The sequence below is a fragment of the Erpetoichthys calabaricus genome, chromosome 16, assembly GCF_900747795.2.
Source record: "Erpetoichthys calabaricus chromosome 16, fErpCal1.3, whole genome shotgun sequence".
Lineage (NCBI taxonomy): Eukaryota > Metazoa > Chordata > Cladistia > Polypteriformes > Polypteridae > Erpetoichthys > Erpetoichthys calabaricus.
Genome location: NC_041409.2, coordinates 91702748 through 91774836, shown reverse-complemented (window position 1 = coordinate 91774836; position 72089 = coordinate 91702748). Strand labels below are relative to the sequence as shown.

The following is a 72089-nucleotide window of genomic DNA, read 5'->3' as shown; positions in this document are numbered from 1 at the left end:
TTTCTCGTAGGGAATGTATTGTAATCGTCCAAAAATTCGACCTTGAGCCTGAGTCTGATTTACTTTCTCGAAGGGAAAGTATTTTAATCATCCAAAAATTCGACCTCGAGACTTTGATGAATCTCGACATTATAGACCTCCCTGAGTCTGATTTACTTTCTCGTAGGGAAAGTATTGTAATCATCCAAAAATTTGACCTCGAGATTTTGATGAATTTTGACGTTATAGACCTCCCTGAGTCTGATATACTTTCTCGTAGGGAGAGTATTGTAATCGTTCAAAAATTCGACCTCGAGACTCTGATGAATCTCAATGTTATAGACCTCTCTGAGTCTGATTTACTTTCTCGTAGGGAAAGTATTGTAATCGTCCAAAAATTCGACCTCGAGACTTTGATGAATCTCGACATTATAGACCTCCCTGAGTCTGATTTACTTTCTCGTAGGGAGAGTATTGTAATCATCCAAAAATTCAATTTCGAGATTTTGATGAATTTTGATGTTATAGACCTCCCTGAGTCCAATTTACTTTCTCGTAGGGAGAGTATTATAATCGTCCAAAAATTTGATTTCGAGATTTTGATGAGTCTGAAAATAACATTTTTGGAATTATGTCTGTGTGTCTTGTCTGTGTGTGTGTATGTGAACACGATAACTTGAGTATGCTTTCACTTGGGTCAATCAAATTTTGCATACAAGTAGTAAGTACAACACATAGATTTCTATAAACTTTTGGGCTATTTCCGCTAACCAGAAGTGGTACTTTACCTTTTATTCATGCAGCTGCAGAGTCCGATTTATTCAACTTTACTTTCATAATAATTGTTCAATATATTATTAATTTGATTTGATTTGTTGTTGATGGTTCTTTAATGTGCATGATATAAAAATACAATCATTGTCTTGTGGTTTACTCCTCAAATATCCAACCCAGTATCTAAGTATACAAGAAAGTTGAGGGGAGACCGTGGATTCCTGAGATCTAACACTTGATGAGAGTTGAATTGACCCCATTTTTTGACACCCATTTTATAAACGACCTACCTGGAAAGGGGTCTCTCTCTCTCTCTCTGAATTGCCTTTCCCAAAATTTCATCCATTTTTTTTTCCTACAAGGATATTTTTTGGCTGTGGTGGGCTGGCGCCCTGCCCGGGGTTTGTTTCCTGCCTTGTGCCCTGTGTTGGCTGGCATTGGCTCCAGCAGAACCTAATGACCCTGTAGTTAGGATATAGCGGGTTGGATAATGCATGTTCTCCAATGCAGACATGGGGAGAACATGCAAACTCCACGCAGGGAGGACCTGGGAAGCAAACCCCAGGTCTCCTAAGTGCGAGGCAGCAGCGCTACCACTGTGCCACCGTGATGATTCTACAATAAAATAAAATAAAAATAAAAAGAGGAATAACCTTGGAGGTCAATCATCACCCCGAGAGCAGTAGTAGTATATGTGTACCAAATTTCAGATCAATAGTTCAAACGGTTTGCGAGCTTCAGGTGATTTAAAATCCTGGACAGACAAACGAACAGCCATGGTAGTGTATTATAGAAGAAGATACTAACACTGTTTCTACGTTTTTATGTGACTATAACTCTTTCTACTTTGCACATAATTGAGGTAATGCAAATGTAATCATGAAAAAATTCCACCACCGTTTTCATCCTTCTGAAGTGTGAAAATATCATTTGAACATAAAGTTTGATCATAAATAGAGACAAATAAATAAAGAGGAGTGGGCAGGAGGAGGAGTATAGGAACCTCATCAAGGACTTTGTTAAAAGGTGCGACTTAAACCACCTACACCTGAACACCAGCAAAACCAAGGAGCTGGTGGTGGATTTTAGGAGGCCCAGGCCCCTCATGGATCCCGTGATCATCAAAGGTGACTGTGTGCAGATGGTGCAGACCTATAAATACCTGGGAGTGCAGCTGGATGATAAATTAGACTGGACTGCCAATACTGATGCTCTGTGCAGGAGAGGACAGAGCCGGTTATACTTCCTTAGAAGGCTGGCGTCCTTCAACATCTGCAATAAGATGCTGCAGATGTTCTATCAGACGGTTGTGGTGAGCGCCCTCTTCTATGCGGTGGTGTGCTGGGGAGGCAGCATAAAGAAGAAGGACACCTCATGTCTGGACAAACTGGTGAGGAAGGCAGGCTCTATTGTGGGCACGGAGCTGGACAGTTTGACATCTGTGGCAGAGCGAGTGGCGCTGAGCAGAGTCCTGTCAATCATGGAGAATCCACTGCATCCACCCAACAGGATCATCTCCAGACAGAAGAGCAGCTTCAGTGACAAACTGCTGTCACCATCCTGCTCCACTGACAGACTGAGGAGATCGTTCCTACACCACACTATGTGACTCTTCAATTCCACCGGGGGGGTAAACGTTAACATTATACAAAGTTATTGTCTGTCTGTATACCTGCATTGTTATCACTCTTTAATTTAATATTGTTTATTATCAGTATGCTGCTGCTGGAGTAGGGGAATTTCCCCTTGGGATTAGTAAAGAATCTATCTATCTATCTATCTATCTATCTATCTATCTATCTATCTATCTATCTATCTATCTATCTATCTATCTATCTATCTATCTATTATATAGTGTCTTTCATATCTATCTATCTATCTATCTATCTATTATATAGTGTCTTTCATATCTATCTATCTATCTATCTATCTATCTATCTATCTATCTATCTATCTATCTATCTATCTATCTATCTATCTATCTATAATATAGTGCCTTTCATATCTATCTATCTATCTATCTATCTATCTATCTATCTATCTATCTATCTATCTATCTATCTATCTATTATATAGTGTCTTTCATATCTATCTATCTATCTATCTATCTATCTATCTATCTATCTATCTATCTATCTATCTATCTATCTATCTATCTATCTATCTATCTATCTATCTATTATATAGTGCCTTTCATATCTATCTATCTATCTATCTATCTATCTATCTATCTATCTATCTATCTATCTATCTATCTATCTATCTATCTATCTATCTATTATATAGTACCTTTCATATCTATCTATCTATCTATCTATCTATCTATCTATCTATCTATCTATCTATCTATCTATCTAGATGTAATTGATTGATTATAAACTGGTGCTTTCCATTTTGGGGCTGTGGTCTCCCTCCATCATCCGTCCCCCTTGAATTTACGGGGACAACATTCACTGACGCACACATTAAACAGCAAACAGGACGATGGAAACAAAACACACTCAGTACAAACATTGACAACACTATTACTGTGTAGCCCCGCTACAAGTCTGTCCAGAAAGGCAACTCTAGGGAGAGCCCTGCTGGTTTCCAAACTTCTTCCATTTCACAATTCTTGAGGCCGCTGTGCTCCTGGGAACGTTCAGCGCCCTTGAAATGGTTTGATCCCCTTGTTTAGCACAGTTTGATCACGGAGGTCTACATAAAGTTCCTTGGACTACTGGCTTGGTTTTTGTCCCGTCATGCAGAGTGAATTGTGGGACCTTCCATACACAGGGACATGTGGGCCTTTCTAAATGCTGTCCAGTCGAGTCAGTTTGCCAGAGGTGGACTCCATCTTCCATTTCACAATTCTTGAGGTCACTGTTGCTCCTGGGCGCTTTAGAACTGGTTTTATACTCTTGAACTGGTCTACGCCTCCGTACAATTTGATCACAGAGGTCTATGGAGAGTTCCTTGGACTTCATGGCTTGCCGTTAAGTGTGATGTGCAGTTTGAACTGTAAGACCTTCCATACACAGGTGCACACGTGTACATGATGTCCGGTCAGTTCAGTTTGCCACTTCAGTCAGGTTCTTGAAACGTCTCATGGAGAATTGAAGCAAAGAGGAGGCACCTGAGCACAATTTGGCTTCTAGGAAGGAGAGATTTCAGTTTTTGATTCTGAATAAATCTGCCAACCTTTCTAAAAACACGTCTTCAGTTTGTTATTCTAGGTTACCACGTGCAGATTGATTGATGACAAAAAATGGCAAATGCGTGCATTTAAAATGAAATCTACAACACAATAAATAGTGTGCAGAAAGTGACGGGGTCCAAACGCTCAATCCACTGTTAAGCGTCTTTAGTAATAATACTCCACGATAAAATAAAAGGAATGCACAGAAGAGCAGAAGAAAAATTTCCAGGGGAGAAATGTGTGTGAGTGGGCGGCACGTTGGCGCAGTGGGTAGCACTGCTGCCTTGCAGTTTGTAGACCTGGGGACCTGGGTTCGCTTCCCAGGTCCTCCCTGTGTGGAGTTTGCATGTTCTCCCCGTGTCTGCGTGGGTTTCCTCCCACAGTCCAAAGACATGCAGGTTAGGTGGATTGGCAATTCTAAATTGTCCTTGGTGTGTGTGTGTGCGTGCCCTGCGGTGGGCTGGCACCCTGCCCAGGGTTTGTTTCCTGCCTTGCACCCTGTGTTGGCTGGGATTGGCTCTAGCAGATCCCCATGACCCTGTAGTTAGGATATAGCGGGTGGGATAATGGATGGGGTTTCCTCCAGGCACTCCGGTTTCCTCCCACAGTCCAAAGACATGCAGGTTAGGTGGATTGGCGATTCTAAATTGGCCCTAGTGGGTGTGTTTGTGTGTGTGGGTGTGTTTCTGTGTGTGTCCTGCGGTGGGTTAGCACCCTGCCCGGGATTGGTTCCTGCCTTGTGCCCTGTGTTGGCTGGGATTGGCTCCAGCAGACCCCGTGACCCTGTGTTCGGATTCAGCGGGTTGGATACTGGATATGGCACTGTATGATAGATAGATAGATAGATAGATAGATAGATAGATAGATAGATAGATAGATAGATAGATAGATAGATAGATAGATAGAAATGTTGAAATATTATAACTTACACCGACAACATCCCTCCTCAAACACACAAGAGGCACACACACACACTTAGTAACGATTAGCGAGCATTCAGAACGTTACAACGAGTGATTTAGTGGTCACAGGGATTATGATGAGAAAACACTTGTGTGGTTTTCCTGGTGTTTCTCTTTAAAAGTCAGACTCTGAACTTCTCGATGGCCCCTGTGCACACACACACGTATTCATACGAGGGTAAATCAAAAAGTAAAGGCAGTTTGAGAATTACGCGGTAAGCACAACAGACAGTAGCTGACGCAATACGACACGTTTAGGATGGCTTAGGGGTAATTTGAAGACACACACGGCTCAGCACTCTGCTGTTCAAGCTGAGGTTAGATGAACATGGACGCTCCAGTGTGGGATTACCTCATTGTAGAACAGCATGCCGTAGTGAGATTTGGATGCTCCATTTGCAGGATTGTCCCGTAATGAGTGGCAGTGAAACCTGCTGAAATTCGCCAAGGGATTGTACAAATCAGTAAGATTTTTGGGTGTCCATATCGTAACCAACTTCATGGTACCCCAAGTCATTACGCACTCTGGCCTGTGCAGATCCATAGCTGATATCAAACGTGTGTGGCAAAAGGGGACAATGTCATCTGTCAGTCTTCTCTGATGAAGGCATTTGCCATGTCGACGTGTGTGTCTGTTGATGGTCGATCAGATTGTGCTTCGTTGGTTAGACTTGTTCTTCCTGTCTTAAACCACTTTAAACCTCTGTGCCCACTCATAAACGTATCATTGAGTCATGGCTACTGTCCTTCTGCACTGAGCCGACATACTTTGGTGAATTTCAGCAGGTTTCCCTCCCTCTCATTAGGGCGCATTGTTCAAAAATGGTGTAATCCCGCAGCAGAGCGTCCATGTTCATTTGACCAACAGCAGAGTGCTGAACTGTGCGTGTGTTCAGATTACCCAGAAGCCACCACAAACATGTCGTATTGTTTCAGCTTCTATCCGTTACGGTTACAGTGGAATTTTCAAATGGCAATTGTCTGTAGACCTCCGAGACAGGATTGTCTCGACGGACAAATCTGGGGAAGGTTACAGAAAAATTTCTGCTGCTTTGAAGGTCCCAATGAGCACAGTGGCCTCCATCATCCGTAAGTGGAAGAAGTTCGAAACCACCAGGACTCTTCCTACAGCTGGCCGGCCATCTAAACTGAGCGATCGGGGGAGAAGGGCCTTAGTCAGGGAGGTGACCAAGAACCCGATGGTCACTCTGTCAGAGCTCCAGAGGTCCTCTGTGGAGAGAGGAGAACCTTCCAGAAGGACAACCATCTCTGCAGCAATCCACCAATCAGGCCTGTATGGTAGAGTGGCCAGACGGAAGCCACTCCTTAGTAAAAGGCACATGGCAGCCCGCCTGGAGTTTGTCAAAAGGCACCTGAAGGACTCTCAGACCATGAGAAAGAAAATTCTCTGATCTGACGAGACAAAGATTGAACTCTTTGGTGTGAATGCCAGGCGTCACGTTCGGAGGAAACCAGGCACCGCTCATCACCAGGCCAATACCATCCCTACAGTGAAGCATGGTGGTGGCAGCATCATGCTGTGGGGATGTTTTTCAGCGGCAGGGACTGGGGGACTAGTCAGGATAAAGGGAAAGATGACTGCAGCAATGGACAGAGACATCCTGGATGAAAACCTGCTCCAGAGCGCTCTTGACCTCAGACTGGGGCGACGGTTCATCTTTCAGCAGGACAACGACCCTAAGCACACAGCCAAGATATCAAAGGAGTGGCTTCAGGACAACTCTGTGAATGTCCTTGAGTGGCCCAGCCAGAGCCCAGACTTGAATCCGATTGAACATCTCTGGAGAGATCTTAAAATGGCTGTGCACCGACACTTCTCATCCAACCTGATGGAGCTTGAGAGGTGCTGCAAAGAGGAATGGGCGAAACTGGCCAAGGATAGGTGTGCCAAGCTTGTGGCATCATATTCAACAAGACTTGAGGCTGGAATTGCTGCCAAAGGGGCATCGACAAAGTATTGAGCAAAGGCTGTGAATACTTATGGACATGGGATTTCTCAGCTTTTTTATTTTTAATAAATTTGCAAAAACCTCAAGTAAACTTTTTTCACGTTGTCATTATGGGGTGTTGTGTGTAGAATTCTGAGGAAAAAAATGAATTGAATCCATTTTGGAATAAGGCTGTAACATAACAAAATGTGGAAAAAGTGATGCGCTGTGAATACTTTCCAGATGCACTGTATATACTGTATATATATATAGAGAGAGAGGAACAACATATCTATCTATTATATTAAAACATCTTGAGTCGAGAGGTGATCATCTCGGGGAGACAATTTGAAGTCCTGCGAGACAAGGCAGTGAGACATAAGGACAGCTGCTGTACAGGCTTTTAAATGATTGACACGCAGGACAAACAGCAAGCCAGCAGCTAATCCGTCTGCATCTCCTTAGCGTGCGTTCAGCCCCCCCTTCACAACCCGAGCAGCAGAGACACGAAGTGGCAAGCATGAAGTGTGCTCAAAGAGGGGGGGGGGGGGTTTGGTTGGGGGGGTGGGCGAGCGAAGCAAGCAGGGGGCAAAGCCCCCTAGTATATACATATATAAAATGAACATGTGGTTCAAAAAGCACGTTCACAGACACAAGTCTGCAATTAGACAGACTCCATGATGGTACAGTAGCCAGTTAAGAGGTGGGCTCAGGGGACTGGAACCCGGAAGTGATGTCACTCATCTTCCCGTCACGAGTTGTCAAGTCTGCAGATGAAAGGAGAGGAGAGGCGTTAGGCAACAGTGCCAGCCCCTGACGTGGGGTGGAACTGCCATTCGATGAGCCCTGAAGTCGTGTGTGACAGTATATACATACAGTGGTGTGAAAAACTATTTGCCCCCTTCCTGATTTCTTATTCTTTTGCATGTTTGTCACACAAAATGTTTCTGATCATCAAACACATTTAACCATTAGTCAAATATAACACAAGTAAACACAAAATGCAGTTTGTAAATGGTGGTTTTTATTATTTAGGGAGAAAAAAAAATCCAAACCTACATGTCCCTGTGTGAAAAAGTAATTGCCCCCTGAACCTAATAACTGGTTGGGCCACCCTTAGCAGCAATAACTGCAATCAAACGTTTGCGATAACTTGCAATGAGTCTTTTACAGCGCTCTGGAGGAATTTTGGCCCACTCATCTTTGCAAAATTGTTGTAATTCAGCTTTATTTGAGGGTTTTCTAGCATGAACCGCCTTTTTAAGGTCATGCCATAGCATCTCAATTGGATTCAGGTCAGGACTTTGACTAGGCCACTCCAAAGTCTTCATTTTGTTTTTCTTCAGCCATTCAGAGGTGGATTTGCTGGTGTGTTTTGGGTCATTGTCCTGTTGCAGCACCCAAGATCGCTTCAGCTTGAGTTGACGAACAGATGGCCGGACATTCTCCTTCAGGATTTTTTGGTAGACAGTAGAATTCATGGTTCCATCTATCACAGCAAGCCTTCCAGGTCCTGAAGCAGCAAAACAACCTCAGACCATCACACTACCACCACCATATTTTACTGTTGGTATGATGTTCTTTTTCTGAAATGCTGTGTTCCTTTTACGCCAGATGTAACGGGACATTTGCCTTCCAAAAAGTTCAACTTTTGACTCATCAGTCCACAAGGTATTTTCCCAAAAGTCTTGGCAATCATTGAGATGTTTCTTAGCAAAATTGAGACGAGCCCTAATGTTCTTTTTGCTTAACAGTGGTTTGCGTCTTGGAAATCTGCCATGCAGGCCGTTTTTGCCCAGTCTCTTTCTTTTGGTGGAGTCGTGAACACTGACCTTAATTGAGGCAAGTGAGGCCTGCAGTTCTTTAGACGTTTTCCTGGGGTCTTTTGTGACCTCTCGGATGAGTCGTCTCTGCGCTCTTGGGGTAATTTTGGTCGGCCGGCCACTCCTGGGAAGGTTCACCACTGTTTCATGTTTTTGCCATTTGTGGATAATGGCTCTCACTGTGGTTCGCTGGAGTCCCAAAGCTTTAGAAATGGCTTTATAACCTTTACCAGACTGATAGATCTCAATTACTTCTGTTCTCATTTATTCCTGAATTTCTTTGGATCTTGGCATGATGTCTAGCTTTTGAGGTGCTTTTGGTCTACTTCTCTGTGTCAGGCAGCTCCTATTTAAGTGATTTCTTGATTGAAACAGGTGTGGCAGTAATCAGGCCTGGGGGTGGCTACGGAAATTGAACTCAGGTGTGATACACCACAGTTAGGTTATTTTTTAACAAGGGGGCAATTACTTTTTCACACAGGGCCATGTAGGTTTGGATTTTTTTTCTCCCTAAATAATAAACACCATCATTTAAAAACTGCATTTTGTGTTTACTTGTGTTATATTTGACTAATGGTTACATGTGTTTGATGATCAGAAACATTTTGTGTGACAAACATGCAAAAGAATAAGAAATCAGGAAGGGGGCAAATAGTTTTTCACACCACTGTATAAATATATGAGGTGTGCCCGTTTAATTCGCGGAACGGCCATAGTGTCACCCGATCACAGGGGGACAGTCTGTCACAAACTCATTCAGAAAACAGCCAAGTAACGCTGGCATCAGAAGTGCTGACAGGGTTATGGGATTCAGGCCTGAATATTCAGCCATTTTTCTAGAAGTTCAGACCCTCACATTCACTGTTCTTTATGTATACAGCCAGACAGACAGCTCATTGATTGATGTTTTACCGCATACAGTACGCTGTTTGTTTGGGAATCACACAGCCACACCACTCATGGGTGTGTAAAATCCTAAAGAAGCATTGGTGGGCTTAGCCTCGGTGGTGACGCAGCGATGTATCACCCCCTTGGAGATTTCTGAGGCAGAGACGCGTGTCTGAGAAAATGAATTTCTGAGTTCCAACTTGCCATTCTGGATGATTGACACTAATCGGAACATTTCGTTGACGTCTCTGAAGGCGGACGCCGTCTGTGTGAGTGTGCGCTTCTCACCTTCAAAGACAGGCGGAGTGCGTGTTGTGTGTGCGGCTGAGGACGTCCCACCACATGCTGTAAGGAGCTCAGATGGCGGTGTGGTGGGCACTGCTGCCTCATGGATCCAGCATGCTGGGTTCAAACCCTAACACCCTGCCATTATCTGCATGAAGTGTACAGGAGCTGATCTCGGGGTGCTATGCCAGGTTAAGAAGCCCAGTGTATGGTGTGAGTGTGGCTGTACATGATACTGTGGCACTGGTGCCCGCCCAGAGTTGGTTCCTGCGGTGCACTCAGTGCTGCTAGGACAAGCTGTGGGTGGTCTGACGTTGAACTGCAGTAAGCCATTTTGAAAATGTGAAGTTTGATTTCCTGTCACATGCAGACAGAACAATGAAATTTGTCCCTGCGTATCTCCCACAGACAAGTGACAGCAGCAATATGTACCTTGTCACACGTGTGTGTCAGAATGTCACCCTTTGAGCTCCTCGTTCTCCCCCCGGGCTGAGAGGTGGCGCCACTGCTAGCTGCGTTGTCTTCCTTTTCCAAGCACCTCACAATGAGGACAGCTGACTCCGCCCCTTCCGCTCCCTGGTGACCTGCTGGGATGGAGACATCACTTCATGACCAAGCAACCCAAGAGACGGCGCTCCTCTGCTACATGATTACGAGATTACTTTGCCCCAGGCTTGAAGGAGACTGTCATTTGTTGTGCTTGGCTTCAGGTGGATGACCTGCTCTGAAGCACGGGTGCTATGGCTGCTGCCTAAAGTTTTCATTCTCCTTAAAGTTGATTGAAGACCACCTGTGGCAAACTAACTTGACTGGACAGCGTTTAGAAAGGTCCCCCGTGTTCCTGTGTATGGAAGGTCCCACAATTCACTCTGCATGACAGGACAAAAACCAAGCCAGTGGTCCAAGGAACGTCCTGTAGACCTCCGTGATCGAAATGTGGTGAGGCAAAGATCAGGACAAGGGGGCCAAACCGTTTCTAAAGGCCTCAAGAACTGTGAAATGGAAGAAGTTTGGAACCACCAGGGCTCTCCCTAGAGTTGGCTGGTCAGTCAAACTGAGTAACCAGGCAAGAAGGGCCTTGGTCCAGGAGGCGATCAAAACCCAGTGGTCCTCTGCTGAGGTGGGACTCCACTACTCAGGCTGCACTGTTTTATAGACCCCATCCCCTCATGGTCTCCTATGTGGATTAAGCAGGTTTAGGACAGAACGATCCAAATGGAGGATCTGAGTTTATGCCCCCCCCCCCTAGGACAGCACTGAGCTTGGCTGTATCTCCTCAGATATAGCGCCCTGGCTGCTCACTACCAGTTAACCGCGTGGCAGGTTCATCTCAAAGTGACCAGCAATGAATCAGTAGAGCGTGATGTGTGATCAAAGTCTATGGCAGTGCCACCACGCCAGCCGCCTCCCTTTTGTCTCAGATTCACAGATCAATTAGTCAGCCGTTCGCATTCCCTGCCGTCTGCCTCACCCACCGCCCGTCACTTAGCTCTCCCGCCCGCTTGTCTCTTTCATGCCATCCACGAGGATGACCCTCCATGTCCAGCCCCCTTTTCAGCCAAATGCCCGGCTGGAGGTCCTGCTATTTCCAGTCGCCCAGGCAACTCAAGAGGCAAAAAGAACAATTTGCCTTGGCCTTCTTCTTCAACGACCTTCTTCCCTTTCTTCCTCCTGCTTTGACGTCTTCATCTTCAGCCCTTCTATTCACCCCAGACGTCACCACCACAGCCTGCTGTGCAGTCTCCTCGCCCCGTGACCTTCTGGGTGGTGGGTGGTGGGGGAGCGGGGTCAGGCGCTGACCTCAAAGGCAGCCGAGCTAAGACAATGTATACACCCCCCCCACACAGACACACACACACTCTTTGCTGGGGGTCCATCACCCAGTGACAGTCATTCCTCAGGAATTCCAAGCAGGCAGAAGGCTGTCGCCGCGGAGGCTGAATGAGATTTCATTCAAGTCGTCCGCCGGTTTGCTGGTCTGTCAGACGGCCAACTCACGAGAAAAAATGAAATCTCCAGCTCTGGGATGGGACAGCGTCGGGGTGGATGGGGGTCCTGCTACACGTGTGGGGCAGATCTATGCAGAAGTGGCCTCCGGGGGCTTGGAGTCATTATAGAGACTTTGTGTTGATGGGAGGAGGTCACAGGCCACCCTGCCACAGGTACGGTTAGAGCTTGGCATGGAAGGTGACGGGCTGGGGGGGCGAAAGTATATATGAAGTTCCCCTTGGGATTAATAAAGTATCTATCTATCTATCTATCTATCTATCTATCTATTATATAGTGCCTTTCATATCTATCTATCTATCTATCTATCTATCTATCTATCTATTATATAGTGCCTTTCATATCTATCTATCTATCTATCTATCTATCTATCTATCTATCTATCTATCTATCGCCTTTCACATCTATCTATCTATCTATCTATCTATCTATCTATCTATCTATCTATCTATCTATTTATTATATAGTGCCTTTCACATCTATCTATCTATCTATCTATCTATCTATCTATCTATCTATCTATCTATCTATCTATCTATCTATTATATAGTGCCTTTCACATCTATCTATCTATCTATCTATCTATCTATCTATCTATCTATCTATCTATCTATCTAGTGCCTTTCACATCTATCTATCTATCTATCTATCTATCTATCTATCTATCTATCTATCTATCTATCTATCTATCTATCTATTATATAGTGCCTTTCACATCTATCTATCTATCTATCTATCTATCTATCTATCTATCTATCTATCTATCTATTATATAGTGCCTTTCACATCTATCTATCTATCTATCTATCTATCTATCTATCTATCTATCTATCTATCTATCTATCTATCTATCTATCTATCTATCTATCAAATAAACAACCATTTATATAGTGCCCGTTCTCTATATACACAATTTTCAGACTCATGACAATACAGTTTTAATAGAGGTGACTATCGTAGCCCTGGGGTGTTGGAGCAGACCCTACAATTTCTTTGGGTCAGACAGCACATTAGGGGGATTGAGGTGGGTGTTGCACAAGAAATCATCTCCTTCATCTCCTCCTGGTGGTGGTATAAGGGGAGCGGAGGCGGCCAGGTGTCCTGTGATGTACCTGACCAGTAGATGGTGCATTTCAATATGCTGTATACACAGTCTATACCAGTGGTCTCAAACCCCGGTCCTGGGGGGCCGCAGTGGCTGCAGGTTTCATTTGAACCCTTGTTGCTAATTAACTTCTTTTAAATTCATTTTAATTGAGTTGCTCTTGAAGACTCAGACCCTTCGTTTGTTTCTTTTTCCTTAATTAGCAGCCAAACAATAACGAGATACAAAATGAGCCAAAACAACTGCCGTCCATCATACAATATCTGAAAATAAAGAAAGGTGAAGGTCTCAGGAATGTTGGTCTGCTCAGGTCCACAAAACATTAGATAGATAGATAGATAGATAGATAGATAGATAGATAGATAGATAGATAGATAGATAGATAGATAGATAGATAGATAGATAGATAGATAGATAGATACTTTATTAATCCCAAGGGGAACTTCACATATACTTTTGCCCCACAAGCCCGTCACCTTCCACACCAAACCCTAACCGTACCTGTGGCAGGGTGGCCTGTGACCTCCTCCCATCAACACAAAGTCTCCATAATGACACCAAGCCCCCGGAGGCCACTAATGCATAGATCTACCCCACACGTGTAGCAGGACCCCCATCTACCCCACCGTTGTCCCATTCCAGAGCTGGAGATTTCATTTTTTCTCGTGAGTTGGCCGGCTAACGCCAACATGAACTGAAGCTCCTGACCTGAATCTGGAGGATTTGATGCGTTGCTCTTCTGTGGCTGCCCCATGATTGGCTGATCAGAACATGGCACAGATAAGCAGGTGCACACGTGTCCATAATGATTTGCCAAGTGATTGCATGTGCCACCTTATTGACCTCACATGTGTTTTTGAGAAGGTTGGGTCTGCCATACTTTATGAAAGCTACTTAAGAGACCTCGGAGGCCCAGGCCTACCCGTTTGGCGGTTATGCAGTGCACTTTCATCACAGAGAGAAGAACCCCCCCACTGCTGGCAGACCACCTTGGAAGGACTGGTACTGTCCTATGGCATGTCAGTTTTGACAGTGAGTTATTATGGATCCATACTAACACTCTCAGGCCTGAGGTCGGGGGGTCTTCCAGGATGACAGTCCTGTCTGAGATGCTGCATTCCCATTCCCGGGGCAGGTCTGATCCATTCTCTCGTTCTGTCTCTCCGTCAACAGGGCTGAGTAACAGTCAGGGGGGCTAATCCGCATACAAGGGGTGCTGATTCAGAGTCAGCAGAACAAACGTCGGTTCGTTGCAGACGCTCAGCTTGCTAAACTTCCTGAATGTGGATGAAGGTCAGCAAGTTGTTGAGAAGTGGTAGGGGGTGGCATGGTAGACGTGTTGGGGGGGGGGGGGTTTGGGGGGGTGGTGTCAGGGCATCCATGTGGAGAAATGATGCACGTCGTGATTTCTGGGTTTCAGCTGACTCTCCTCCTACATGCCATTAAAACAACTCAGAGCGCAGCACAGCGCCTCCCGCAGGAAAGGGGAGAAACTGCACTGGGCGGCTCGTGAATCAACACTAAGAACTGAGGGCAGCTGAGAGGCCAGGAGCTTCAGAGTCCCGGGTTAAAACCCCAGCTCGGCCACTGCCTATGTGGAGCTTACATGTTCTCCCAGGGTCTTGGTGGGCTTTCATCCAGGACCTTTACTTTAACTGACAATTCTAAATAAGTTCATACAACGCCAGTAAAAAGTCTGGGAAGTTGTCACGTTTTGTGTTTCTACAACTTTGAATCTCGGTGGATTGAATTTGTCATTTTCCATACGTCTTCTTATTCTTCTTCATTATTTCAAACTTCTACTGATCAACAGGAAAATGATGGCTGCACTTATCCTTCCCTCAGGTCTGACCAGTCTTCCTGTCCCCAAGTCATGGCACTGCCACCATTCTGCTTCACCCTAAGGTTGGCATCAGGCAGGGGGTGAGCAGTGCCTGCTCTTCACCAGACATAGCATTTGGAGTACTGCCCAAAGAGTTCACGTTTTGTCTTTCTTCTCCTTCTCTCAGAGACCTTTAAACTGTCATGTGCTGTTCACACAACTGTGGGGTCCGCCCAGCCGCTCCACCATAGACAGCCGATTGATGGAGTGCCACTCAGGTGGTCGTCTTTCCAACAGGTTCGTCCATTTCAGCAGAGGACTTCTGAAGCTCTGTTAGTGACCGTTGTGTCACTCATCACCTCCCTAAGACCCTTCTAGACCTGATTGCTCAGTTTGGCTGGACAGTCAACTCTAGGAAGAGTCCTGGTGGTCCCAGATTTCTTCCATTCCACAATTTTCGAGGCAGCTGTGGTCCTTGGAACATGCAAAGCTTTAGAAGTGGTTTGATCCCCTTGCCCTTGTCGGAGCAGACTGGCACGGGCACCCTCAGCCCCAAAGAAGGCACTCGGAGACTCAGGACAAGCAGCAGAATCAGGCCTTATTGTATGGCGCACATACAGATTCACGTCAGATGACTTGAGTGATCAGCCATGGACAGCTCTTCCATTTATTACAGTTCTTATCACACAAGTTATTATTCATCCTCATCTGACTCCTCAACACTTCTGCCCCTAATTAATTCCACCATTACTTCTCAGCTGGGGGGGTGTCAAGCCCCTGTCTGTCCATCATGTCAGTCTGACAAGGCCTACCTGTACTCTCTGCTCACTCGGCACTTGCTGCCATTATCTACAGCCAAAGAGTTCACATTCCCTCTCTAAGCGAGGGGTCCATCCTTTTCCTAACCTTTGGCTTATGAATTATTGGTGGTCTCTACCTCATACAGAATAATAAAAATATGTCGGCATCAGCCTTTTAAATCCTAACGCTTACATCTTAATGCTTAGTGAAATACAACACTTACTTTCCATGTTGAATGGGAGCCTGTTGTCTTTGGCACTCTGATGTGGTCATCGATTTGGACATGTGGTCCTTGTGCAGTTATGAAGCCCCACCGGTTCTGCTCTCAAAATATTTGCCATCCAGACTGAGATACAAACTTGACCCCCACCCCAGACGTGGTTCTACTGGGGCTTGGCACAGGGATACTTGACTCTTATGTGTCCTTCTGTCCCCCTTGTGATGTGCCAGCCTGCTGATATTGAAGCCACGTTGATTCAGAGTCCATTATCTTGCAGGATACTTGTCATAGTGGGCTTGGTGCTTTCTGGGGAGATCATAACCCTGTTGATCTCTCATGCCTCCTTGGATGTGGCCTGAGATGTGCCAGCATGCTGATATTGAGGTCATGCCAAGCATGAAGGGCTCACCTCAATTCTTCCTTTGATGGAAACAGAAATGTGCCACTCTTCCAATAATGAGACCATCATGCTGCTCTGAAACCCGTCACCTTAGGAATCTGACTGCCATCTTGCAATGGAGGCTTGAGTTGGGCTTGGGTACATTAAACTGTTGGGTTTGTAGGTTGCAGACCCCACTCAGAACGTGTGAGTTTGGCTTCAGACGGTCAGCCTGCCAGGGATGAGGCCACGCTGGTCATCCTGTTCCCATTGTCTTGGACACTAGCAGGCTGGTAGACAGAGTGATACTGGAACTTGGGAGGGAGATGAAGATGGTGGGCTTTTGAGATGCCATCATTCCAGTAACCGTGCCATGCTGGGCTAAAGCCTTTCTTATTCAATGGGTCATGGAGTCCTTATTGTCCTGCGTACAGAGTGTCAGGAGGCTATAAGCAGCTTGAGGGGCTGACCTGGCTTGGCTCTCATACTTTGATGCCATCTGTGGTGTATCCAGAATCAGTTGTGTTTTCATCGACACCTGGGCATTCTTTGAATTGTGCCAACCAGACTCATCTGTCACAACTCCTTTGACTTGACCTGTGGTTTGCCAACCTGCTAATAAAGAAGGCACGCCATACGAGAGCCCACTGTTTCTGGTGTTCGGATCTGGGCGCTGCTATATTTGGGCACATTAATGAAAAAGATGGTCCTCCTTTGTTTGATGCCAGCAAATTGTCTTTGGCATCTGCACTGCGGCACTGTCTGGGGTCTGCCGACCAGGCAGATCTGTCCGAACTCTTTTGATCAGTGCCGGCCTGCTAATAACGAGGCCATGCTGAACCTGAGCCCACTGTCTTTGGCATTCTGGCATGGACATCGATTTGGGCATGCAGACATGGTGCAGTAATGAGACCCCACTGGTTCTGCACTTAAAGAATTTGTCTTCCTGACTGAGATACCAACTCGACCTGCCAGATATTGTTCTACGGGAGCTTGGCACGGGGATTGTGGACTCCCATGGCTCCTTCTGTCTCCTTGTGATGGGCCTGCCTGCTGATGTTAAAGCCAACAATCTGTCTGCCATGTTGACCTGGGGGCTTGAGTTGGGCTTTGGCTCCTTGGATGTGGCCTGAGATGTGCCAGCATGCTGATATTGAGGTCATGCCAAGCATGAAGGGCTCACCTCAATTCTTCCTTTGATGGAAACAGAGATGTGCCACTCTTCCAATAATAAGACCATCATGCTGCTCTGAAACCCGTCACCTTAGGAATCTGACTGCCTTCTTGCAATGGGGGCTTGAGATGGGCTTGGGTACATTAAGCTGTTGGGTTTGTGGGTTGCAGACCCCGCTCAGAACGTGTGAGTTTGGCTTCAGACGGTCAGCCTGCCAGGGATGAGGTCACGCTGGTCATCCTGTTCCCATTGTCTTGGACACTAGCAGGCTGGTAGACAGAGTGATACTGGAACTTGGGAGGGAGATGAAGATGGTGGGCTTTTGAGATGCCATCATTCCAGTAACCATGCCATGCTGGGCTAAAGCCCTTCTTATTCAATGAGTCATGGAGTCCTTATTGTCCTGCGTACAGAGTGTCAGGAGGCTATAAGCAGCTTGAGGGGCTGACCTGGCTTGGCTCTCATACTTTGTTCTATGGGAGCTTGGCACGCCCAGCTGCCCACCGCAGCACTTACTTTCTCATGTGCTTATAATATACTATCAATAAAATGAAAGGAACCCTTTTAATGAAAGTACAGCATCAAGTCAATGAACCTTCTGGGCTGTTGATCTGCTCAGTTAAGTGGCAGAGGGGCTTGTTAATCAGTTTCCGCTGCTTTGATGCACTAGAGGGGCAACAATGAGATGACCCCCTAAAACAAGAATGAATGGTTTAACAAGTGGAGGCCACTGACATTTTTCCCCTCTCATTTGTTTTTTCACTCATTTTGCATTTGGCTAACAGTCAGTGTCACTACTGGTAGCAAGATGCCATACCTGGACCATACAGAGGTGGCACAGTTAGTCCAACTTCTCCAGGATGGCAGGCACATCAATACGTGCCATTGTTAGAAGGTTTGCGGTGTCTACCAGCACAGTCTCAAGGGCATGGAGGAGATTCCAGGAGACAGGCAGTTACTCTAGGAGAGCTGGACAGGACCCCTCGTAGAAGGTACTTAACCCATCAGCAGGACCCACCAGTATCTGCTCCTTTGAGCAAGGAGGAACAGGATGAGCCTACAAAATGACCTCCAGTAGGCAGGCAGGCCACTGGTGTGAATGTCACTGACCAAACAATCAGAAAGGGTGGCCTGACGGCCAGACATGCTGTAGTGGGCCCTGTGCTCACTGCCCGCCTGGCACCGTGGAGCTCGATTGGCATTGCCATTGAATACCAAAATTGGCAGGTCCACCACTGGCACCCTGTGCTTTTCACAGATGAGAGCAAGTTCACCCTGAGCATATGTGACAGACGTGAAAGGGTCTGGAGAAGCCGTGGAGAACGTTATGCTGCCTGTAACATCGTTCAGCATGACCGGTCTGGTGGTGGGTCAGTGATGGTCTGGGAAGGCATATCCATGGAGGGACACACAGACCTCTACAGGCTAGACAACAGCACCTTGACTGCCATTAGGTATCGGGATGAAATCCTTGGACCTGTCGTCAGACCCTATACTGGTGCAGTGGCTCCTGGGTTCCTCCTGGTGCACAACAATGCCTGGCCTCATGTGACGAGAGTATGGAGGCACTTCCTGGAGGATGAAGGAATTGATACCATTGACTGGCCCCCATGCTCACTCGCCTGACCTCAATCCAACAGAACACCTCTGGGTGGCACATTATGTTTCGGTCCATCCGATGCCTCAGACTGTCCAGGAGCTCAGTGATGCCCTGGTCCAGATCTGAGAGGAGATCCCCCAAGACACCATCCGTCGTCTCATTAGGATGTTGCCAGGCATGCATACAAGCACATGGGGGTCATACAAACTACTGAGCACGATATGGAGTTGCTGCAATGAAATTTCGGCAAAATGGCATCGCATCACATTTTCCCTTTGATTTCCGGGGTGTCTTTGATTTCTGCCCTCTGTACGTTGATCATTTTCATTTCCATCAAACGATGTGCCATCCTTTCGTTCCCAACACATCACCAGTCCATAGCAGTAAAGATAGCCAGCAGCATTGAGATCTGATGTGTTTTTAAAGTGTTCCTTTCATTTTTTGAGCAGTTTACTTTTGTAGTACGTGTAGATCACCAATTTTAAAAATACGCTTTTCCGTACCCTGCTCTGTGCCTCTCCACCATTTGGTCGCAGGGGTCTACAGAAGCCCTCATGGCTCAGTTTTTGTTTCTGGCCTACAGTGTGAATCGTGGGTCCTTCTATACACATCTCTATGTGTGTCTTTCTAAATGATGTTCAGTCAGTCCAGTTTGCTAGCAACATCTCCAGGGTGCACCTGAGTGCGAATACTCAAATGAAAGAGAAGTTCCAGCTTTTGATTTGGAATGAATCGGTAAACCTTTCTGAAAAGACGTCTTCACTTTGTCATTCTGGGGGGGGGGGCGTTAATGGTGAATGTAGCCATTGAAAAATCGCACGACATCACAAGCATCGGCCCTCCCTGTGCTGACCCATCAAGGCCTGGACTCCACAAAGACCTCTGAAGACGTCCTGCGGTCTCTGCACCAAGATGGCAGCAGCAGCAGGTCCTTGAAGTCCCGTACGTTGCGAGGTGGGGCCTTCCATGGATGGACTTCACTTGCTGAGACGCTTGATCGGATTGAGATCTGGAGAACTTGGAGGCGAAGTCAGCACCTTGAACTCCTTGTCAGGTTCCTGAACAATTTTTGCAGTGGGGCAGGAGAGGCCACTGCCATCAGAGTAGGCCTTTGAAGGGCTGTACGTGGTCTTCAATGATCTTTAGGTAGGTGGTGGGTATCAAAGTAACATCTACAAGAACGTCAGGACCCAGCAGAACATCACCCAGAGCATCATAGGTTGTCTTCTTCCCATAGTACATCTTGTTGCCGTCTGTTCCCAATGACCCACACCTGATGTTAAAGGTCAGGTTCATCAGACCAGGCCACCTTCTTCTACTGTTTCTTGGTCCGGTTCTGACCTCACATGCCCATGGTAGGCACTTTTTGTGGTGGCCAGGGTCAGTATGGGCACTCTCTCCTCGGCAAGCTGTGTGTTCTCACACCTTTCTCTCTTTTCAGCCGTTTGTGCTCCAGTAGTTCAGACCACACAAGGTTGCCTTCACTCCCCTCGTACATCAATGAGCCTTGGGTACTCATGACCATGTCGCCAGTTCACTGGTTGTCCTTCTGTGGACCACTTTTGGTGGTACTGTCCACTGCACACCAAGAACACCCCACCAGATCTGCCATTTTGGAGCGGCTCTGCCCCAGTTGTCCAGCCATCACAGTTCAGCCCCCTGTGAAAGTCGCTCAGTCCCTCGCTCTTGCCTATTTTTTCCGTCTTCCAACACATCTCCTACATGAACGGACTGTTCACCTGCTGGCCTAACGCATCGCACCCCGTGACAGGAGCCACTGTAACCAGATCATCTATGGTACTCACTTCATCTTGGGCGGGACGTGAGGGGGGGTTCTGAATTCTACTCGTGTCTTAGTCAGAAACGCTGGTCTGCATGGTGGCCTTGCCACCAGATGAGCAGTTTTCCAAAACTCAACAAACGTCCAGCAAAGACACAGGGACACGCGGTTGAGATTGAATCTCGCAGAGTTTGTGAGGAAGTTTTTCTTCACCCAGAGAAGCCCAGAACGGACACACGGAAGAACGACCATGAAGCGTGGTGGTCCGGAAGACTTGAGAGACCTTCAAAACTCGACTTGACAGCGTCAAGTGGAGCTTGCTGGGCCGCATTGGTGACCTCTCGCCACAGTCTGTCTAATGTTTGATTGGTCAGAGTGGTCTGGTTACTCACGGACCACCATATTTATACCAGTGTGCTGCTCTGCATGTCCATGGTGGTCTCCTGCCTGTCCCATGTGGTGCCATCACACATGAAGAGCTGCAATTCGGATTCAGGCCTGACGTCAAAAGCAGCCACGTCAGTTGGCAGGACACACCAGGTTCACTTTTTATCTCACCGCTGGATGTCCACATGGACAGTTGAAATGCCAAGGGAAATGGCTAAGAAGAAGACACTGCCCACGTAGGGTGATAAAAAAAAAAAAAAAGCGGGGCTTATTTTTAGAAGCTGAAAGGATATTAAAAGATTCAAAGGGGAAAAAGCAATTAGGAGAAGGAATTTCAAGAATTGCAAACATCAGGAGAGGGGGAATTTCCCTGGATAGTCAACAGGCAGCGGAAGAGTGGAAAGCCCAAATTTGGGCAGCCTGAGATGGCATTCGTCCACCGAGAGCGGCAGGCCTTTGTCTGAACCGGAGCTGGGCCCGCGCGCTTGGCGGGGGTGGAGGCGGCGCGGCAGACACGTCTTTTTTTTTTTTTTCGGGAGTGCGTGCGGCTGACCTCGTGCTCAGAGCGTCTCTCTCCTCGGCTCGGCGTGAGGCGGACCTCACAGGTGCTTATCCGGACACCTGCGTGCGAGGCGGCCTCTAATCACAGCAGGCCGTCATTAAGAGCTGGCAGGGCGCTGAGGGGAGCGAACAATGGCCAGCATCTGACCTCGGGCCACCAGGATGCCAAAGACAATGGGCTCTGGTCCAGTGTGGCCTCATTATCGGCAGGCTGGCACGCCACAGGCCACATCAAAGGAGTCGTGAGAGCCGAGCAGGGTCAGCACCCCCCACTACCACCACTACCACACATCCCCATAATGTCTGCCAGTCCAACTAAGCATCCTGATCAGGATGTCAGAGACAATAGGCATGACCTCGTTATCAGCGGGCTGGCACATCAAAGGAGCTAAAGGGGGTCATGACCCGCAGGACCTCTTCAGAAAGTGCCAAGCCCACCAGCCCAAATATCCTCCAAGAGAGAAGACCCTGAGCCAGCATGGCTTCAGTATCAGCAGGCTGGCACATCACAAAGGGACAGAAGGAGAAGTGAGAGTCAAGCATCCCTCTGCCAGTAGCACCGTGTCGGCCATTACGAGTGTGTAGGAATGCAGAACCGGTGGGGGGGTCCATATGTCCAAAATGGTGTCCATGCCGGAATGCTGAAGACAAAGGGCTTCCGGTTCAGCATGGCCTCATTATTAGCAGGCTCAAAAAGGGATGTGACAGATAAGCCCACTTGTCACACCCTAGGTGGTGCCAGTGACATTTGTCTAGCATCAGTCAAAGCAGGAGAGGCAAGTAGGGTCAGCCACTCAATTCCTGTCAAAAACTGGCCATAGTACCCCCAGCTATCCAGATCAGAACGCCAAAGACAGTGGGCTCGGGTTCAGCGCGCCCTCATTATTGGCAGGTTGGCACACAACAGGCCAATTGAAAGAGGAGTTGTGATGGATAAACCCAGGCGGTGTCCAGATGCAGATGCCAGACACACCATAGATGGCATCCAACAAAAGATGAGAGCCAAGCTGGGTCAGCCTCTCAGTTCCTCTCCTAACTGCCCTTGGTATCATTGCCCATTGTGCATATCAGAATGCCAAAGACAGTGGGCCATGATTCAGCATGGCCTTATTATTAGCAGATTGGCATATCACAGGCTAGTTGAAAGAGCTGTGGCAGATGAGTCTGTTTGGCACAACCCAAACAGTGTCCATGTGCAGATGCCAAAAGCAGTTGGCTACCATCAAGCAAAGAAGGAGAGCCAAGCAGGGTCAGCCTCTCAATTCCTGGCTGAACTGGCCATGGCACGCCCAGCTATCCAGATCAGAACGTCCAAAGACAGTGAGCTCCGGTTCAGCATGGCCTTGTTATTGGCAGGTTGGAATATCCCAGACCAATTCAAAGGAGTTGTGCCAGATCAACCCAAACAGTGCCCAGGTGCAGATGTCAAACACAACTGATCGTGGACTCGTCACAGATAGCATCAAACATCAAAGTATGAGAGCCAAGCTGGGTCAGCCTCTCAAGCTGGCCATGTGGCATCCCAGCATCCAGATCAGACTGCCAAAGACAACCGGTTCCAGTTCAGCCTGCCCCCATTATTAGCAAGTTGGCACACCACAGGCCAGTTCACAGGAGTTGTGACAGACAAACCCAGACAGTGTCCAGGTGCAGATGCCAGGCACACCATAGATGGCACCCAACAAAAGATGAGTGCTAAGCTGGGACAGTCCCTCAATTCCTGTTCTAATTGCCTTTGGTACCCGCATTGTGCAGATCAGAATGGCAAAGACAGTGGGCTGTGGTTCAGCATGACCTTATTACCAGCATATTGGCATACCACAGGCCAAGTCAAAGGACGGACGAACCCAGACAGTGCCCAGGTGCAGATGCCAGACACACCACAGACAGCATGAAATAAAATATGACCGCCAAGCTGGGTTCGCCACTCAAAATGCCCTAAGGACCCCCAACATCCAGATCAGGCAACATGTGGCATGTTGATTAGCACATATAAGTAAGAAATTCACTATAAGGACCTTATGAAGAGAAAGAACTTCAGACACAACATTGCATCGTTACTGGAATGTTGGCACCTCAAAAGTTCACCATCCTCATCACACCTCCAAGTTCCAATATCACCTGGCAGCCTGTTAGTATCCATGACAATCCCTAGAAGGCTGACCATCTGAGGACATATTCAAGAAGACACAAGTCATGTGTGGGGTTTGCAACCCACAAACTCAATGGCTTATTGAGCCAAAGCCCAACTCAAGCCCCCAGGTCAACATGGCAGACAGATTGTTAGCTTTAACATCAGCAGGCAGGCCCATCACAAGGAGACAAAAGGAGCCATGGGAGTCCACAATCCCTGTGCCAAGCTCCCATAGAACAATATCTGGCAGGTCGAGTTGGTATCTCAGTCAGGAAGACAAATTCTTTAAGTGCAGAACCAGTGGGGTCTCATTACTGCACCATGTCTGCATGCCCAAATCAATGTCCATGCCAGAATGCCAAAGACAGTGGGCTCAGGTTCAGCATGGCCTTGTTATTAGCAGGCCGGCACTGATCAAAAGAGTTTGGACAGATCTGCCTGGTCGGCAGACCCCAGACAGTGCCGCAGTGCAGATGCCAAAGACAATTTGCTGGCATCAAACAAAGCAGGACCATCTTTTTCATTAATGTGCCCAAATATAGCAGCGCCCAGATCCGAACACCAGAAACAGTGGGCTCTCGTATGGCATGCCTTCTTTATTAGCAGGTTGGCAAACCACAGGTCAAGTCAAAGGAGTTGTGACAGATGAGTCTGGTTGGCACAACTCAAAGAATGCCCAGGTGTCGATGAAAACACAACTGATTCTGGACACACCACAGATGGCATCAAAGTATGAGAGCCAAGCCAGGTCAGCCCCTCAAGCTGCTTATAGCCTCCTGACACTGTACGCAGGACAATAAGGACTCCATGACCCATTGAATAAGAAAGGCTTTAGCCCAGCATGGCATGGTTACTGGAATGATGGCATCTCAAAAGCCCACCATCTTCATCTCCCTCCCAAGTTCCAGTATCACTCTGTCTACCAGCCTGCTATTGTCCAAGACAATGGGAACAGGATGACCAGCGTGGCCTCATCCCTGGCAGGCTGACCGTCTGAAGCCACACTCACACGTTCTGAGCGGGGTCTGCAACCCACAAACCCAACAGCTTAATGTACCCAAGCCCAACTCAAGCCCCCATTGCAAGATGGCAGTCAGATTCCTAAGGTGAAGGGTTTCAGAGCAGCATGATGGTCTCGTTATTGGAAGAGTGGCACATCTCTGTTTCCATCAAAGGAAGAATTGAGGTGAGCCCTTTATGCTTGGCATGACCTCATTATCAGCATGCTGGCACATCTCAGGCCACATCCAAGGAGGCACGAGAGATCAACAGGGTTATGACCCCCCCAGAAAGCACCAAGCCCACCATGACAAGTATCCTGCAAGATAATGGACACTGAATCAACGTGGCTTCAATATCAGCAGGCTGGCACATCACAAGGGGGACAGAAGGACACATAAGAGTCAAGTATCCCTGTGCCAAGCCCCAGTAGAACCACGTCTGGGGTGGGGGTCAAGTTTGTATCTCAGTCTGGATGGCAAATATTTTGAGAGCAGAACCGGTGGGGCTTCATAACTGCACAAGGACCGTATGTCCAAATCGATGACCACGTCAGAGTGCCAAAGACAACAGGCTCCCATTCAACATGGCGGTCTGGCACACAACAGGCCAGATCAAAAGAGCTGTGACTGCTGAGTCCAACTGGCACACTCCAGATGGCACCTTTGGTACTGATGCCAAAGACAGTTGGTGTGCATCAGGCAAAGCAGGAGACCCAAGCTGGGTCAGTCAGGCTGCCCAAAGTTTCCCTCACATCCAGCTCAGGAAGCCAAAGAGGATGGCACCATTACTGGAATGTTGGCACCTCAAAAGCTTGGCTATCCTTATTTTACGCCCAAGTCCACCAGTCAGCATGTCAAAGACCAGTGTGGCCTCATTATTAGCAGGCTGACCATCAGAAGCCACGTTCACGAGTGCTGAGTGGGGTGTGTGCCTCACAACGGAGGGTCATGACCCACAGGAACTCTTCAGACAGCACTAAAGCCCACCGGCCCAAATATCCTGCAAGATAAGAGGCTAAGAACCAGCATGGCTTCCAGGGGACAGAAGTACAGAAGAGAGGTCAAGATGGCACTCAGAGTCCTAAGATGAAGGGCTCCAGATGAGTAAAGTCTCGTTATTGGAAGACTGGAACATCAATGGAAGCATTGAGGTCAACTTCTTGCCCCTGTCCAAATAGCATAAATGGACCAGTGGAGGTCCGTGTTCAGCTTAGCATGGCATGGAAAATGAGCTCCAAATCATTATGGCATCATTAATGAAAGAGAGAGAGAGAATGGGAGAAGGCTCTGCACCCACCACACTACGAACCCCCTGGATTGGGGCACCTCAGCACCACACTGGAACACTGTGCCAATCCTGCCACCAACCCACAAGTTTTCCCTGTAATGTTAAATGCCATAGGATCCCTAAGAAAGGAGTTGGGGTCAACATTTCCACTCCCTGGATTCAACAGTGCAGTATTCTCCAGCACGTGATGCCAAAGCCAACGTGGCCCCCATTAGTGAAACGTTGGCACATCCAAAAGGCTGCAGAAGAGAGGTGTCTGGGATGAGCAGGGTTGGCTTGCCCACTCCTAGGTTTCAAGCCAAGGAAGTAGCCAAGGGAATGGCTGCAGGACTAGTGTGGACTCGTTACAGAAAGGGTGCTCAAGGATCTAGGAATCCAGCAAGGTCACAATTCCTGTTCAGAGCCACGTCACCCAGCCCCAGCCATGATCCAGAAGACTGGCACATCACAAGCCCATCTACTAGAACTGAGCAGGGTCAGCATTCCTCATAGCAGGGTGCAAGACCAGTGTGGTGGCATTATTGCAAGGGTAGCAGACCATCAAAGGGTGCTGAAGGAGCCATGTGGTCCCACGGAAACCTTAACAACCCTTTGGACTGTCCACATCACAATGCCAAAGACCATGGCCTTGGCACCAGGATGTGGGACATGCCAGGGGATGAACATATGGAGGCACAGGAGAGCCACACAGGCTCAGCAGCACGGTGGTCTCGCCATGATTCCAATCATCATCTAGTCCTGCAGAGCGCCATTCCCTATCCTTCATGCCAGGAAGAGACAGCAGGTAAAGGATTCTGGGAAGGCACTCCTCCTGTAACGGCTCCCTGAGCTCTTGTTAGCCGAGGCCGAGGGCTGCCTCATCACTTGGCAGGCAGAAGGACAGCGGAGCCGCAGCACATACACATCAACGCCATCCCCGCCACGCTTCCACACGCACATACAGTACACCCAACAGCACCGGTCTGGTTATGCCACCAGTTGTCACCAGGCAGCCCGTCCTTAAACTTTTCCTCGAAGCTACTCTGATCCTGCCAAATGCCACATCCTGCAGCTGGAACACCGCCATGCCGGATGCCCCCACCCCCCCATTTCAGTGCCAGTGCCTCATTCCAGCTTGCTGACCTCCCCGAACATCACTTACGGTGGTCATTGCCGGCGTGGTGACGTCACCCGGTGCTTGTGGGACAGTCAGATTGAAATCACTGGTGACCTACTGCTGGTGCTTTCTTAGTCTGCAAAGCCATCTGGGCTGCGGGCCAAGAGTGACATCATGAGAGCAAGAAAAACAAGACGAGAGGTGCAAGCGGAGCCAGCAGACTGCACAGTCGGAGACTTCCAGTATGTCTTGGCCGAGTAACACGGGGTCTCGAAGAGGGAGGCGTGCCTGGCGCTCATTGGGCAGCAGAGACACCGGCAGGAACATAAACCGCCATGGCTCTTACTGGCCGGCACACTTGGCTCACTCTGCATGGCGCTTGGCCGTGTCCTCACTTGATTTATCATCTCACACTCTCCTCTGTTCAGAACACTCGCTGCTGTCAGATTTGTTCATCCAGCTGTTACTGAACCAAAGTCGGGGCAACAGGGAGCCAGAGCCTGGTTGGGCAGCATTGATTAGAAGGCAAGAACCAACTTTGGGTGGGCTACCAGTGCATAACAGGGCACCAGCACTCACAACGCTCCAGTTTAGGGGTATCACGGCATGTCTTTGGGATGCGGATGGGAAAATCCACAAGGGCACAGGGGAGAACATGAAACCTCGAGACCTGCTGTGGCAGGACCATCAGTCATTGTCAAAGTGCTGTGCCACTCTGCCATGCCATTCATTTTCCTGCTTCACCTATTCCCCTTCACAATCTTTGTGGAAGTGTGCTTCGTTTAGCAATGGATTTGAATTAATTAGAATGAATTAGAATTAATTCAATTAGCAATGAGTGGTCAGAGCTTTGGCTGCTGGTCATGTCCACCCCTTTCTCATATTATTTGCTTAATGCCAAGCCCCTTGGGCTCTACCACATTTTGGGTTTGTCTATCACCAGTACTTAGTAGACTGGTCAATAACACAATGAAATGGGGTCTCGGCCACATTGGTGGACGTCTGGTTCAGGACCACTCAGTTCAGTTTTTCATTTCATGGCGCTCTTCTCAAAGCCTGCAGCACACCTTCTTCAAAGTGGCGTCAGTGGCCAGCAGACCTTGTACTGACACAGTGCCCCGGGCATCCTCACTCACTGGCAGGCAAAGCAAGCATCCCAAATGCGTCCGCCTAACTCATTCTGATCTAAAATCAGCCGTGTGAAAAAGTAAGTGCACCCCATGGACGTCTTCAACATATTTGAATAGCTAATCATTAGATCTTCATGCCAACAGTGCCCACAGAGAAAGGTGATCTACTTGAACAAACGAGATGCATCAAATTGACATAGCATTTTTATTCTCAGGACCTAAACAAACAAAAATGCACATTTGGCACGTGGGAAAAAATTGCACCCCTCCAATTATCACAAATCCATCAAATTTGAATGAGGTGTTCCAGGATTTGGAGGTGGTGGACCCTTGCCTGTCTTATTTAAACCACAGATATTGAGGGTCCGGTATTCTCTTTGACATTGGCATGTGTGGTGTCATCACCCCAAGACCAAAAGACCTCCCTAAGGCCTGCAGACAGAAGGTTGTGGATGTGCTAGGAGTCTCGCAAAAGATCACCAAATTATTTGAAATTAATCATTCTACTGTAAGGAAAGTCATCTGCAAGTGCCGAAGATTTCCAATGAAGTCTGGGACTGGGTGGTCCAGAAAATTCAGCTCAAAAGCTGACCATTTCGTGCCAAGTGTCCAAAAAAGATGAAAATCTCATTGCGGGATCTGCAGCTAACTCTTGTAAAAGTGCGAGTGTCTACAATCAGAACGACAAATTTGAGCAGCATGTGAGGTGGGCCAGGAAAAGGCCTCTGTTATCCAAAAAGAACATCAGAGCAAGATGACAATCTGCCATTGAACATCATGGCAAAGACCAGGCATTCTGGACCAAAGAGCTCTGGCAAGATGAACCAAAAACAGAGTTGGTTGCCCACAGTAACATTTGACATGTTTGGTGGGAACCAAAGGCAGCATTTCAGGAGAAGAACCTTATAGCAACTGTGAAGCGCGGTGATGGACGTGTGCTGGTTTGGGGTTCCTTGGCTACCTCACAGCCTGGGAAGCTTGCAGGCATTAAGTCAACAATGAATTCTGCATCCCACCAAAGTGTGCTTAAGGAGGAGGAAAGGACATTGCTCTGAAAGTTGGTGTTGAACCACAAATGGACCTTTCAACATTGATAATGACCTACAAGAGAAAATGCACCAAGGCATGCCTGACAAAGAAGGCGGCCTTGGATTTGAATTTCAACTGAAATGTCGTGGTGGGATTAGAAATGGGCAGGACATGCAAGAAAACCCACAAACATGTTGGTAGTGGAGGGATGCTGCATGGAAGAGCAGTCAGAAATGTCACAGAGTCGATCTAAGAGTCCGGTGGGCAGTTCTACAAAACACATCTGAGAAGGCATGATGTGTCATTCTCTAACCCGCTTAGTCCTGGACAGGGGCACAGGGGGGTCTGGGGGTGCCGGAGCCTATCCCAGCTAGAACCAGGGCACAAGGCAGGAACAAACCCTGGCCAAGGCGCCAATCCATCACCGAAGTCATTACTTCTTAAGGGGGCAACACCAGAATTCTGAGACCAAAGGTGAACTTCCTTTGTCCTCACTAGTCCATTACATCAATTGATATTCTTCTTGAATAAATGAATGAAAGCCCAGTTACCCTTGTGGTTTTATTCAAGTATGTCACCTTTACCTGTAGGCATTGTTGGCATAAAGATCAACTGTTAACCTGCTCAGATATGTTGAAAATGTCAACAACTTCCATGGTGGGGTACTTACTTTTTCCACATGACTGTAGCTAATAGAGGGGGGGCTTCTGTTCTGTTCACTAGCCGGAAACCCCATTATGGCCACTCACCTTCACTTTATAGGACACTCAAGCCCCCAGTGTGTCCGTTCTTATTCTGCTGCGTCGTGATGATTGCGGAATTCTGATGTATGGCTGACCGGCCACTTTATTAGGTACACCTGCTCAACTGCCCGTTAACACAAACGTCTAATCAGCCAATCACAATGTAGCAACTCAATGCATGTCGGCCTGTAGACCTTATCAAGATGACTTGCTGAAGTTCAAATTGAGCATCAGAATGGAGAAGAAAGGGGACTGAAGTGACTTTGAGGGTGGCATGGCTGTTGGTGCCAGACGGGCTGGTTTGAGGATTTCAGAAACTGCTGATCTACTGGGATTTTCACGCACAGCCATCTTTAGGGTTTACAGAGAATGGTCTGAAAAACGGAAAATATCAGTGAGTGGCAGACCTGTGGGTGGAAATGCCCTGTCAATGCCACAAATCAGAGGAGAACACCAGACTGGTTTGAGTTCATAGAAAGACAACAGTAACTCAAATAAGCACTCGTTACAGCCGAGGTATGCAGAAGAGCATCTCTGAACACACAACACGTCAAACTTTGAAGCAGGTGGGTTACAGCAGTAGGAGACCACAGCGGGTGACACTCCTGCCAGCTAAGAACAGACAACTGAGGCTACAATTCACACAGACCCACCAACATTGGACAACAGAAGATGAATGAGGTCTGATGAGTCTCGATTTCTGCTGCGACATTCAGATGGTAGGTCAGAATTTGGGGTCAACAACATGATACAAGGCAGGATGGATCCGTGCTATCAGCGATTCAGCCTGCTGGTGGTGGTGTAATGGTGTGGGCTACGGCGACACAACAACACTTTCATGTTTTTAAACAAAAATGATCTCCGGCCACACGAACACGTTCACGTCGCTTATGAAAGCATCACCGCCCACACTAAAATGACCGAAAACACAAAACGACACAGTCGTCTGCCTACACTGGACGTGCACTCAGCACAGATGTCACTCGTGGGGGTCTCCAGACGCGATTATTACACATCTGGCTTCAGCGAGACTAAATCAATGATAACTGAGCTTTAACATTGTCAAAGACATGCCATTGTCTTAGTTGGTTTGCTATCAAAGTATTTTTAATAATAATAATCATTCTTTACATTTATATAGCGAGTTTCTGAAAACTCAAAGGTGCTTCAGTGAGTGGGGAGCCCCTTGAACCACCACTAATGTGTAGCGCCCACCTGGATAAACAGCTATTATTGTGCCAGTGGGCTCAACACACGTGAGCTGTCAGGTGGTGAACTGGTGAGAGGGAGGGGGTGGTGATGAGGGGGGCCAGAATGACCAGGCCATGGTGGGAGACATCGGGATACACCCTACTCTTTACAAAGGATGACCAGGGATCTTTAATGACCACAGAGGGTCAGGATCTCTGTTTCACACCTCATCTCGTCACCCTACTGGGGCACTGGCATCCACATTCAGACCACGGTGAGGCCAGCAGGGGGCGCTTACCCTAACATCTCTTCCAGTAGCAACCCAAGCTTTTCCTAGTTGGTCTCCCATCCACGTACTGGCCAGACCTGAACATGCGGTGGCTTCACCTCTTTTGAAGTTTTAGTCAACAAAATATGTAACTGGATCCAGCATCCAAACATTTTCATTCATTTCATGAAAACAAGTGAATTGTTTGTACTTTGGTATATTTTAAGCGGTAAGGGCAGACGTATATTTCACAAAGTATTTGGCTGGCCAGCCAGATAGAAGTGGCTTTCAAAAGGTAAGAACCAGAAAGGAGATCCATGAAGAGGAGAGTGAAAGAAGGCCCAGTGCCATCTTCAGTGCGTCTCTCCCTGGGCATATAACCCATCGATCCCAACCGCTCTTGTTGATTCAAGTGCAAAACTAGAATTTGTAAGAATTGTAACACCTAACTCTACTGCTCAAATTTAAGAAGACCGCAGTTGGACTGTATAATGCACTAGTGAGACCGCGTGGTGACCACGCTCCACAAGACAGAGCAGCCATTGAAGCTGTGCAGAGGAGAACAACCAAATGAACCCAGGCCTGAAGGACATGGCCTACTGTGAAGGACCTGTTTAGTCTCGAGCAGAGGGAGGCTGCGTGGGGACTGTATTCAGGTCTTCCAAATTCACAAAGACATCGATAAAGCAGGTCCAGCCAAATTCTTGCAGTTTTAAGGGTGTGTAGCACGGCCACATATCGTATTTTCTGATTTGTCTTTTGTGTCTCTGTGTCATCGCCCAAACACCTATAGTAAAACAGGCACATTGGACAGACGGCCATAAGGAGGACCTTAGTGAGGTACAGTCTGTTGCAGTAATTTCCGGGAGATTGCCGTGGTAAATGGGACGCTAATTTTCAGTTGAAAAATCTTACGAAAAGGCAGGAGAATGAGGAACGAGACTGAGCACAATCTTGGTGGTGGAGAATACAAATGCGGTCTCTCCGCGGCCAGACAGGAGGTCACCTCACTTAAAGGTCAAAGCCATTTCCAATCTGTAGGTGGCCACCTCGCAGACTTCATCGGCCGACACCCTCTAGGATAGAAGCGGACGGGACGGTCAAGAGTGTTTAGATTGGGTGAACTTGATTTTTCAGGGATAGCGCGTTTTTGGGAGGCTGCACAACAAAGAGAAAGAGGACTTTGGGTGCTGCCTCTGCAGGAAGAGTTGTTCCTTTCGTGTTAAGTTGTGGACTGTATGGGTTGGTTGGCACTACGGATTAGATTGCCGCCGTTTATGTTTGTGTCTTTTTATTTAATCGATCTAATACAATATTTGTTCTCCGCTTTGTCTGTTGCTCTTTGGGTGGTTTTGTTATTTTAATTGTATCATTTAAATCTATCAGTATTGCAGGAAGGGGTCCGACGGTGGTTTAAGGCTGACCTGCTATCTGATCAAATACATCACCAAAAGCATGGCGAATGATAACGGCATCGTCCAGGAAAGGGTGAACCGTCCTTTGGTGAATCACGTACTCAAGGCCATCGGTGGAAATTAAGGGGGACTGAAGCCAATAAGCACTTCTCTCCTCAAAAGAGTTGTGGGAATCTAGAACAAACCACCAAGAGATGGAGTTGAAAGCAGACGCTTTGAGAATTTTTAAGATGGCTCTGGATGTGACGTTGGGACAGCTTAGCTAAACAGGTGAGCTTGATGGACTGAAGGGCCTCCTGTCCTTTGTCAAATGTCGGATATATCGGCTCTCGTCTGTCATTTCTCCATCGTCTTGGGTACTGCGAGAGGTGCCCTCATTCTTAACACACAGTCATTCGTGTTAAAAGTGGTCCCAGGAGACCCCAGACTGTGTGTGCTTTCAGGGAAAATGTGAGGTCACCCGAATGTCCAAAGGAGGGCCCCTTAAACAACAAAGTGCTACTTCTGGTAAGTGGGACAACAGCTCTTAAGAGGGGACAGAGACTGAGGGAAAGCCACCGTTGTGACTGCTACTTAGCACAAAAGTAAAAGAATACATTTTCAAATCGCAGCTTTACGAAATGGATGGATGGCCAACACACTTCGCGCCTAGAGGTGTCCATTTTTGCCTGCTTGCTTACTGCTAGGGAAGCTCAATAACGGCCTCACTGCCCAACAACCTAATGTGTCTGCTCACACCCACCAAAACAGAAAACTCCGCTCACGGTTCCCTCTCTTTTACTGGGTAACCCTGCTGAACCCCAGACATGCCTGTTAGAAGGTCCACTCCCATCACTCCCACCCCTTCCTCACTCCATGACTGCCCACCGATTCTGCTCAGCACCTTTCTGTGCCCACTCACTCGCAGTAGACAAGAAGCCCAAACATCTCTTATTACCCAGAAATCCTTGGACCCTGACGGGTCTACTCCTCACTAGCTGTCAGATTCGTGTTACATAACCTTGTGACCCTAAATGTCCTCCCCACCCACTATGAAGTCATATATGATAACACCTGCCTTCACAGACACCATCAGTCGACTTTATTGATGCAACTTTTTGACATTTTCATTCAGTCTTTCCTTGGCGGTGTCATTTTCTCTGCCATCTTTAAACTGAATTGTCTCCATTTAGGGTCCCTTATTACCCAGCAGTGGACGGAACAGTTGCTTTGTGGTAGGCACTATTGCCCGCTCAATAAAACCCCCGCCAACCCCAATCACATCTTGGCAACGTTGCACCACATAAAGGATCCTTCATTTTAGCCGACCTCCTGTCCCAAGTGGGCAGTGTGCAGATGCCCATGCATTACCAGCCCTACCCGCAGGCTGGCGTTATCAAAACCGTAGATGCAACTGAGTAAATTTAGGAAGCAGCAGTTTCAACAGAGCAAGGGTGCACTGCATCAGATGGCCAACCACCGCCTTAAAACGTCTGGACAAGTGGGGCATTGGGGGTGCCAGAAGGGCTTGCAGTCTTAACTGAATGAGCAGTGTCAGCTTGTGAGCTTCCAGTGGCATCGGCAGAATCTGGCATGTTCAAAGCGGATGCCAGAATACCGCCTTCCTTTGCTGAAGTGGTGTTGCCAACATGGGAGTTTTCGGTTGTGTGAGCCTCAAAGCTCTGCAGGAGGAGGCCGGCAGCATCGGCGCCAGCATCCGCACCAAGCAGCTGAAGGGTATGTGGTTCCCCCTGGGCACTGCGGATGATTAGTAGTTTGGGCTGGGTGGTGGACGCAAAACCAGCCCTGGGGCCTACAGAGACCTCCCCCGAGGTGCCGTCCTCAATGGCCTGAACTTCTTCCACACACACTCGAGTTTGGGCTCCATCTGCGCTGCGCAGGATCAGCACATTTTGGATGCCGGAGTCAGTTTCCACCGTTTCGATATGGAGGCCCTGCACCTCGCCCTCCACTTGCTGCTGCTCCACTCCATAAACCTCATGTGGAGTCTCTTCCGAGACGCTCATTATCTCTGTTGTGGTGGGACTTCCATCGTGATGAAGCTCCACGTCGTGTTGAACGAGGACGATGCCTTGCTCCGTCTCAGTCAGCCCGGCCAGCTCAGGGACATCATGGAGTACAATGAGGCTTTCTAAGCTGGGATCGTGGGAGCTCTCAGGGTGGGCGGAGGGCTCCTCAATAGTTGGTTCCAGGGTGGTCTGGTCAATGTGGTCCAAAGAATCTTTAGTTTGGCAAGGGTCACTTACAGCATTATCAGAGCCAATAGGTGGACTCTCTGCAAGGCTATGCATAGGAATGTCCATGGAGAGGCTTGTGCCCAGCCCAGAGTCGTCATGCTCTTCTTGTGGGTGGGTAATCTGCTCCCCTTCTAGACTGTTCTCTGCCAGCGGCTGCATTAGCAGGCTTTGAGGGTCCCCAGTGACTTGTGTGGAGTCCACCGGCGGAGAAACTTTTTCGGCATCTAATGGGATGTCCCCCTGGCCTGTTTCCCCCATACGTTCACCTGTTAAGATGATCTGACCCTCAAGGCCATTGCTGTTGACAGCTTCAGCCACCGTTACCTCATTCTCTGGAATCTGCAGGCAGGCGTTTCCTGCCAGCTTGTTGTTCGTTTCGCAGGCTGGGGAGATCTGGTTCATCTGGACACCCCCACTGGTGTCCACCTGGGATGTCACAGCGCTGGCCTTTTTAGGCAGCCTCTTTCGTTTCCGCACTGTTAAGGCCCGTAGTGGCTTCCTGCTGCTGCTGGTGACTGGGGCGGTTATCTGAGGAAGAGTTTGCAGCACTGGTTGTTGGATTATTCCTTGCTGGGTTGGGGTACCAATGGACGCATTTGGAACAAGCAGTAGCTTGGTAGGTCCCCCGGGGGTTGTAGGAGAGCACTGCAAAAGTAGGAACTTCTGAGGTGGTGGCGGAGGAGGAGGTGGGGGAGGCGGCGGTGGGACAGGTACCAACTGCAGTCCTGTGGCAGTCTGGATGAGGAAATATGTCTGTGGGGCACTGCTTGGAGGGGCTGGCTGTGCCACTTCCAGATTTAAGTTTATCACACCACTTGAAGGAGGCGCTGGAGTCTGGGTCACCACAAAGGAGCTGGTCATGCCTCCAGCCACAGCCCCTGTATTGATAAGCAGAGAACCGCCACCAAGGGGTCCTGCTGGCAACGTGTTTAACACCAGATTGGCCGAGGAGTTCATCGGTGTGGGGCTCAGCACTAGATTAGTTGTAGTAGCAGAAGCCACCGCGTTGTCGTTTGCCCCAGTAGCGGCCTGGTCGCCCTGGTGGGTGCGCAGGTGGCGCTGAAGGTAGGATGCCATAACAAATCCTTTCCCACAAACGTTACACTTGAAACCCCGGTCTGTAGAGTGAGTGCGCTGGTGGAGCTGCAAGTTCGAAGAGTGTGTGAAGGTCTTGCCGCAGACCTTGCAGTGGTATGGCCGCTCACCCGAATGTATCCGCTGGTGTTGCTGCAGGTTAGAAGTCTGGGTGAAGGTCTTGCCGCAGATGGTGCAGCCGTAAGGACGCAAACCGGTGTGGAGCTGCGAGTGACGCCGCAGGCAGGACGTGTTCTTGAAGGACTTGCCGCAGACGCTGCAGACGTAGGGCCGTTCGCCCGAGTGTAGCCGCAGATGGTATTGGAAGTGGGAACTCCACTTGAAGGTCAGCTGGCAGTGTGGGCATTTGAAGGCTCGGACTCCTGTGTGCACTCTCTGGTGGATGGCAAGTAATGATGAACGTTTGAAGGCTTTTCCACACTCTGAGCAGCTGTATGGCCGTTCCCCTGTATGATCCCTCACGTGGTAGCGTAGGCCAGAGGATCCCTTAAAAGATTTGCCACACTCAGAGCATCTATAGGGTCGGTCGCTGCAGGAACCTGCGGAGCATTGAGAAGAAAGAAAGAGCATCACTACCTTGGAGACATTAGTGTACACCAGCCATTTTGTCTTTTTACGCTACCTGCCAAAAGTTAGTGAACACCTCAGTTCTTCCAGTTTATCTACACATTTAATCAGTTGACATGCAATGAATGACCTCAAACAGTGAAAAGGTAAGCAGTAAACTGTCAGAGGTTTAAATTTAAAGTTTAGGTTAGCAAAAACTGGAAAAAAGGAAATTTTAGAATATTACGAGTAACCCTAACCCTAATCCTAACCCTTCTTCAGGGAACAACTAATACATTATAACCTACAGATGTTCTGCAGCAATTCAAGTAAATTGAGCCTTGCAAGTTGAAGCAAACAATTTGCACAGGTGTCCCAACTTGTGCTGATTACTTGAAAACCCCTCTGTGCGTCATAAAGGAGAGTTGGAACAGACTGTTACGACACCCTCTGAAGTGCTACTGGGACAATATGACACTATAGAAAACTGCAATTAACAAATGAAATGAGACAGAGCGTTATTACCCTTAGAAGTGTAGGCCTATCATTTAGAAAAATTAAGAAAAAAAAAAATCAAAGTGTCAGTGAGTCCAGTGGTGTCCTACACAATCCAAAGGCAATTGGAAACTGGAAGAAACTGATAGGAAGTGACCTGGCAGAGCCAAGGTCACAAGCCAATCAGAAGACAGGTTTCTGAGGGTCACCAGCTTGCGTGATCAGAGCACAACAGCTTCAAGTACAGCTAAACAGTGCAGGTCGAGAAAAAGGAAGTCTCAGTTTCTACTGTGAGGAGGAGACTTTGTGCTGCAGGTTTGACAGGGAGAGTGGCAGGAAGAAAGCCATTCCTTAAAGGACAAAGCAGGGCTTTGAAATAGCAGCTGTGGACTACTGCAGACTGGCAGAAAGTCTTATGTACTGATAAATCAAAATTTGAAATCTTCAGGTTCATAATGCAGGGTGTTTGTAGGCCGTCGAGGTGGTCTAAGGCTGATGATGGTCTGGGGTTCCTTGTATGGAGGCAGAGCTGGTGACTTGCACAGAGCAACTAGCATTCTGAATCAAAAGGTCTACCACAGTTTGGCTGTTATATAGCAAAACGTGGCTACTTTGATGTATCAAAAATTTGAATACAATTTTGTACACTTAATGATTCCCGGACATACAGTGATCCCTCGCTATATCGCGCTTCGTCTTTCACTCCATCGCGGATTTTATATGTAAGCATATTTAAATATATATCGCGGATTTTTTGCTGGTTCGCGGATTTCTGCGGACAATGGGTCTTTTAATTTCTGGTACATGCTTCCTCAGTTGGTTTGCCCAGTTGATTTCATACAAGGGACGCTATTGGCAGATGGCTGAGAAGCTACCCAACTTACTTTTCTCTCTCTCTTGCGCTGAGTTTCTCTGATCCTGACGTAGGGGGTGTGAGCAGGGGGGCTGTTCGCACACCTAGACGATACAGACGCTAGTCTAAAATTGCTGAAAGATTATCTTCACGTTGCTACCTTCTGTGCAGCTGCTTGCGACATGCTGCACGGTGCTTCGCATACTTAAAAGCTCGAAGGGCACGTATTGATTTTTGCTTGTTTGTTTTTCTCTGTCTGTCTCTCTCTATCTCTCTCTGCTCCTGACGGAGGGGGTGTGAGCTGCCGCCTTCAACAGCTTTGTGCCGCGGTGCTTCGCATACTTAAAAGCCAAACAGCCCTATTGATTTGTTTGCTATTCTCTCTATCTCTGTGACAATCTCTGCTCCTGACGCGCACTCCTTTGAAGAGGAAGATATGTTTGCATCCTTTTAATTGTGAGATGGAACTGTCATCTCTGTCTTGTCATGGAGCACAGTTTAAACTTTTGAAAAAGACAAATGTTTGTTTGCAGTGTTTGAATAACGTTCCTGTCTCTCTACAACCTCCTGTGTTTCTGCACAAATCTGTGACCCAAGCATGACAATATAAAAATAACCATATAAACATATGGTTTCTACTTCGCGGATTTTCTTATTTCGCGGGTGGCTCTGGAACGCAACCCCCGCAATGGAGGAGGGATTACTATATTTTTCTTAGTTACCATTGTTCATTTGTTCTATGCCCAGATTTCAGGAAACATTAAGACATTAAGCTGCGCGCATTTCCATAAAAACTGAGTTTAGACTACATAAGATTGTCTACCCTGGCATCGAAATATTTAATTGGTCGGTGCTGGTGAGCTGTACTGGGTGGTACACAGTTGAAACAAAAACACTCAGATTTTATTTTTTTTCTTTTCATCTTTTCATTTTACACCAGGCACTCAATGGAGGCTCTTCAAGGGTACGCAATAACTGCTTACATTAAAGGTAACAATCCACCCAAAAACGTGTTATTTATGCATCACTTACACCATGAGGTTTGTGGCGATAGCCAAGAAAAACGTTTGATCCCATAATGGAGATCACAAAGGCCTTCAACAGGCTTACGATTCACGAAATTTCAAAAACGTATGAGGGGGGAAAAACGGGATGACAACAGTTTCCCAGCCCCCCTCTACTCCCTGGACTTTGCACCCTGTGATTTTTTTCTTCTTTCCAAGAATGAAGAGGGACCTAAAAGGAAAGCTTTTTCAGGATGTAGAGGAGGTCGAGATGCAAACGAAGGAGGAACTGAAGGCTATCACTTTTCAAGATTTTTCAGAACAGTTTTGAACAATGGAAAAAGTAGTGGGACAAGTGTTTTGCGTCTCAGGGAGAGTATTTTGAGAGCGATTCAATTTTGGAAATGTTCTGAGAAATAAATGATTTTTTTTTAAATTAAATTCTCGTTATTTTTGTGTCCCCCCCTCATATACACCATCTCTCTAAATACATTTTTCTTCCAACTTCTAAAGGTGGTTTTTAGAGGTTTTTGATCCCGAAGAATTTGTGTATTGGAGTTCAAGTATCTCGGGGTCTTGTTCACGAGTGAGGGAAGAATGGAGCGTGAGATTGACAGGCGGACTGGTGTGGCGTCTGCAGTGATGCGAGCTCTGCATCGGTCTGTCGTGGTGAAAAAGGAGCTGAGCCGTAAGGCAAAGATCTCAATTTACCAGTCGATCTATGTTCCTACCCTCACCTATGGTCATGAGCTATGGGTAGTGACCGAAAGAATGAGATCGCGAATACAAGCGGCTGAAATGAGTTTCCTCTGCGGGGTGTCTGGGCTTTCCCTTAAAGATAGGGTGAGAAGCTCAGTCATCCGGGAGGAGCTCAGAGTAGAGCCGCTGCTCCTCCGCATCGAGAGGAGTCAGATGAGGTGGCTCGGGCATCTGATCAGGATGCCTCCTGGACGCCTCCCTGGTGAGGTGTTCCGGGCACGTCCAACCGGGAGAAGGCCCCGGGGAAGACCCAGGACACGCTGAAGGGACTGTCTCCCGGCTGGCCTGGGAACGCCTTGGGATTCTCCCGGAAGAGCTAGAAGAAGTGGCCGGAGAGAGGGAAGTCTGGGCATCTCTGCTCAAGCTGCTGCCCCCGCAACCCGACCTCGGATAAGCGGAGGAGGATGGATGGATGGATGGATGAGAATTTGTGTATACCCGTCAAACACAACAGAGGGCGCTCACTTGTTTAATGCAGGAACACAGCCAAGCAACCCAGAGCGATATCTAACTCAACAACGTCTTCAAGTGCAGACTCAATGCTGAGCCTTCTGACACTCATTTTGAGGGGCCCTGGACATCAAAATTTTCACCCCACACCTCTTTTTACACCGATCTTAACCTGTAATACCGATGACCTTATCTTTTAGAAGAGATGACATTTAGAATGTTTTCATTGGGTTGCGTATGAACATGGCATCTTAAATGCACATTAAAGTCAACGGAAGGTCAAAGGACCTGGCAGGTGCACAAAAATACAACATCTTAAAAATGTTTTGCTTTCTGTAAGGTTAGGTTATTTTACTAAAATACTTTGTATTCCTGAGCTGAACAGATTTTTATGGTTTGTGAACAGACTACCCACCCTAAATGCAGCGGGAAAACAATTAATTCCAGTGGTGGGGCAAAACTGACCAGGAAGACTTGGCAAGATAAGTGTTTTGGAAGCAACATAACTTTTTAATTTAACTATAGGGGCTTCCTGCTGCTGACTGGGGCAGGTATCTGTAGAAGAGTTTGCAGCATTGGTTGTTGGATTATTCTGTGCTGGGTGTGGGATACTAATGGATGCATTTGGAACAAGACACAAAATGGGTCAAATTGTACATTTTAAACTGGAATTAAAACTGTCCAAAATACCACCAAGTTGACATCTCATACAGTGAGTCCTACTCTCCTCCACACTACTTGGTCATTTATTCCATATTTCTGTGGTTCTTTGCCTGACAAACTTTCTCGCATTTGTGCCCAATCTGCCCTTAATAAGTTTCCAAACAACGTCCATGTGTTCCTGTAGCGGAATTTATTTTATAGTAATTCCTGGGATCCACTGTACTAATTCCATTCAAAATTTTAAACACTTCAATCATGCCCCCTCTTAATCTCCGTTTACTTAAACTGTAAAGGTTCACTTCTTTCCTCATAGCTCACACCTTTCAGTTCTTAATCAGCCTGGCTGCTCTTCTCTGGACATCCTTGGGTGCTGTTATGTCTTTTTTTTTTTTTTGTAATATGGAGACCAAAACTGGACACGGTACTCCAGGTGAAGCCTCACTAGTGTCTTATAAAGCTTAATGTAGTGCTGCAAATTAGGGGTCCATAGTGGTACAGGGATTTTTAGTAAAGACAGAGTGGGCCAGTCTTGTTGTGTTGGCGCGGGGGTGTTCAATGGAGAAATACAGTGGATTGCTTGTCAGTGTTTGCTCGTTCGGCTGACCTGTTCCTCATTGACACTCAGCGGATCGTTAAGCAAAGCGCCTGCTCCCAACAAAAGTATTAAAGGAGCCTAAACAGGATCAAGAAAGAATGAAAGAAAGATTTACAGGGCTAAAATCAACAGAGACGGCTTGGGGCAGAGAGTTTGGATCAGGACTGCGAGTGGACAGGTGTCTTTACGAAGAAAAGATGCTTATGATTCCAAGAATTAATAAAATAACAGCGGGAGGTCATGCTTTTAGTTACAGGGCCCCTAAACTGTGGAATGGTCTGCCTGCTACTATAAGAGATGCCCCTTCGGTCTCAGCTTTCAAATCCTTGCTGAAGTCTCACTACTTCAGTTTAGCACACCCTGACTAGAGCTGCTGATTAACTGTACAGACTGCATCTCTGTTGTTAGTCATTAGCACTAAAACATAAGTAACATGACAGTTATAATTTGTTACTAACCCTCACCTATTCGGTTTCTCTTCCCTGTACTCAAATGTGGCACTTGGTGCAACGGCCCACCTGCCAAATTGTTTTGCCTGCCTAAGGTAAAGTCATCTGTGATGGAGGATCACAGGAATCGCCGGGTAGAGGGGTCCTTTCATTACATTGGCTGGCCCAGATCTGTCTCAGCTGTGGAATGGCCAATAAGGGGAGGCAGCTTGATGCCCCTTGAGGTCTCCAGGACTCTAAACAAATCCAAATCATATTATGTGATATCATCTACTGTTAAATTCTGCTCCGTACTTGTAACATTTTTATTTTTATATTGCATTGATTACTTCTGTTCTGTGTATTGTACCGTATGGACACCCTCTGCATGCCCAACCTACCTGGAAAGGGGTCTCTTTTTGAACTGCCTTTCCCCAGGTTTCTTCCATTTTTTTTTTTTTTTTTGGAAGTTTTTCCTTGTCTTCTTAGAGAGTCAAGGCCTGTTAAAGCCCATTGCGGCACTTCTTGTGTGATTCTGGGCTGTACAAAAAGATAATCTATTGTATTGTAAGTGAGGGGAGTGGCACTCCAGGGGGCAGGTCACTCCCACTGAACAATACAGAGGAGCAGCAGAGACAGGTGGCGGGGTGATGCAGACCGGCGCTGAGTGTCCCCAGTTGTGACCAACTGAGGTGGCTAGGACAACATCCGGAGTGGGGACCATGCTTGTCGACCCGAGTGGGGAGGAGCCAAGTGTGTGAGAGAGAGAGAGAGAGAGAGAGAGAGAGAGAGAGAGAGAGAGACAGGCATGGGGGTTTAGAACAGAGAAAAAGAGAAAATGATTTTTTCATTTATGGATTCATTTTAACTCCCACAAACAGTGCTGGATTTGATTACAGATTATTTATTAGTTATTTAACATATTGCACTTTAAATATTGGATGCTGGTTTGAATGAAATGCACAAAGCACTTTTTTGCACCAGTCTTCTTGTTGTGTGTCTTCATTGCCCTAGTGCTTCCCGCTCACGACTACTGATGACGTGGGTTCAATAAGGTGCCAAGTCTGTGCATTACAAACCTAACTTGACTTGTACTCCACACATCAGGGCGCTATATAACCTATCGGCCTTCTTGATCGCGTATGTACACTGTTCAGATGTTCACAGTGTCCACTCCACTATGGCTCCCAGGTCCTTCTCATAAGGGGTACTTTCAAGTTTCAGAGCTCCTCTTGTTTATTCAACTTTTCTCTTCCTAATGACACATTAAATGTCATCTTCCACAAATCTGCCTGCCTAAGCCTGTCTTTTGTCCAGGTACCTCTAACAATTTTAACTAATTCTGTATAATCGTTCCTTCCACCCAACTTGGTATCAACTGCTAACATACCTAGCTTGCTCTTCTATACTGTAATAAGACTTCATCAGTTTATTGACGGTAACCATTAACAGCGACACTACTGAATGGAACTACGTCCTGTATGGGGTGCATTGTATTTCATTTGTAAACTCAACTTAATCCAGCAGAGGACTGTGGTGGGCTGATGCTGCCGGTCCATCACAAGACACAATCTCACTCTCCTACACTTTGCTCCAGAAAGTTGTTAAGTTATTATGTTCCAAAATGTGTGGATGTGGCTCCATGTTGTACTGGATTTGTCACTTATGGCACATCCATGTTTGCCTAGAGGGAGTGTGCCATTGCGTTCTCTTGCATCATGTGTCCCTAATTCCACATTGGTTTATTGGCCGGAAACAAAGGACACGGGCATGAGAAGAATGCGGTGAGATCATCAGTGGAGTCTCCTTAGGGGGGTGAAGGGTGGTCTGTCTGCTGACCATTAACTCTTTCCGATTTATATTAATGATATTCATTCTCGTAGAGTTAGTAGACCTGTGTAACTGTTACTATACACACTACCGGTCAAAAGTTTTAGAACATCTCAGTTTATCTTTAGTTTTAATCAACTGAAATGCAATGAATGGCCTAAAATGATAAAAAGCTAAGCAGTAAAATGCCTGAGGTTTAAATTTAAAGTTTAGGTTTGCAAAAATTGAAAAAAGGAAATGTCAAAATATTCCAAATGGGTCTTCTTCAGGGAACGAACAATAGGCTACAACCTACAGATGTTCTACAGCAAGGCAAGTAAATGAAGCTATGCAAGTTGTGGAAGATTGTTGGTTTGCTTCCCGGGTCCTCCCTGTGTGTAGAGCGTTTTGAGTATTGAGAAAAGCGCTCTATAAATGTAATGAATTATTATTATTATTAAGTTGAAGCAAACAACTTGTGTCCTCAACTTGTGTTGATTACTTGAACCCTCTGTGCGTCTTAAAGAAGAGTTGGAACAGACTGTGTTACTACACCCACTGGAGTGCTACTGGGGTAATATTACACTGTAGAAAACGGTAATTACACAAATGAAATGAGACTGAGCGTTATTAGTACACTATTAGAAGTGCAGACCTTTCATTTAGAGAAATTGCCGAAAAAAATCAAAGTGACAGCGAGTCCAGTGGTGTCCTACACAATCCAAAGGCAATTTAGAAACTGGTAGAAACTGATAGGAAAAGATATGGCAGAGCCAACGTCACAAGCCAGTCAGAAGACAAGTTTCCGAGGGTCATCAGCTGGTGGGATCATGGCGGCCTCACAGCACAACAGCAGTCAAGAAAAGCCAAGTGTCGGTTTGTACTGTGAAAAGGAGACATTGTGCTGCAGGTTCAGCAGGGCATGGGGTAGGAAGAAAGAGGTTCCTTACAGGACAAAGTTGGACCCTGAAATACCAGCTGCGGACTACTGCAGACTGGACAGAGCCACTCTTCAGTAACATGCATAAGGCAGCTTAAAGGACTCTGAGAGCAGGAGAAGAAACATTCTCTGGTCTGATGAGACAAAAATTGAACTCTTTGAGCAGAATGCCAAGGGCTACGTTTGGTGAAGTCTATCTGTATGTGACGTATGGTGGTGGAAGCATCGTGCTAAGGGTTGCAGCAACAGGAAGACTCCTCAGAATTGAGGGAAGGATGAATGCAGTCAGATACAGAAAGGTCCTTGAAGAAGAGTGGACTTGACTTCCGACTGGGGGACGGGGGAACGGATCACCGTTCATACAGCCAGGACAAAGCCGGAGTGACTTTGGGAAACGTCTCTCAGTGTCCTTGAGTGGCCCAGACTTAAACCCCATAGAACATCTGTGGAGAGACCTGAAGATGGCAGTTTAGTGACGCCTCCCACCCAATCTAACGGAGCTGGAGAGGGTCTGCCAGCAGGAAGGATGGGACAAACTGCTCCAATGCATGTGTGCAAAGCTTGTAGAAACTTACCAAGATGACTTGCACCTGTCATTGCTGCTAAAGGGGCTTCTACAAAGTACCAAAATTCAGGGTCTGAATACGGATATGAATACGGATTTTTAAAACATTTGCAAAACATTTCTGAAAACAAGTTTGTCACTATGGCTTACTGAGTGTAAATTGATAGATGGCAAAAATGGCAAATGTATCCCTTATAAATTAAATCTACAACACAATGAAGTGTGCAAAAAGTGAAGGGGACTGTTGTCTGGATATAAATATACTTCCTTTTATCCATATTTTACTTTATAATTTCCTTGCAATGCAACTGTTGCTCATTTTTGTGTTCCAGAGTGTAATCACTTCATTCTTTACAATAGAAAGGCTACTGTGGTTCTTTAAAGTAATTAGTTGGACTAATTAGAACATTTTTTGATACGTCTCCACATTTTTCTTCTCTCTATCAGTGACCTGCTCTAACATGGCTGACTACACGATCTAACATCTGGCAAACTGAAGGAAGTTCTGAATATAAAATATTAAAACTTGAACTGACCAGGAAACACCGCAAGCGTAATTTGGTAATTCCTGTCACATCATAGGTGCCTTAACAGGATCTTTTATTCAAGCACTAAGGCTTGAGATCTGCGGCCTTAGGTAGGCCTGCTTGGCTGCAAGTCCCTCCAAGTAACTCCTCCTTTAATTTTTAACAATTCCATTTTTAATGTTATGCAGTGCCTTTTACAGAATAAACCAATGTAACAGATCACAGTTTACAAACACTTGGGGTGAATTCTTTAAAACTCACTTTATAACCCCTCCACAGATTTTATACTAACAAACTATAAATTTGGCATATTGTTTAAGATTTGTTTGCAAAAGTGACTTTTTCCATCAATGTTCACAGACGTCATAGCATTTCACTTTTTATTGACTATATCACAATTCCAGTGGGTCACAAGTTTCCATACACTTTGTTAATTGTGCCTTTAAATATCTTGGAAAATTGTCCAGCCTTTAGGCAATTAGACAATTAGCTTCAGATAGCCAATTAGCCTAACTGGAGTCAACATGTCGATGGATGTTAAGGCCTACCATCAAACCCACCGCCTCTTTGCTTGACATACAAATGAAATCAGTCAAGACCTCAGACAAAAACAACGGTGGACCTCCACAAATCTGGTTCAACCCTGGGAACAATCTCTGAAGGTTCCACGTTCATCTGCACAAACAATAAGACGCAAGTATAAACACCACAGGACCACACAGCTGTCATACCGCTCAGGAAGGAGACACATTCTGTCTCCTAGAGAAGAAAGTATTTTGGTGCGAAAAGTGCAGCTCAATCCCAGAACAACAGGAAAGGACATCTGTATTACTAAACCACAGTTTAATTTATGCACGGCGGTCGTAACCGAGGCGCATGCGTACCGCACCGTGGCGCCCACCCCAGAGTCAAACACAGCGGCTTCCCAGAGTCAGTGGATAAAAACAATAAACGGAGGCTCCTACAGAGCGCTTCACAAACACCAGAAGCAAAGAACTCACAGGCCGTGGCGCCCCAGAGTCAAACGCAGCGGCTTCTCAGAGTCAGTAGGTGGCGCCCAGGCAACACAACCTGTACACTACACTTGCTCTAATCCACTGTGCCAGTAATATAGATCACATAACGGTCACAGATTCAAACCCAACGGCTTCCCAGACTCATTGGCTGGCACACGAACACCACAACCTGTACACTAAACTTGCTGTGCTCCACTCTGCCAGCAGTCGGTGTCAGCAAAGGCAACGGAATCATGTCTCCACAAAACGAAACTGCTTTAGTACAGATATGCTTATTTAATTAAATGACATTTTCCCCAGACGCACCCACCCTCCATGATATTTCATCCATCCAAATATCGGACGGAACAGAAACTGATTGCTATTCTTGGATTTACGATTCTCTAGAGAATCGCGGGCTTACTTGTTGTGAAGATGCTGGAGGAAACAGGCAGACAAGTATCTCCATCGACAGTAAAACAAGTCTGATATCGACATACCCTGAAAGGCTGCTCAAAAAGGAAGAAACCACTGCTCAAAAGCCACCATAAACAAAAGCCAGACCGCAGTTTGCAATGGCACATGGGGACAAAGATTGTACTTACTGGAGAAATGTCCTCTGGTCTGATGAATCCAAGATTGAACTGTTTGGCCATAATGACCATCGTGTTTGCAAGCCAAAGAACGCCATCCCAACCGTCAAGCATGGGGGTCTGGAACATCATGTTGTGGGGGTGCTTTGCTGCAGGAGGTACTGGTGCACTTCACAAAACAGATGGCATCATCCATCCATTATCCAACCCGCTATATCCTAACTACAGGGTCACGAGGGTCTGCTGGAGACAATCCCAGCCAACACAGCACGCAAAGCAGGAAAACAAACCCCAGGCAGGGCACCAGCCCACCGCAGTAGATGGCATCATGAGGAAGGAAAATGAAGAAGATACACTGCAGCAACATCTCAAGAACTCTACAAGGAAGTTGAAGCTGAGTCACAAATGGGTCTTCCAAATGGACAAAGACCTCAAGCAGACCTCCAAAGTTGTGGCAAAATGGCTTAAGGACAACAAGGTCAAGGTATTGGAGTGGCCATCACAACACCCGGACCTCAATCCGATTGAACTGAATAAGCCTGTGTGAGCCAGGAGGCCTATGAACCTGTCCCAGTTATACCAGTTCTGTCTGGAGGAATGGGCCACAATTCCAGGAACTTATTGGAAGAAACTTGTGGAAGGTGACCCAAAACATTTTAACCCAAGTTAAACAATTTAAAGGCAATACTACCAAATATTAACAAAGTTTATGTAAACTTGTGAGCCACTGGAATTGTAAAATAGTCAACAAAAAGTGAAATTCTCTGAGGTCTGTCAAGATTGTCGGAAAATATGACTTTTTGCCCTGAACAAAATTGATGTCTTAAACGATATGAGAAATGTATAGTTTGTTAGTATAAAGTCTGTGGTGGGGTTATAGAGCGAGTTTTAAAGAATTCATCAGAAGTATATGTAAACTTTGGACTTCAACTGTAAAACACCTTACAAAGCAATGAAATGTACAAAACAGTAAATTATAAGACCATTCACTTCCTGATTAAGACGTCCTACGTTTAAATCAACTACCTGCTTAATTAGGCTCCTCATTTACCTAATTATTCCATCAAAGGAGATTAAAACAATCACCAGATGACCTTTTATTTAGGAAACATTAACATATATATTTGTGCGGAGTCAAAACGTGAAGCTCTCGATTTACCATTCGATCTACGGTCCTCACCTCCCCTATGCTCACGGGCTATGAGTAGATCACGGATACAAGTGGCAGAAAGGAGTTTCTTTTACAGGGCGTCTGGGCTCAGCCTTGAAGTTAGGGGTGAGGAGAGCAGACATTCGAGAGGAGCTCAGAGTAGAACCGCTGCTCCTCTGCATCGAAAGGAGCCAGTTGAGGTGGTTTGGGCATCCGATTAGGACGCCTCCCTTAGGAGTCGAGGTGATCTCGGGGTAGACCCTAGACACACTGGAGAGATTAACCTCTTGGCTGGTCTGAGAATGCCTTGCTGTCCCCAGCAGGAACTAGAGAAGGTGGCAAGGAAAAGGATGTCTTGGACTGCTACCTCCACGACCCAGAGAGGGTTAAGCAGCAGACAACAGATGGATGAATGGCTGGGTGAGCATATGTGTGTGTCGTTACAAGAGCCGAATTTCATGCCAGTTCATTTTTTCCAACTTTCAGATGCTTTTAAGGAGTGTTTCCCTGAACTGGACAAAGATGGTGCAGAAAAGAGGTGAGTGGCATTAAGGAGCAGTCACATGGAAAAATGATAATGTAAAGGAGGAGGACATCATCATTCAGACTGCTGATTTGCCCTTACCAGAAACACGCTGGTTTTATTATTACTGGGGGGTCTCCGCCCCCTGCTCACTTCGCTCGCCCACCCTCAGGTTTGGTTAACCGGATATACAATTTAAAGAGATTGATATTTTCATGGGAATTGTCACATACTCTTTCGATTCAATGTTGCGTCGCTTCTCCATGATCATAAATATACACCTGACCGAATTGTGGTCTCTTCGAAATTAAACTTGTCGTTGCTTTAGTTGTTGCGGGACCACAGATTCTCATAGCGTATGGTCCATTATTGTGTAAATCTACGTTCTGAGCACTGAATGATGCGATCGCGAAAAGATTATTGTAGACTCAGATATTTTGCCTGCAGCGTTTGTGGATTTCACTTTCACCAAACAACAAATCTTTTAATTCTAGTGGATACGCCTCTTCATTGGGAGGCAACACTACTTTTCCCTGATGGCAACATGAATTAGACGATCTACAACTCTCCGACTTAAACATTAAAGCCTTACAATATCTACATACTTCTGACATAACACCTATGTTCATATATTCGATCTCTTTTTGCTGTTCCATTATTTCACCAAATAATAATTTCCGTTTGTTTGTGCTAATTCGATCTTTACTTTCTTTTTTTTGATACTTTCCAATTTTACTACTTTCATATTCTCTAACTCTGTTCTGCATGTGTATTGTGCCAACATTTTTGCACATCTTTATGAAGTTTTAGAACGTATACAATTTTTAAGAGCTGGGAGCACATGAAGTGTGTCTGCCAAAAGTATTCCAACAACTGAGAGGTTAGATGTCCGTGACCTTGTTTTAAAATTGTTTGTAAGTAGGGTATGACGTGCAAAAGTCACAGTCTCACAGGTCTTGCTTCCAAAGGATGTAAAGTCTAGTCTCGCGGGACGTCAAAGTGTCTTTCCGAGAAGATCACATCTCAACCTAAGATTTTTTTATTATAATAGAGAGATTTTTTTTTTTTTTATATGAAGCTTTCAGATCCAAAACTTCAAAATCTGCTGATGAATGTAGCCTGGCGATGCCACCAAGGCTTGCTATGAAATCTCAATCTATGAGTGGATTCTGGCTGGTGGAAAGACCATCAACACCTCCATTCAAAATTCTGTCAAATTTCAGTCTCACAGATATTAGCTGCTAGGTCTTGTAAATCTGGAAAGTGTAACTCCGTTGTATTCTGTTCTGAGCGCTTCACTTGTTTGAATCAATTCTGTCACCTTGTCCTGTGACACTTGATCTCAAACAGTCTCCCAGACTGATATTTTACTTAAGTACGTTGACCTCTTATGTAATTAATTTTGGACAAAATAAAAAAAAAAAATGTAAGCGTTATTCCAAAAATGTCACTCGTTTAGAAAATACAGCTTCACATATTTGGATGAGGAGGTAGGCGAGGAAAGAGTCCTTTGAAAAATAAAGAGTTCTGCTCAGACTCATCAATTATGAAACTGGCTGTGATAAAGCCCGTGTGTTGCTGTGGGCCACCCTACCCCTCATCTAAAGGCTGTCGCAAAGTGGACAATAAAACTGACCCAAGAAGCCGTGAACTGTTAGGGAATGATGGATGAAAGAAAACGAAAACTGCAGCAGGAGCCAAGAAATGTCATGACTACTTCTGACCCCTGCTGACAGCTCAGAGGAAGTGCAGTGTCAGGCTTTACACCAGGGGACGGCATTTCCAAAAGTTAAACAGGATATCAGGACAAGGCAATGCAATGCAATGTCTGCCTACCAACTAGCCTTTGGGGTATTTGTGTCCCTGCCATATTTTGCAGAGATAAAAGACACAACTTATGGGGATTAAAGAGGCCACATATCAGCCCCCGGGTCCTTCTTTGGCCTTTAAGGGGACAGTGCATTACAAATACATCATGGATTTGGTTGTGGTTTATGATCCAGACAAGTTACTGAACTGTTCCAACCAAATGACCCAAATCCCCCAATTTCTTCTTCTTCTTCTTCCGGCTGCTCCCGTTAGGGTTGACACAGCGGATCATTTTCTTCCATATCTTCCTGTCCTCTCCATCTTGCTCTGTTACACCCATCACCTGCATGTCTTCTCTCACCACATCCATAAACCTTCTATTAGACCTTCCTCTTTTCCTCTTACCCAGCAACTCTATCCTTAGCGCCCTTCTCCCAATATAACCAGCATCTCTCCTCTGCACATGTCCAAACCAACACAATCTCGCCTCTCTGACTTTGTCTCCCAAACCGTCCAACTTGAGCTGACCCTCTAATGTACTCTCCATTATTCTTGTTAGAACCAGCGCTGCACTCCGGGAACCCAAAATCTATATAAAATATTTTTAACAATATTTTTCTTATCACGTTTAAGTGAATAACGTTCCTCAAACCACACAGACTTTGTTTAAATTTTATAGAAGATTAAAATTATGTCCATCTGTTTTTTACTTGGCTGATCTGAAAAATAAAAAAGGGCACCCAAAACATTAGAAGATCGCAAAAATCGAAATAAACCATCAGGTCAGCTGAGCTGGTTTCTGGTGTAGCTGACATGCAGACGGAGACATAAGAGGAACAGAGGCGAGGCAAACTAGGATGAAGACGCATCACAAGAGGTTGAAATGATGGTGCTGCACAGAGCGGAGAACCTTAAGATAAGATATGCAAATGAAATACTAATTTATGCATCCAAGTATAAATGTCTCCTCCTCCTTCTTTCAGCTGCTTCTATTTAGGGGTCACCACAATGGACCAGCCGTCTCCATCGATCTACAGTAATCCCTCCTCCATCGCGGGGGTTGCGTTCCAGAGCCACCCGCGAAATAAGAAAATCCGCGAAGTAGAAACCATATGTTTATATGGTTATTTTTACATTGTCATGCTTGGGTCACAGATTTGCGCAGAAACACAGGAGGTTGTAGAGAGACAGGAACGTTACTCAAACACTGCAAACAAACATTTGTCTCTTTTTCAAAAGTTTAAACTGTGCTCCATGACAAGACAGAGATGACAGTTCCGTCTCACAATTAAAAGAATGCAAACATATCTTCCTCTTCAAAGGAGTCAGGAGCAGAGACTGTCATAAAGGCAGAGGAAAATCAATAGGGCTGTTTGGCTTTTAAGTATGCGAAGCACCGCGGCACAAAGCTGTTGAAGGCGGCAGCTCACACCCCCTCCGTCAAGAGCACAGAAAGAGAGAGAAAGACAGAGAAAAACAAGCAAGCAAAAATCAATACGTGCCCTTCGAGCTTTTAAGTATGCGAAGCACCGTGCAGCATGTCGTTTCAGGAAGCAGCTGCACAAAAGATAGCAACGTGAAGATAATCTTTCAGCATTTTTAGACGAGCGTCCGTATCGTCTAGGTGTGCGAACAGCCCCCCTGCTCAATCCCCCTACGTCAGGATCAGAGAAAGTCAGCGCAATAGAAAGAGAAAAGTAAGCCGGGTAGCTTCTCAGCCATCTGCCAATAGCATCCCTTGTATGAAATCAACTGGGCAAACCAACTGAGGAAGCATGTACCAGAAACTAAAAGACCCATTGTCCGCAGAAACCCGCGAAGCAGCGAAAAATCCGCGATATATATTTAAATATGCTTACATATAAAATCCGCGATGGAGTGAAGCCGCGAAAGGCGAAGCGCGATATAGCGAGGGATTACTGTATATCATTTTCTGCCACACCGACTGCCTTCATGTCCTCCCTCACCACAACCATAAACCTCCTCTGTGGCCTTCCTCTTTTTCTCTCGCCTGGCAGTTCCATCCTCAATATTCTTTTCCCGATGTACCCCTCATTTTTTCTCTCAATGTGGCCTCTCTCACTTGGTCACTAAACTTTGTTGTCCCTCTATAATAGACTCATTCCTAATGCATTCTACCCTCGTTACTCCAAACGAAAAATCATAGCATCTTCAACTCTGCCACTTCCAGCTCTGCCTCCTGTCTTTTCCTCAGTGCCACCATCTCCAACCCATATAACTAAGATGGTCTCTCTACCGTCCTGTAGACCTTCCCTTTCACTCTTCCATCACAAATCACTCGTGTCACTCTTCTCCACCCAGTCCACCCTGCCTGCACTCTCTTTTTCACCCCTCTGCCACTCTCTCCATTGCTCTGGACCGTTGAGCCAAAGTATTTAAATTCCTGTACCTTCACCACCTCTTCTTCTTGCAGTCACACCCTCCACCAGCTTTCTCACGCATTCACAGACGTACTCCATGTTACACCTACTGACCGTCATTCCCCTTCTCTCCAGCGTGTACCTCCACCTCTCCAGGTTCGCCTCAACCTGCCGTCTGCTCTCATTTTGTGCGTCTGGTAGGCTGATGACACAAGTGAACAGTCCTGCGCTCCGGTGCCCAACATCACCAAACTGTCATTTTTACCCCTGGGTTGTCCCTATGACCCCAAGCACCTCATGACTGACAAGTTAAGCACTGGCCAGTGTCTGTTTGAGGCTCCCAGGCGGAAAATCTGCCTAAGGTGCTCATCATGAAGAATCATTTCTATTGGCTGAAGCATCTCTTTATTAATAAATCCATCTTGGTCTGCTTTTTAAATTATTCAATTGCCACATTAGGTACAGGAGGCTGCATGGCCTGCATCTGTTTAGTGCGCTCCATAAAAAGAATTAAAGCATCTCTAACAGAAGTTGTTTTGTGTTTATTTGAAAGGGCAGATTTCTTAAGGTAACAACATCACTACCCAGAATTAGCAAACACTGGAGTCCATCTTAAAAAATAAAAGGTGAAATTAAACTCAGACCCAGCCTGATGGGTAAAACAGTAAAACCAAAACTCCTTCTTCCATTGCGCTGCGTTGCTACAGGATTCTTTTGTGAAAGTTTGCACAATCCTCAGATGTGCGGAATGCTCTGAACTAAGAGGTTTGCCATTACATTTGATGCCACATAGTGTGCGCAAAGATTACTGATTTGGATGACATTCACAACAGATCATCAGAAAAAAAAAAAAAGTTAAATACACAGAGGATTCAGGAAACATTCAGACGGCATCACTATTTTCCACAGTCGTAATGTTGAACCCTTATGGTAAAATCATTACATTTAATTTATTCCCATATCAGGTCACACTCAATACCACAGAATGACAACATGAAAATTGGTTTTTTTAAAAAAAAAAAAAAAAAACCCTGAAATACGGACAGACCCTTTGATATGAAATTTATCTGTTATTGCTTATCATCGAGATGTTTCCACACCTTCTGTTAGTCCAACTGTGGTCAATTCAACTGAATGTACCGATTAGGAAAGGCGCACGCCTGTCTATCGAAAGTCCCACAGGTGTGCAAAAACTAAGCCAGGCGGTCAAAGGAATTGCCTGAAGAGTTTCGAGACAGGATTGTGTCAAGACACAGATTTGGGGAAGGGTACAAAAAAAAAAAAAAAAAAAACACGTCTGTAGCATTGAAGGCTCCCAAGAGTACCGTTTGCCTTCACGATTCCCAAATGGAAGAAGCTTGGAACGACCAAACCTAGCACCAGACAGATACATTGAGCAATTATAGGAGAAGGGGCATGGTAGGAGAGTTTACCAAAAAAAAAACAATGGTCACTCTGGCTGAGCTCCAGTCAACCTGTGAGAAGATGGGAAAAATTTCCAGAAGGACAACCATCACTGAAACACTCCACCGATCGAGTGGCCAGGCAGCAGCATAAAAAGACACATGGATGCCTGCTTGGAGACTGCGAAAAATGTACCTATTGGGCTCTCAAACTACGCGAAACAAGATCCTCTGGTCTGATGAAACCACCAATTGCATCATGCATGAAGGAAACCAGGCACATCACCTATGCAACACCATTCCAGCCGTGAAGCATGGTGGTGACACATCATATACCATCAGGTTGCTTTTCAGCAGCAGGTACTGGGAGACTAGACAGCTGAATGAAGCAAAGTACAGAGATATATCCGTAACTCTTTCAGGGTGTGTGTCAACTTACATCGACACAGAGGGTTAAGGCGGATGTCAACATTAATGAACACCTGGGGGTAGAGGCGTTAATCAGCTGTTAATCATCGACAACACCCCTGTTATGTTAGAGATCAGCTCAGTTTTCTAGCAGTATGCTGCTTGCATTATGCGTTATACTGGTACTGCTGTTTCATGCGTCTGCATATTGTGACCGTGGCTGCTCAGCTGTGTGAAGATGGCTGATTGAAGACGAACACTGCCGGCTATGCAAAGAAGGCCACCACTGACAGCCTTCGCAAAGCTGCCACAGCGGTCACAGTATGCAGCAACAGATTCCTGAAACAGTGGCGTCAGTGTAACAAATACTGTAAGCAGAGTAATGTGGCAATCCAAGCTGTTGGCTGCTTCTAACAATACCATTACCAGATATGTGAATTCACATAGTGTAGAGCGGCTCATCTCTCTATTACAAAAAAAATCTTGCGACGATACGAGACTTTTTTCCCCGCAACAAGACGTGATCTTTGGAAGAGAGACACTTTCACTTCCCACGAGACGGACAAGTCACGTCATACTTACAACCTTTGGAAGCAAGTCCCGTGATAGACATGCAGAGCAGGTTAGAGATAATGGAAGTAGGGAAATTCGAAAGTCTGAAAAAGAGTAAACATCGCATTAGCGCAAACAAACGGAAATTATTACTCAGTGAAATAACGGAACAGCGAAAAGAGATTGAATAGTGTTTGAGGATATCTGGGAGACAAGAGAGACAAGGCAGTGAGATAAAAGGACAGCTGCTGTACAGGCTTTGATGCGTTCAAAGCGCCGTGCGAAATGCAGATCATGCAGTACGGCGGCAGCAGCAGCAAGCCAGCAGCTGATTGAGCAAAGAGGAGGTAAAAAAAAAAATGCATTTGTTACCCATTGTATCATCGAGGGGTTTCAGAGAAGTGTCCGCATCTCCTTGGGGTGCGTTCAGCCCCCCTCCTTACAGCGATGCGTAGCGCTGGCTTGTGGTTGGCGAGCAAAGTAAGCTGGGGCCAAAGCCCCCTAGTCTTATATATAAACGTCTAGATAGATAGATAGATAGATAGATAGATATGTGTGGAAGTGTGCGTGTGTGTGTGTGTCTGTCTGTCCGGCCCGGAAGTGCGAGGCTACAGCATGAAGCTCAAAGAGCCAACAAAGCGTCCCCAAGTTAACAAGTCGGAAGAAGAAAGAAGTGCAAGGCTACAACATAAAGCTGAAAGAAAGCGACTCCATCGCCAAAGTGAAACAGCCAAGAAAAGACAAACTCACTTAGCCGCTAATACACAAGTGAGGCAAGCACAGTGGCAAAATGAAACCACCGAGGAGAAAGAAACTTGCTTGGCCGCTGATAGACAAGTAAGGGTGAGCATGTCTGCAAAACGAAACCGCAGACTCTGCATTTCAATTTTTTTTCCCCCTGACAATTTCAATAGTTTCTAGCAACCTGGGCTTTTTACAGCACAGGCTTACACAACTAGTGGAACATAAAACACAGAGACATTTGTCATAAATAAATATATAATGTTGATTTATGTGTGAAACCATTGCTTTGTCAGCTTTAGGCCAAAACGGAAAAAAAAATAATTAGCCCTGAAAGAGTGAAGACCTATGCTAGAACAATATGGATCCGAAACTGGGCCAAACGTTCACCATCCAACAAGTCACAAAGCAAAGATAACACAGGGTGGACTTCAGGTGAAACTCTAGGAAAGTTCTCGAATTACCCTACTAGAGCCCGGACTTGAAACATGGCAGGAGAGACCTGAAAATAGCTGTCCACTAACAGTCTCCGTCCAACCTGACAGAGATTAACTGCTGAAAGGAAAGGCAGTAACGCCAAATCGCAGTGTTGGGGAAAAAGACTCCAAAATTGCTGGGAAAAGGGTCTAAATGTTTGTGTCAATGTGACATTTCAGCTTTTCATTTCTAAAATTCTATTTTTACATTATCATTCTGGGGTATTGAGTGCTGCTTAATCGGGGGGGGGGTTCATTTAAATGACTTTAGCACAAGGCTGCAACATAACAAAATGTCACCAAGTGAAGAAGTCTGAATACTTACTGAATAATTAAATTTCTTCACAAAAGCTAAAGGAACTCCAAGAAAATCCATCAAACAACAGCACTAAGTACTTCAAGATCCTAACCGCATGCCTTCATACACCATTCATCTCCTTCTGTGACAGATGCCTCTATGAATATTTTATAAAGACACAGGCTGAAGGGTACGGCTGCCCACAGAATAAGGACTTGCTACCTGCAACGAGTGATGAACAATCGGTCTGAGAAATCTTCAACAGTGAAAAGATGAACTGGTAACTAATGTTGCTTACTCAGGGTGCAGACCATAATAACAAGGCACAGACTTAAAAAAAAATAAAAAAAAAATAGGTATGACTAAATAGAAGACTTCCATACAATAATCTCAGAAGGTCACAGGTCACTGCACCAAACCAGCTAATGTATTAATACGCCCCAATGATGACAAAAAGAAGATCACCTTCAAAGGTAAGGCCTTGCCACCATGTTGAAACACAAGGACAGATAAGAGGATTTCCTGGCACCTTTCCATAGGTAACTCCATGTCAAATCATCACACTTTGGACCTCACTATCACAGATTTTAACAAAACTTGGCATGCTGATTGGTCATATGAGCAACCCATGGACCGGAAATTGTATATGTTTTAAATCAATATTAAGGGAGATTTAAGATAACAAATTTTGAACTTCTATAAAACTTTGACTGGCTTTATCTCCCTAAATATAATTTGCACACAAATGGTTCTGATATTGTTTTAAAGCTCTTTCTCAACACATTGCATTAAAAATATTTATTTTGTTTTCTTATAAAATTATTGTACAAAACTAATATACTTTTTTTTTTTTCAAAATTATCATACAAAAAGCATACCATTATCGTATGCAATGTATTATCATACCTGCTATAAAATTATCACACGCTAACTATCGTACATCGCTTTGCTGCACACACTCTCAGCGGACGACTGAACGGGGCAGCCGACATGACCAGTTCATCTCCCTCCTGAGTCATGTGAGCCTCAATGGATTGTGCGGCAGTTACCAGATTCTAATTTTGTTGTATTCCCAAGATTAATATACATCATTAACCTCTATTATTACTTTTTTCATTTTTTTTTTTTTTATTATTATATACTAGCTGTCCCCCGAGGCACCGCCCAAGTAGTAGTGAAACAGGACAAACTTTAAAAATGAACAAACAAACAGGTGTCGGTAGCTAAGTGGTGGCAAGGAACACTCGAAAACGTGGCCAGAGGTAGACCAACTCAAACGAAGGCTGGCACGGGAGTGAAGAGGGCCCTGCCCAGCTCCCCACTCCTGATGTCACGTTTGCCCCTCCCCTCTGCCAGCAGCCTTTGTCTTGGATTAGTACGAATATATATCGTTCCTGTAAGCGAACTATGATACTTAGCGCAATGAGAGAAGTTGCAAAATCAACCAGAATGTTCAAGCAAATTGTATATAAAAAACACCTTTGTCTCAGATTAGCACGAGTATATCGCTCCTGCAAGCGAATTATGATACTTAGCGCGATGACAGAAGTCACAAAATCAACCAGAATGTTCAAGCAAATAAAAAACAATCTAAATCTGTTAAGTAGTTCGTGAAAAGCGGACAGACATACAAAGAGAGACATTGGATTTTAGATTTGAGAGAGAGATGCATGCAATTGTTTCATTTAATGTGGGAGTCCCTTTTTGTGGAACCTGTTTCAGCTGCACCATTTGCAGTATGGCATCATATGGCCCATGGCAAATCCAGCAATGGGAACTTTCTGTGCCCCCCCCCCCCTTTCCCTTGATACCCTAAGCACATGCTCAATTTGCTTAATAGTTAATCCAGCCTTGAGTACAATGCGTGGAGTACAAGTCACATGAGGTTATGAGTAAGTCATATATCACACTAGTGAGGTCTCACCTGGAGTTCTGTGTGCCGTTTTTGGTCTCCATATTATTAAAAAAAAAAAAAAGGCAGAGCAGACTAAGAAGGTCCAGCGAAGAGCAATAAGACTGATTCTGGGACTAAGGTATAAATTATGAGTTGAGATAGAAGGAGTTGAACCTTTTCGGAGATTAAGAGGGGACAGGACCAAATTGTTTAAAATTATGAAAAGGATTAGTACAGTGGATCCTAGTTGTTACTTTATGATAAATTCTGCAACCAGGACAGGGAAATCATAGAAACATTAGAAAGTCTTTCATCATGTAAAGTATCAGAATAAATGACCAGAGTAGTGCGGTGGAGAGCAGGACTTCAGGGACCTTCAGATCTCGACTTGATATTATTTTGGACATTCTAGATGTATAGGATGGACAAGCTTGTTCGGCTGAATGGCCTTTGTCCTCAATTTTTCTAATTTTCTAAAGTGGCCACTGAGTGGATACTCTTATTTTTACAAGGTTACTTTTTTATATATATTTGTTCTGTATTATTGAAAGCCTATGGCAGCATGTCACATACTGTTTACCTGTAGTTGCTCAATCCGCATCTAAACTGCAATTCAAGCTGTACACAAAATAAACTTTGCCGGATTTGGACCTTATAAGATTTTTTTCCCCCCTCGGTGTTCATGTCTCTTTCTTTTGAGCTACAGCTGGGGTTTCAAACTGCAGTCCTGGAGGGCCCCAGTGGCTGCAGGTTTTCATTCTAACCCTTTTCTTAATTAGTGACCTGTTTTTGCTGCTAATTAACTTCTTTTGAATTCAATGTAATTGACTTGCTCTTGAAGACTCAGACCCCTCAATTGTTTCTTTTTCCTTAATAAGCAGCCAAACAATAATGAGATACAAAATGAGCCAAAACAGGAGCAGCAAACTGTGACCTTCATACAATATCTGAAAATAAGGAAAGATGAAGGTCTCGGGAATGCTGATCTGCTCAGGTCCTCAAAACATTTTACCAGTGCCCTTAGAAAAGAGAAAATTCAATAATTTTGGAAATGTCTGCTATTGCACAATGAGAGCAGCAACAAGCCATGGAATTAAAGAACGGGTTCAATTAACGACAAGAATCTGAGCCTAATTAAGCAACTGGATGGAGTTTGAGGCCCTGACTTAGCTGGTCTTCTGTCAGCTCATTCACTTCACATTTCATTTCTGTTTGGGTGTCATTTAAGGAAAGAAATAAAGCAATTCAGAGGAATGATAAAGAAATTCAGGGAAACGAATCTTAACAAACAAGTCAACTCAAATGAACGGAAAAGGAGTTAATTAGCAGCAAAAACTGGTCACCAATTAAGTAAAAGGTTAGAATGAAAACCTGCAGACACTGCAGCCCTCCACACTGTAAAAAATGTCAGTAAATTTAACAGTAAAAATATTGTAAATGGTGAAAGTAAAAGACCTTTTCTGAAAAAAAGGAAAGTTACCTTACGTTCTACTGAAAATTACCTGCATATCTTAAACAATACATTTCATTATTTTTTTACAGCCAAAATATGCTAAATACAGCACTAAAGACGCAAGCAGACTATACTTCCTTAGAAGGCTGGTGCCCTTCAACATCTGCAATAAGATGCTGCAGATGTTCTATCAGACGGTTGTGGCGAGCGCCCTCTTCTATGCGGTGGTGTGCTGGGGAAGCAGCATAAAGAAAAAGGACACCTCACGCCTGGATAAACTGGTAAGGAAGGCAGGCTCTATTGTGGGCATGGAGCTGGACAGTTTGACATCTGTGGCAGAGCGACGGGCGCTGAGCAGACTCCTGTCAATCATGGAGAATCCACTGCATCCACTGAACAGGATCATCTCCAGACAGAGGAGCAGCTTCAGCGACAGACTGCTGTCACCGTCCTGCTCCACTGACAGACTGAGGAGATCGTTCCTCCACCACACTATGCGACTCTTCAGTTCCACCCGGGGGAGGTAAACGTTAACATTATACATTATCACTCTTTAATTTAATATTGTTCTTTATCAGTATGCTGCTGCTGGAGTATGTGAATTTCCCCTTGGGATTAATAAAGTATCTATCTATCTAAATACCATTTACCGATGCATTACAATTACACTGAAAAAATCTGCTAATTTTAGTGTAAAACTGTTAAATAGCGAAGGCAAACAACCGTAAAATGTAAAACGGGAAAGCGCTGTGGAGTTTGCATGTTCTCCCCGTGTCTGCGTGGGTTTTCTCCGGGTGCTCCGGTTTCCTACTACACTCCAAAGACATGCAGGTTAGGTCGATTGGCGATTCTAAATTGGCCCTAGTGTGTGCTTGGTGTGTGGGTGTTTGTGTGTGTGTCCTGCGGTGGGTTGGCGCCCTGCCCAGGATTGGTTCCCTGCCTTGCGCCCTGTGTTGGCTGGGATTGGCTCCAGCAGACCCCCGTGACCCTGTGTTCGGATTCAGCGGGTTGGAAAATGGATGGATGGATGGATGGGAAAGCGCTGTTTCAGTAAAACCGAAGCTACGATATTTGCATAAGGACACGCCCCCTTTAACTATATTGTTCGTGGTGAACTGCATACCTTTGAATAGTAGGGAAAAAAACTTAAACCAAGTTAGCTGACTTATTTTTCCCTGCATGCTGAAGGTTTTTTGAGGTTATGGAAGCTGATTTATGGTGGGTTGTATTCGATAAGCTGGCACACCTGTAGGACACCACACACCACAAAAGCAAACTACTTCCCCACCTATGTGCCATAGCTTCCTTAAAAATTTGAATTGTTTTCAATGTGTATAATTAAATGGTATATGTTTGCTATTGGTTGTTGTTACTTTATTGTTGCAAGCTGTGTACTGGGGTTTGACCCTGACAATACTTTCTAATGGTTTATTGATTGGCATATTTATTACACTACATAAATTTGTAGTTATGGTTAAATATTCTCTTCTGTTGGAATGTGTTGCAAAGAAAAAACAGTTTTTACTACAAAGTTATACCGTACACCTAAAAATACTGTCACCTTTATTTATTTATTTTTTTTACGGTAAACTTCTGGTAACCACAGCTGCCAGTACTTTACTGTAAATTGAACTTTTTTTTTTTTTTTTTTTTTTTTTTAAGTGTACCGTAGACCTAAAAATATTGTCACCATCTTTTTCACGGTAAAATTCTGGCAACCCAGCTGCCAGTATTTTACCATAAATTTAACATTATTTTTTTTTTTTTTTTTTTTTTACAGTGCAGGACTGGAGTTTGAGACCACTGAGCTAAAGGATGCATTCCCACAACCAGAGTTGATTATGTTCAACCTTGTATTTACCCGCAAACATTTTCATTTAACTTTTAGGCTCCACTCATGCACCAAAGTTAAACCCGGCCCTTTGTGTGTGCATTTTACAATCGGATCACCAAAACCCCAAAACATTGCTCACCAGCGTTCTGCTGCCTGCCACTCTTATGCTGCGTTGCAGAGGTCCGTTGTCCTGTCAAAGTGCTACTTGTCACCACGGCCCCTTCTTCATCCCCTAGAAGATCTGGGGCACTCTGTCCTGTAGGGGACGCGGGCATAGCAACCAGACTAACGTTAGCACCGACTCCCACTTGGCACTGCACCTCAATGCCATCCTGCACCGTCAGCAGCGATGGGCAAGCCACCTCCGCTTCAGCCTCCTGAATCAGCTGTTGTTCAGCAGGATGGGTACGCTGGTGTGCCAGTAGGCTGGCAAGCTGTGAGAAGGTTTTATCGCAGGTGGCACATTTGAAGCGGCAATCCGCAGCACCAGCTGCTAGCTGATGGCACTGTTGCAGGTGGCGGGAGAGCCCGGCAGCACTCTTAAAAGACTTGCCACAGATCTGACATCCATTGGTTGGAAGTGTAACCCCATCAGAAGACGTCTCCACCACTTCTTCCTTGGGCAGAGTTGGAGGCTCAAAGTCTGAGATCAGCCCATCGTGTGCTACGGTGTCTTGCATATCCTGCAGATGGATAGCCTGGTGTCGCGTTAGTTCTTTCTCACTTTGGAACGTGTGCTCACACGCCCCACAACGATAGAGCATGTCCACAGTCTCCTCTCCTTCTCCCAGGTTTGCCGCCGCCAAGAAAACCTCAGCTGCTAGAGGGGTCAGTCCACTATTTGCATCCACCACGGTGGTCTCCGGGGCAGCTGCCACTACGAGATCTGTAGCACTGGATGCCTGCGCATAGGCCTGCTCGATGGCGTGAGTCTGAAGGTGTTTCTGCAAGAAAGGTTCCGACACAAAGACCTTCATGCAGAGGCCACATTTAAATGGGACAGCTTTGTCAGCGGGGCTGACGTTTGGAGCAGGAACACTGGAGGGAGAAGAGGATGAAGTGTGAGTGAGCCGATGTAGGAGAAGGTTGGAGGAGTGGGTGAAACTCTTGCTGCAGTCAACACAGCAGTAAGGCTTCTCCCCAGTGTGGATGCGACGGTGCTGACGCAAGTTGGTCAACTGGGTGAAGGCCTTGCCGCATACCTCGCAGGGGTAAGGCTTGAGGCCTGAGTGTACATTCTTGTGGCGCCGCAAGCTGGAGGAGTTCTTGAAGGCCTTGCCACACACTTCACAAGGGTATGGCGTTTCTCCAGAGTGCTGCCGCAAGTGGTACTGGTAGTGGGAACTCCACTTGAAGGCCATGCCACAGATGCCACACTTGAACGGCCGCAGACCCGTGTGGACACTGCGGTGCACCTGGAGCAGAGAGGAGCGTTTGAACGCCTTGCCGCAATCCGTGCAGTGGTAAGGCTTCTCGCCAGAGTGTGAGCGCAGGTGATACAGCAGTGCCGAGGATCCTTTGAAGGCCTTTGGGCACTCGGTGCACCGATATGGCCTCTCGTCATTGTGACTGCGTTGATGATGAATAAGTCGGGAGGACCACTTGAAGGTCTTACCACACTCCAGGCACTCAAACTGATGCCCTTCAGAGTTGGGACTGCGCCCCCCGATTTGCCACGACAGAGGTGCCAAAACTTCCCATCTCTGTTGCTCCTGTAACCAAAGAGTCAGACGTGGAGTTCAAGCCAAGTGGTGCCTCAGGAAGACCCCCGATTTCAGCAATATTCTGAAGCGTTGCCATATCAGGCAAAGAAGAGATGACCGTCACATCTGAGAGTACCTGCTGCTCAGCACCTACTGTGTGTCCAGCAGCAGTCAAGGTCACAATCCCCGCAGCTCCACCACTCGACATCCTGCTTCTTATGGTGTTGCCACCCAACCCCACCCCCCCCCCACAAAGAGGGTGGGTCAACAGTTTAACCTTCAAGAGAAAAGGAACCAAACGAAAAAAGTCTCTGGGACTGCTGTGTAGTGAAGCTATCCCAGCTCATCTCCCTCCTGCTTCAGCGACGAAGACAAAGCAAACAACATCCCAGTGGCTGTGGGTCCTTCCTTATAGGTGGCCAGAGCAACTCCTGGGGGAATAAGAAGGAAAACAAAGAAATATAAGTCGAGATAAACACCCGCTGGAGAGGAAAATTACATCAAGTCCCGAAATCTCAAAGGGAAAACACCTCTTGTGGAACAATTCATTAGGTCAAAAAATATCTAACCAAATGCTTTCATATTTGAAGGGTTCCATAAATTATACTGCACAAGCATCAATCCATCCATCCATCCTTTTTCTAGCCCACTTACCCAGTTGATGGGTGAGGGGAGCCAATCAGTGCTGTGGAGTCAGTAGATAAATTCTTCAACTTCGACTCCTTAGTTTCCGGTATTTCTGACTCTGACTCCTCTGTAATGTATTTTCCATGTTGATAGAAGGAAGGCAACGTACACATCATTTAACCACAGAACTACTGACTAGGACGGTGACTCTCTACCTTATTGGACAGTTTAAACAAAAGACAAGAACCCCTGAACACACATCAGGTCATAGCACACACCACATCATTACACTTAATAATAATTCATTACATTTATATAGTGCTTTTCTCAGTACTCAAAGCGCTATCCACACAGGGAGGAACCGGGAAGCGAACCCACAATCTTCCACAGTCTCCTTACTGCAAAGCAGCAGCACTACCACTGCGCCACCTGTGGGGACACTTGTTTACACTCAAATAAACTTGTTAAACACATTACATCTGAAATAAAATGAAAACACTTTTTGTAATGTACCATAATCCAGATTACAATATGTGAATGTCAGGTTGTATAATAGCTCAGCTGAACTTCACACCAGTAGTAACACAACTAGGCACTGGGCTTTATTCTTACACCAGAGAAATACTTAATTTAGGACTATTGTTTGTGAAATGGGACATTTGAACTTGCTGTATTTTCTTTCATTACAATTTAAATTTATTAGGAAAAAATGTACAGACTCCGACTCCAGGTACCCAAAATTGTCTCCGACTCCACAGCCCTGGAGCCAATGAAGCTGCAGAGACCGAACGTTGAACGAGGGTCCACTCCATCGCAAGGCTCATTCAAACTCACAACTATACCAAAGCAAATTTCTGTTGCCAAGCTAACAAACAAATCTTTGGGATGGGTGAGGAAAACTGTGGTACCTGGAGGAATGCTCACCCATAAATTAGGAGAACACACAAACCAGGGGTGTCTGGCTCTGATCCTGGAGGGCCGCAGTGGCTGCAGGCTTTCACTCCAACCATTTTCTTAATTAGTGACCAGTTTCTGCTGCTAATTAAAGTCTTTTGCCTTATTTGTAACTGACTTGCCATTTCAGACACAATCCCCTCAATTGTCCGTTTCTTTCGTTAATTAGCAGTCACACAATAATAAGACACAAAGTGAGCTAAAACCAGGGCTGTGGAGTCGGAGTTGGAGACAATTCTGGGTACCTGGAGTCGAGGAGTCGGGACTCCGACTCAGACTCCTAATAAATTTAAATTGTAATGGGGGAAAAAAAAATACAGCAAGTTCAAATGTCCCATTTCACAAACAATAGTCCTAATTAAGTACTTCTCTGATGTAAGAATAAAGCCCAGTGCATAGTTGTGTTACTACTGGTGTGAAGTTCAGCCGAGCGATTATACAACCTGACATTCACATATTGTAATCTGGATTATGGTGCATTACAAAAAGTGTTTTCATTTTATTTCATTTTATGTAATGTGTTTAACAAGTTAATCTGAGTGTAAACAAGTGTAATGATGTAGGTAGAGGTGTGTGCTATGGCCCGATGTGTGTTCAGGGGTTCATGTCTTTTGTTTAAACTGTCCAATACGGTAGAGAGTCAGCTTCCTAGCCAGTAGTTCTGTGGTTAAATGGCATGTATGTTGCCTTCCTTCAATCAACATGGAAAATACATTAGCATATTAAATACAGAGGAGTCGGAGTCGGGGAGTTGGAGTCAGAAGTCGGAGCTAACACATGACAAACTTGTTGATCGGCTCAGGTCTATTAAACACTTTGATAGCTCTCTTAGAGAAAACGAAAATCGACTGTTTTGGAAATGTCTGCTGTGGCAGAACTAGAGCACCAGCAAGTCACAGAGGGAAATAACGGGTTTAATTAACAACAAGAATCATCTTCTAATTAAGGTACTGGTTAGTTGGCTCACTTAACATCTTATTTTTGATTGGCTGCTGTTTAAGGCAGGGGTCCCCAGCTCTAGTCCTGGAGGACCACAGTGGCTACAGGTTTTCATTCTAACACTTTTCTTAATGAGTGACCTGTTTTTGCTGCTACTTAACTTCTAATTTTAATTGACTTGCTGTTGAAGACTCAAACCCCTTCATTGTTTATTTTTCCTTAATGAGTAGCCAAACAATAATGAGATATAGAACGAGCCAAAACAACTGGTGTCCGTAAAACAATACCTGAAAATAAAAAAAGATGAATGTCTCAGATCCACAAAACATTTTAACAGTGCTCTTAGAAAAGTGAAAATGAACAAATACAGAAATGTTTGCTATTGCACCACAAGAGCAGCAACAAGCCATGGAATTAAAGAACGGGTCTAATTAACGACATGAATCGGCACCTCATTAGGCAGCTGGTTGGAGTGAAATTGGTTGGAGTTTGAGGCCCCGACTTAGTTGGTCTTCTGTTGGCTCACTCACTTCACATTTCATTTCTCTTTGGGTGCCATTTAAGGAAAGAAATGAAGCAACTCGGAGGAATGATGAAGAAATTCAGGGGAACAGATCTTAAAAAAGCAATTCAATTAAAATGAATATACAAGAAGTTAATTAGCAGCACAAACAGGGCACTCATTAAGAAAAGGGTTAGAATGAAAGCCTGCAGCCAAGGCAGTTGGTGACCCCTGATTTAAGGAAAAAAAAATATGAATTCAGAGGAGGGGAGTCTTTAAAAAACACACAATGCTAATCAGTACATGTGAACGACATTCAGGAGTTCCCTTTTCCCACAAAGAAGAAGATCAAGTTTTTGAAATTTCTTGAATTTAATAAATTCCAAAATAAGCTGAACATTTCCCACTATCCATTCCAAAAATTCTGTTCCCCTGATCATGAAATATTGGAACTCTCCACCATTTGCAGACTTTCTCAAATGAAGAAACTGCATGTTGATAGAAGGGCGTGCTCTTCATTACCCAGTACAAAAAGAATTTTTCTAACCGGATTTGCGGGCACGGAGCCATACTGATATACATTACTAAATGCGAGTGGAAAATTGCAATATTCTTATTTAGGTTGTTGGGGAATATTCTGCAAATTCTTGGATTTCATTAGAACTACAAAATTAGGAAACATTTTAAGGCATTTTTGCCGTGTTCCAATGAATCATGCATTTTTCCAGTCCGACACAGTTTAAAATTTTCTCCAGAATAAAAGACAGAAGCTTAGAATAAGCAAATCTTATATTTTACTTTACACAGTATATGTCGGGTCACTGGAAAAGATTTGCGGTCTTTTATAATGTTTTTGCATTAAAGAAGGAAAAAAACACCTCTCTTAGGAAATATGTGGAAAATCCTTGCATTGAACTTCATACCATAGAGCTGTGGTTCTTAAAACATTTTTTTGCTCTCGTGACCCTATTTTACGGTTTTCTTGTGTCTTTGAGACCCAGAATCGCCACTGAACGTTAGCCTTTTCCCCCTATGGAGAATCACCACGGACCACCATCCTGGTCAACGTAGGTTGTCACGAAGCAATGCTTTTTGTTTTACCCGTCCGCAGCAACCCATCGCAAGACAAAGCGTATGAGACCCTTTCTTACTGTGTACCATTGTGTATCACAACTCTGCGTGACGCCAGAATTTAAGAATCTATGCCCTAGTGCAGGGGTGGCCAACTGTGAACCTGGAGAGCCACAGTGGCTGCAGGTTTTTATTCCAACTCAGTTGCTTAATTATATGCCAATCCTCCCCAATAACAGATCTTCTTTAATTTCAAGGCATGTTGAGTGTTTTAACTCAACCATGTCAGTTCATTCTTAAATCATGGATTGTTTCCCTTTCTATTCCAATAATACATGCATCATCCAAGTGATTTGAAGCCTAAAACGAATGAATAATTTTCAGTTCTTCACTTTCTCTTCAGTTTCCTTACGAGTTCTTAATTAAACCAAATAGTGAATGATGAATGCACACAGGTGGAAATGGAGACAACCGAGACGTAGAACTGCACGTTGGCTTGTCATTTGCATTTTACTATTAATAAAGAGCTGTTAAAACAATGAATTCAGCTGTTTAAGACTAAAATAAGTAATTAAGGGTTCAAAATCACTAAAATGAAGCAGAAAAATGTCACTTGAGCAATAAGTGCTTCATCAGCAATGAATGATTTCTCAGGAAGCAACTGGGTTGGAACAAAAACCTGAAGCCATTGCGGCCCACCAGGACCGACGCTGCTCAGCCCTGATTTAAAGGGTCCAAGTCTTAAACAGCAAATAAATGAAATTAATCAGTAGCAAAGAAAATGGTTAGAATGAAAAACTTATAGCCACTGAGGCTCTCCAGGATTGGAGTTGGCCACCCCTGCCCTACAGCGGGAACAACTTGTAGCTCTTTCAACACTGAACCTCTACTCTTGTATCTCTGTAGGTACAGTGAAGCACAATTAGAACAAAAGCACCTTCAAAGAACAAGAAGAGACAACTCAGTCCTTTAAGTTTCTTTGGTTTTCTACCCATACCCTGATTATTTTTTGATCCACACTGCTGTCAAGCTATTTACCCAAAAACCCATCACTCAGACCCCAACGAGCTCCCATTTTATTGGAGAATAATCAGCATTTTTTTAGGTGCTTGTGGGGCAGGGGCCTCATTTATAAAAACTTGTGTGAATTCGAGCATGAATACAAGTTCACTCCAAACAACATACTATATATATACTAGGGGGCTCTGCCCCCTGCTCGCCAACCCCCGGACTGGCGCTATGCACCAGCCACCTTGCGTCTCTGCCACTCGCGTATGTGGATTTCACTTTCACCAAACAACAAATCTTTTAATTCTCACGGATAGGCCTCTTTACTGGGGAAAAAAACACTACTTTTCCATGATGGCAACACAAATTAGACAATCTACAAGTCTACGACTTAAAGTTTAAATCCGAACAAGATCTACATACTTCTGTCATATCACCTATCTCTTTTCACTGTTCCATTATTTCACCGAGTAATAAATTTCCATTTGTTTGCGCTAATGCGTTCTTCACTATCAGTTTTTTGAGACATTATCAAACTTTAATACTTTCATTATCTCTATCCTGCTCTGCATGTGTACCGCGCTAACGTATTTGAACGTCTTTATGACGTTCTACTTTGTCTTCTACTCTTTGTCTTTTACTTCAGACTCCGCTTGGAGCGGAGAGCGCAGGAACTGTGTCTGACAATAGCATTCACACGAATGAGAAGTGAGTGGACCGTGGGCGTGGTTGTAAATGTTTGAGAGGAGGGCGGGACTTGTCAAAATTTATGGGCAAAAAGTCTCATCTTGCGGGACCTGAAATTCTCTCTCGGGGGAATTGAAATTATCTCCAAGAAACTCTCATCCCAGGATTTCCTTTTATAATAGATAGATCTATACAGATATAGATATACTGTACAGCGACAGACTGCTGTCAATGACCCGCTCCACTGACAGACTGAGGAGATCATTCATCCCCCACACTATGCAACTCTTCAGTTTCACCCGGGGGGGTAAACGTTAACATTATACAAAATTATTGTCTGCTTTACCTGCATTTTTTAATCACTCTTTAACTTAACATTGTTTCTTTATCGGTATGCCGCTGCTGGAGTATGTGAATTTCCCCTTGGGATTAATAAAGTATCTATCTATCTATATAGATACAGATACACACACATATATTTCTAAACAAATTACCTTTTATAAAATCACCTCGAATGCCTACAAGAAATATCCATATATGGACCATGCTAATCAGCCTCATGCATATGCAATCGCGATGCTACAGAACTTTACTGACTGGTAGAGCAGCATCTCCTTCCTGACATGTCAAGACCCTGCCACCTGCATTCATGAGTATTTGGTTGTGTTCTGCAATTTAAGAGCGCAAGATCATGCACAACATTAATAGAACCTCTCCTTTGCACTTGTGGGCCTTGGAAAGGCATAAGGCATCATCGTCTGAGCGGGTAGCCACCATCACTTGGCACATGTAAGAATGGGATTGCTGTTACAATGAATAGCACAGGACCCATTAAACACGGAGGGTTTGGCCTTTTACAGCCAAGGTTTACCGATCAAATGCACAAGATTAGTAATTTACTAGGTAGTGCAGCTACATACCTCTATAAAAGCAAAATGTTTGTCAGTTTGGCATTCTGGAACACTAAGGGTTGTTTTTGAGACACCAGCCATGACCTCTAAAATGCAGTATGGGAAGGGTTATAATTTGAAATTCACCATTGTACAGTGAGAAGGATCGTTTTCAAATGCAAAGCTTTCAAAACAGTTGCCAATCTTCTAAGACTGGATGTCCCAGCAGATTCCCATTTAATGCCCAGGATTAAAAAAAAAAAAAAAAAACACCTACATCCCATAATCTACAGGCCTTGGTGAGCAGGTTAAATGTTCATGATGATACAATTAGAAAATGATTAAACAAGCACGGCTTTCATGGAAGGGCAGCAAGGCGAAAGTCCCTTCTCTCCAAAAGGTATAGATAGGGCAGCACGGCTTAGGTTTGCCAAATTTCATCTGAACAAATCACAAACGTTCTGGAACAATATCTTTTACTCCATGGTTCAGTCTGCACATTCACTGTGGGAAGTCGACTATCCTCCCTTATCCCATAAATGTGAACATTGAGTTGATTTGCAAATCTCAGTTGGTTCACTATGGGCAGGTGAGTTAGGTGTGCCCTTGCAATGGAGAGATGTGGATCCGGCCCTGTGCCTAAGGGTTGCAAGGACAATCTTCAGTTCAAACGTAATGGAAAAAGTGAAATCAGAAAATGGATTGATGTCTTTATGAATTTTTTATCCAAAAAATTTTAGGACGCCTATAAAGTTTTTTGGTTTAGAATTGAATTAAAATAATGAAAAAATATGTTAAGATAAGCACATAAGCTTGACAGATTGGTTTGCTCCGTCTAATGTCTTAGCTTTTATCATGTTCTTTCAAAAGAGAACCACAAAATTTGTATGACTTTATCATCAAATCAATAAATATATTTGCAACAGCTTATAAGCAGTATTACTGCATGCTGGTGCATTATTAGCCACAATTACTGACCAGCTCTTGAGCCTACGTTTACTTTTGACAATGCAAGGGTAGGCTTTGGCTCTCTGCAACTCAAGCTGCACGCTGAAGAAAGTCAACATTAAAGAATTCTCATTTCATTTCTGATATCTCATTTTCTAAAACCACTTCTCCTAATGAGGGTTGTGGTGCCCCCGGGTGTGGGAGGATCCTTACGACATGCTCAAACCACCTCAAACTGGCTTCTTGCATTGGTGGAGCCTGTGTACCAAAAGGATGCTCAGAGCTAGGTTGTCTGGAGCTTTGTGCCCTCATGAA

General features: G+C 45.4%; 1 protein-coding gene across 1 annotated transcript; it reads right to left on the bottom strand.

Moving 5' to 3' along the window:
• Positions 1–34027: 34027 nt before the first annotated feature.
• On the bottom strand, positions 34028–64184 carry znf628 (zinc finger protein 628; the record flags this gene model as incomplete). The annotated part of the gene is made up of 2 exons (XM_028821195.2): positions 34028–36840; positions 62585–64184. Coding segments are annotated over 2 exons (4008 nt in total), but the record flags the coding sequence as incomplete, so codon positions are not given.
• Positions 64185–72089: the final 7905 nt, after the last annotated feature.